The sequence below is a fragment of the Lipotes vexillifer genome, unplaced genomic scaffold, assembly GCF_000442215.2.
Source record: "Lipotes vexillifer unplaced genomic scaffold, Lipotes_vexillifer_v1.1 scaffold1081, whole genome shotgun sequence".
In the NCBI taxonomy this organism is placed as follows: domain Eukaryota; kingdom Metazoa; phylum Chordata; class Mammalia; order Artiodactyla; family Lipotidae; genus Lipotes; species Lipotes vexillifer.
In genome coordinates, this window is record NW_006779039.1 from 1,673,518 (window position 1) to 1,745,606 (window position 72,089).

Genomic DNA, 72,089 nt, shown 5'->3' on the forward strand with positions numbered 1-72,089 from the left:
GTTACAGAATTGGGATCCCTATTAGCAATAATAGGATCCCCAAATAATAGAGATCAGGTAATCGTGCTTAACTATAAGAAGAAAGGTGTGCACAATTATCAAAATGAGCAACAAGCTCAGAGTAGCAGCCAGGGGTCTAATTTGAAGAAGACTATGGAGATAGAATGAAGAAAGTTGTCCTAGTGGCAGATACCAAGGTTATTGCTCCATCTGTGCAACCAAAATAAGTCAAATACGGATGACCAGGAGGATGAGGACCATCCTAACAGTCATGATCCCTTTGCCCAGGTTCTGGATGTCAGCCATTTTTCAAACCCAGGACCCATTCAATGAATTATATACATTATAGCTCAGTCTGCTATAAAAAAATACCATAGACTGGGTGGCTTAAACAACAGACCTTTATTTCTCATAGTTCTGGAGTCCAAGAACAAGGTGCCAGTAAATTTGGTTCTTAGTGAGGGCCCCCTTCCTGGCTTAGCAGATGGCTGCCTTCTCAGGGTGTGCATGTAGAGAGAGAGAAATCTTTCCTGTCTCTTCCTTTTCTTATAAGAGCACTAATCCCATCATGGGGATTTCACCCTCATGACCCCATCTAAACCCAATTACCTCCCCAAAGTCCCACCTCCAGATACCATCACATTGGGAGTTAGAGCTTCAACACATGAATTTTGGATGGACAAAACATTCAGTCCCTGGGACACTTCTTCCACACAAAATTAATGACCATATGACCAGGTGTATGGCTTGCAGCTCCACCCACTGGGAAAATTTTCCCTCGCAACTGTCTTTTAAGATCACCCCTCAGTGTGATTGCAATATAGCCTCCATCATTTCTCAATTTTCACCCACTATGAAACCTGACTTATTTATAAACCAAGCCTATATTATGACTGGGGGTGTGATAATTAACAAAGCCTTGGGGAAAGTTATAAATAAATATTCTTATCTTCACCATTGTTTTTTATCCTTTTTTGTAATTGGAACGGAAAAGTACACATCTGCCAAATCAATTGCTGTATACCATGTACCTGAGATTTTATTAACCTATTCTAGTAACAGTATGGCAAAACAGCTGTAATCTGTATTATTACTTGGTGAAGCCTGTGACAACATACAGTCATTATCCAGAATCCATCTAGTTTCTTCAGTGACCAGACTGGCAAATTAAATGGAGATATGATGGTGACTTCCTTGAGATCTAGAAGGGTGGCACTAATTCCCCCACCTGGTTTGTGATATTTTTACTATACTGTATTTTCTGGGAAAGTGTATTTTCAGAGGTTTCCACTTGGCCTTTCCCACTATGATAGCTCTTATAACACAGATCAAGGACTCAATGTGGAAGTTACTCCAACTTCCAGATATATCAAATCCAATTATGCACTATAGGATGGCAAGATGACCACTGAATGGGTCTGTGGACCTGGTCACCCCACTGTGAACTGTAATCTATCTAGGATTCAATTTATTACTTGGTCTCCATAAGCCCCCTACTCTAACTGGGAAGTCAAATGATGCTTTAGTCTTCTGGTAGCAATGTTAATTCAGACCTATGTCTAAGAGTTCTTGAAATGTCTTGGTATTCCCTTCTATCCCAAGTATGCAGTCATCTGAGTAAATGGCTATAAAACCCTTTGAGGAAGGAGTGGGGATATAATCATAGTATATGCTTTTCATGGAGTTGCATAGTCCTCCTAGAGACCTGGAAATCTATTCAGTCAATGAGTTCCAGTTCTGAAGGTTGGCTCAGGGGCAAGAACTGAGCAAAGTATCATGACTTTTTTATTCGGGCAATCACACTCAGCTTTCTGTTCCTGCAGTCTTGCCTCTGATTGTCGATTTTAAGTAGCACTCTTGTTAGCTATTCATCTATTTTTGCCTGTTTTGTTATCTGTCTCTACAACTTCCTGTAAGTCAAGCTCCCTTGGCTGTCCCTCCAACCTTGCTGGTTAAGATAATTTCATACCCTGACTTCTGGTGATTAAGTACTACCACTTGGTGTCCATTGCTTCAGAACACCATTATTCTCGTTGCTATTAGCCATCCAAGCTAATGTCTCTGCTATGGTCAGCCCGGGCCTGCAGAGGAGAACTACTACTGAACTTATTAGCGATGTTGGTGCCTCTCTAACTGGTGCATTCTTCATGGCTTTGAGAAATATCATGTCTTCTGGGCCCTCTCATGGAATATAATCCTCTCTGGGCAGTCTCCTGGCCTCATCTAGTGTACAGGACTAACCTATACATTCTAGCAGGCACACTTCCCTCAGACCTTTGAATTCTTTCCTTTACTGTCTGCCAGTGCAGTTCAGGCATTTCCGCTTTGCTCAGCATTGGTCATCATATTCTCGAAGCTTCTAAGGGCCACCATAGCAGAGATTTTGACCCATCCCCTGGGGTTCTTGCCAGGGTGTTAAATCTCATGTCTTGAGAAAATGTCCCCATGTCAATGGATACATGGTTATTCATTCTTATGTTCCAGCCCTTGTAATAAAGCATCCTCAAAATCCAGTCCCAGTGCTACTCCCCTGACTCCTCCTGGTATATGCTAGCTAATTCCTATAGCTCATTCAGAGTCATCTCTTTCCTCTTTTATTAGACCTAGTACTTTCCCAGTGGATTATGCTGGGATTTAGCTTTAGCTGGGTTGGCAGCCAGGAAAGGAAGTTGGACAGCTCCTGAAGGGAGCACCTATTGCCTTGAGAGATAAAGGTCTCTAAAGAGTCCTCCAGTACTGCAGAAGTGCTAGCCCTTTTCAGGGAGCGATGAACCACTTATACAGGAAAGTCTACAAAGCCTCAATCCTTGAAGGTATTCACTCACATGTTCCCATTCTATGTTTCAGAGTCCCAAGTTTTCTCAAACAGAGCCCTCATTTTAGCCTAAGAGATATGCCTTGGCTGGACAATTAATCATATCCTGGATTTTTGCAAGCGTAACTCTTAAGTTCTGCATTTTCTCCTCATCTCTGTCTGCTTTCCCACTGAAGGCAATAATGTTCTCTTTGTAAGCTTCCAGAGAGGCTCTCTGACTCTCATCCTTACCCTTTAAGGTATTAAAACTACCATCAAGTATTCTCAGTTTTTCCTTGTCTCTCTGTGGGGCATCAATACATTTAGTAATAACTGGCCAATGCCACGGTCTTTATATACAATGTTTCCCCCATAGCCTTCAAAATATGCTTCAATCAGCAACGTGGTTCCCTCCATTTGGATGTTTCCTGAGATAACCACCAGTGAAATCTTCAGGAATTGGGCTGTCACATTGTTTCAGACACTATATGTGCCCCAAACTCAGGATGGGTTGCTCCTTGCCAGCCAGGTGGTGGGTGATCCCAGAACCCCATCTTACTGTGTACTTTCTTGTATTTTTCATGGTATCAACTGGGTCAGTTTAGGTGGTCTGAGAAGCAGATGCCAAGATGGGATTAGAAGAGCAAGAGATTTGTTGGGGCAAATGTTTGTGAAAAATAAAGGAAGAAGGAGCAGGAGTAAGCTGGGAAACCTTCACGTGGGAATAAGGTCTGACACCCACAAGGAGAGGGAGAAGCAAGGATAAGTAGGAGGAAGACCCTCGAACTGCAGAGCAGGTTTGACTAAGTCTCACTGACTTAAGGGGAGCTCTGGTGCAAAGACTGCTTATTGGAGGAGTCCGTCTGCATTTGGCAGAGGTGTGCATACTCTAGTACCCCTGCAGTGTTCAGTCCTAGGCTAGGAGCAGCCCACAGACAGTGTGACCTCAAATAAAGCATACTTATGCCAATATATATTTGTTATTTGTCTGAAATTCAAATTTAACTGGATATCCTGGATTTTCATTTACTTAGTCAACCCTTCCATAATGGCAGGGTTAAGGTTTTATGTAGGCACACCAGCATGGTCACCAACTCACTAAGGCTAATTTAGCTATTGATTTTGCCCACAGCAGAGACCAGTGATGAGTCCTGATATATCAATCACCATTCTTGGAGAAAATCAACAAGTGACTTGGGGACAAGTTGACTACATTGAGCCTCTTCAGACTTGCATAGGGCAATGATTCATCTCAATTGCAATCAACACATTATGGATATGGGTTTGCCTTTCTTTCCTGGAGGACCTCAGACAGCTCCACTATTCAGGAGCATAGAGTGTTTGATCTACTGGGACAGGATTTTATATAACTTGATATGGACCCATAGATCCACTTTCTGGCCAAAGGAGTCCAACATTGGGCACATGCCTGGGATTCTATTATATACCACTCCACTGAGAAGGTGATGGCCAGATAGAATGATGAAATGGTGTGTTGAAGGCACAACTGAAGTGTCAGCTTGGAGATGATACCCTGAGAGGATGGGGTGTTACCCACCAGGAAGCATTATACATCCTAAATCAATGACCATTATAAAGGAGGATATATAGGTTTGGGAACTAAGGAGTAGGAATAGGAGTTGTCTTGCTTATCATCACTCCCAGAGATCCACTGGGGTAATCTGTATGTACTTCCCATCCTAATAATTCTGGGCTCTGCAGGTTTAGAGTTCTTGGCTCCCAGATTGTGCCTTTACCAGAGGACAACGAGTCCCATTAAATTTTAATCCACGGCTGGTGCCTGATCACTTTTGGCACTAGCCAAAAGAACACAAATAACCATCCTGACAGGGAAAATCGACCCTAATAATTGGGAGGAGATAAGGGCACTGCTATACAGTGGGGACAGGCAAGAATAGGTTTGATGTCTAGGTGACTCACTTAGGCACCCCTTAGAAATGACAAACAAGTCCTCCAGCCATGGCTTGAGAAGAGCAAGATCTCAGACCCTTCAAGGACAAAGCTTATAGTCACTTGACCAGGTAAGCTACCTAGATCAGGAGAGATACTAGCTGAGAGTGAGAGGAAATTCAGAATTGGTAGTGTAACACAGACATGATGATTATCAGTTAAGTTTCTAAGACCACCTCCAGTGGCAGGTGCTATAGTGTGTTTCATTGATCTTGTAAGTTTTCCTCAGGAAAAGAAGCTCAATGTAACCATGGGTAAATTTCTCCAGATTTTATTTGTCTGAAGCAAATGAGCCTGAACAAAGGGAGGGATGAACTATAGTGGGTACTGTGGTATGCTACCAAGACCTTCCACATCCGTGCCCCTTTGGGACTGAAGCTTTCATTTCTCCAACAGCTGAGATTGCTGGAGGCTCACAGCCTTCAACTGAGTCCTTCTCCAGACACATCCAAGTTCATGTCCCTTCCAAGTTCATGCTCACATCCAATAACTGATAAATGCAAGAGTATAAAGGCCCCGTTCCCTTGCCCTGATTTGTGACAATTTGGAAAGCCCACCCCAACTTCAAAACTTCCCATGTGTACAGCTGAGGACCTAATGGTGGCTGCATTGACCCTAAGAGCACTCCCGAGTCAACCTCCTGCACGCTAATCTCAGTCTCAGAGATTGCTTCCCAGAAAAACTAACCAGTGGTAGTGTGTTTTGCTATACATTTTTTGGCTTTTCCTTTAGTTATTATTTCTTAGTATGGACAAACTGGTGTTTTTTGTCAGGTTTACAAAGGCCTTTCCCATCCCAAGAATATAAACATATTCACCCATATTGTCTGATGATTTTCTTTAAAAGTTTTAAGATGTTTGTTTCATCTGTAATTTTGATGTAGAGAGAGAGAGACCCAGTTTTTGTTTTTAAATGAGTAACTAGTTCTCCCGACACTAATTAATTTTTAAGTTCCTCTTTCTCCAAAACTTTTCTAAGGTATAATATGCTTTTATCCTTTTTCCAATTTCTAGGTTTCAACACTTAACTCATTTATCTTCCATTATGTTTAGTAATTGAAATGCTTAAATTATGAAATTTTCTCCAAGTGCGGTGTTGGCTGCATCCCATGAGTTTTAAAACACATGTAATTTTTTCTTCATTAATTTAATTTTTTGATATTATGCACCCAATTATGGTTTTAACTTCTTCAGTTTTAAAGAACTGTTTACATGAGCTTTTTAAAATTTACAAGTGGTAGGAATTTTATTTGTCTTTAGCTTTACTGTAGGGTGATTAAGGAATCAGGTTTGCATTATTTGTTTCAAAATGCATTTAAATATGAGTGCTCACAAATTTGCATGTCTCCATTGCTCAGGAGCCAGGCTTCCTTTTTCCCCCCCTGCATCTAATATAAGTAAAAGTGAGAGAATGTTTTCCCTGTTCTAAATTGTTACTTGTAATGTGCTCTGGGTTAGGACATTAGAAAATACACAGTAGAGGCATGTGGATTTCTTACAGGGAAAGTGTTTGAGCATCATTTCAAGAACTTTATGGCAAAACTGTTGGCTGTTCAGATGTCATTTTGTCTCCTCCTTGGTTCTTATTGCTGTTTCTGACTTTCCTTAGAGTTGGATGTGCCAAAGGATGCCAGGGCCAACATTTCCCAATATACCTTTAGAAAGTTTGTTTGAAGGGTAATCAACCAAGATCTGCAGGCTTGCTCTAAGCCAAGACAGGGTATTAGGATTTCTGGGGTCTGGCCCCACTCCACTACTGACTGGTTGTGTGATAATAGACACTCCACTCCTCAGCATCCCCATCTTTAAATGGTGGTGGTGGGGAGTGTTCTGAGTCTGATGGTCTTTAGGAAACTTCTAGGTGACTAGATGAAGCTAGAATCATGGGCAAAGCAAGAGGGACATGGAGGGGAGAAGTGGCATAGGAGTAAATAAGGGAATCAGTAAAAGGGAGCCACCCGCTTGGTCACTGTCTTCCCTTAAGTTCTCCACTGAGAGAAGGGGACATGGTGTGTATGTGGTAGGTCTGGGAGTCATGGATGGGAGAGGGTAACAGACAAATGTTTGGGTCACTGAGTTAAGATTTAAAACCTGAGCTGAGAGCAAACTTGAATGCCCAAGAAACCAGCCATACCTTCTATGCTTTGCTGATATATTTATTGATATATTTCCCCTTCTCACTTGATGGTGACAAAAAGCAGATGGATCCCCATCCTACCCACCCCCCAATAAAATACAGACACAGATTTCATTCAGCATATACAAGCGTTGGGGCATGTCCAAATTCACCTCACTGGGTTACCAGAGCCGGGAGAGGTTAGATCTTAGGGGGCAGTCTGAGCACCTGAGGCCCAGGAATTGAGCAGGCCAATGCTGAAAAGAGGCTGCCACTCTGGGCCCTGCCACTGGGGTGCCAGCAGAGGCTATAGAATCAAATCATGGTGAAAAGAGCTGCCTAGCCCTGTCATGTGGTATAGAAGGTGACAGTGGGCTCCTGGGTAGTTTCCAGCGAGATCCACAGTCCCATAGAAATCTGTGCATCAGGGTTCTCATCTGCAAAATGGGGATAAGAATCCTGCCCTGAACATATCACAGGGCTATGAGACTCAAAATAGAAATAATTTGTCGAAAGTGCTTTTGCAAAAGGTAAAGTGCTATACAAATTTAAGGGAATTCAATTGATTGATTGTGATTGTCAGAGTGCCCCAGGGATAGGAGTGGACTGGTTCATGGGTCCAGGGGCCAAGAAAGTGGCAGAACTCCTATGCTGTGCCTTAGCTGGGCACCAATCAATGCGGGTAATGCCCACTGCAAAGCAGAGTTCCCTTAGTTTCTTGGCTCCAGGAAGTCACCATGGCCTAGCACCTGGGTCGGGGCTGGGAAAGTCACTGGGAAAGTTACAGAAAGAGTCACAAGGATCAAGGAGGAGGAAGAAGGTGGCATAAAAAGCAGGGGGTCATTAGTATTATCACACACGAAAATAGATACCCACTGGATGCAAGGTATTGAATTGGTACTGCAGATGAGGAATGAAGGCCAGCGGGGAAGGGAGATGGAGATGTCACAGCAGCAGAGGGAGGGATACTGTCCTCAATTGCTGACTCCCCTGCTCCTAAAGGGATAATGTCAGTGTCTGTCTATCTGCAGGGGAAGGGAGGGCAGGGAGACAGAATCAAGAATATAATAATCTGACTTATGGATGGGGATTCCCTCCCGCTGTTAACACTGCTGTCCAGCATCTTAAGGAGGTGTCAGGAACAGCCAAGTAGCTGGTCTGTGCACTTTGAGGCTGAGGCCAGAGCTGGGCCCGGAGCACCACAAAGGCAGTACTGGGTTTCTGGGAAAAGGCAGTGGGTGTTAGCCCTTTCGGGAGATAGCTAATCCACTCATACATGGACACCATCTTAGGGAGCTGGTCACTGAGAGCCTACATTTTGAAGCCTGAGCATCATAAATGCCCCTTGAGGAATAGAGAGGGGTGTCATTTTACTTGAAATGGGCTGCTAAGGAGATTCAGTGAATGGGCCAGGTAGGGGAGAGGGCCAGCAAGGACCAATTCCCTGCAGGCTTCTATTTGGGCAAGGGGGAAGGAAAGACACTCTCTAGTTTGCTCCTGCTGCTGCTGCTGCTGCTATTTTCTCCCAACTCCCTAGGCAAAGGCTGTGGGACCTCCTGGGGAACTGGGGAGGCTGCCCCACAGGGTACCAGCTGGTGCCTACAGGTTAAGGCAAACAAGCCAGTAGAGCACATTGAAGAAAAAGAAGGTGACTGGGAAAATCACTCGAGAGTAGTTATCAAGGCGGTAGACATGGATGAAGAGGCGGCCCTGCTGCCAGGTGCTGCCCTCACAAGTGGGGACCGTGCAGCAGTACTTCTCGCACCACTTGCAACAGCCACCAGGGCGAGGGGTGCTGCCTGGCCTGACGGACTGCCGGGCTGGGCAAGATGGGCCCTCCTCTTCCTCACTCTCCTCTTCCTCACTTTCCTCCTCCTCCTCGGGGTCCTCAATGTCGCACACAAAAGCTTCCGGATGCTCGATGACACGGACACGGGAAGGGGTTGGGTCATGTGCATGGGCACGAGGCTGAAAGGAACAAGGGAAGGAGTCAGAACAAGGCAAGGGAAGGTGAACCAAGCCTAGGTGCTGCCTCAGGGTTTCCTGGAGATTCCATCCTTGGCACACTGTTTCTTGCCCCCCAGAATTCCCACCATCACATCAGAAAGTTTACTCAACTCCCCCCAAAGCCCCAGGTTACCCCCATCACTTGGTGAGCTGGCCACCCATGTGTCGTGAGTCCTAGTGCCCTCACTTGCATGCCTCCGTACTCCAAAGCCTTGCCACCACTCCCATACCCAGCTCATACATGGCGAAGTTTCGGAGAACCACGGGATGCTGTCCGGTTGTAGGTCAGGAAGTTGAGCACAGCAAACTCCATCAGAGCACAGAAGCAGAAGATGAAGCAGATCGCAATATAGAAATCCAAGGCTGTGATATAGGAGACACGTGGGAAATTCTTCCGGGAAAAGGTGCCCAAAGTGGTCATGGTGAGTACAGAAGTGATCCCTGTGAAAGCACAGGAGTGGAGGTGGGCGGAGCTACTGCCCTATATATTACACTTTGGAAAGGACCCCTGAAAATGCAATTCTGTGCCTCATGTGTATGCCCACCTTACCCACTTACCTAAAGAAGTCCTGGCCGGAGCACAGTCTTTCTTGATCCAAAAGGAAATCCAGGAGATCATCGTGGTCACAGAAGAAGGAACATAGTTTTGAAAGGCCACAAAGCCAAACCTCCTGCTCACGTTGAAGAAAAGTGTCATGACTACGTAATCGCCTGGAAGATATTTTAAAAATATCACTTCATTACAGCATTGCCATGAGGGTCTCCCACACGCAAGACATGCATATTAAGGATCCTATTGTTCAGCTCATGGGATGCCCACCACGGTCCTAGGATAGAGGCACATTAATCCAATGCCACACATGGAGGATCAGAAGAAGCTCAAGAGAAGACTCACAACAAGACCCATGGTCAGTTAAGAGCTAAGCCAGGGCTAGAACCTTAATAACTTCTTTCTCAGTTCGCTGGCCCACATCGCACATCTGTCTTACCGGGGTGGGGGACAGAATAGTCAAATGAAAGCAGTAAAATCAGTTAGGCCTCTAGATATCAGAACCACACAGTTAATGTCCAGATGGCTGACTGAGGCCTTTCCACCCCTGAGGTGCCATATCTAGTCTGCAGAATCATTGCCTTATACGTGCACTACTGGCCCTTACAATGTATACTCTCAGGAAATGAACTAAAAGTGATCTGTGGTGGGGGAAGCACAGAAGCTATTCAGCCTCCTTCCTATACATTCATATGCTGGTGAAATGCCTTAGTTAGCACTGTTCCATCAATGGCCAAAAGAAATCACTTGCCTACCCCAAACCTCTGATGGTTTCCTGCTCCACAGGAGCTACAGAATCAAGTCTACACTCTGTAATCTGACACTAAAGGCTCACCACAACCTGGCTCCAACTGAAATCTTACACGTACACCCTACTCTAAGCTAACCCCCATCTACTCAGATTCCCTAAGATATCATGCATATATTTATACCAATATTCAAACCCTGGACTCCCTGTTCTTAGTCTATTACCCTAGCCCAAATTGAGTGTTTCAAGAAAATAGAAGAATTAGTTGAAAGTGAAAATTTCAGTCAGCCCTCTAGATGTCAGGTCTGCAGAGTATACATCCACAAGGCAGACTGAGGTCTTCGCATTCATTGGGTATCATGTCCTTGATGTTGGCTCTCAGCCTAGATAGTGATGGCTCCTACAGGACCCCATGACAACCTATATCTACAGTTGGCATCTTCTACTGTACATTTCATGTTGCCTTATACTCTGACACACCCATCCCAAACACTCTGCATGCTCACCATGACTCCAAGGATTTTGGAGTCTTTTCTGAGGCCAGAATATCCCTTTTTGCTCTCAACATCATGGTGGATTTATAATAGTTCAAATTCTGGCTTCTTAGTGAAGCTAGGCTCCAACTTTCCACCTCAGTGATGCTGTAGAATTCCCTGGCCTTGAGTTAGGTGGGTTTTTAAACCCCTTCATGACAGGGCTCATCTGAGCCCTGTTGCTATGCTTCTGCCCATCCATGCACAGCACAGCCCAGAACCTAGCAGATGCTCAACAATTCTTGCTACTTCCTGGCAACAGCTTTGTAAGGCAGACTAGAACACTAACCTGTCCATGTGTCTTCCTATTTTAGAAAATAGATCACCTGCCCAGCAAGTCTGGGTATGTTGGGACTGAATGAGAAGAGCAGCCTTTCCTACTCACCTTGTCAGCACTGACACTCAAGGGGCAAGACTTCTCAGAATCTTCTGGAAAAAGGCAAGGAAGTAGCCTGGGGTCAGCTGAATACCTCTGTACAGAATAGTAGCTTTGTGGATAGAACTCCTCCTCCAGGGCTGCTGCAGGGACCACTCGCACTTGCCTACTAGGCAGAATGTATTTATCAAGATCCTAGTTCCCTAGTCCTGGGGTCTTGACTGCAATTTAAGACAGCCCTACTCAGCTATAACCACTCCCCACAATATTTGCTGAGTTTATATATTCTTGTTACAACAAGATTTATTATTCTATCAGCTTTTTCTATTTTTATTTTATTTATTTCATCAAAGAAGAACCTTCTCTACTTGTCAAGAGATGGGAATTTGTCTTCTAAGGCCAAGTGAAGGATATTAACACACACTTTCTTTTTTCTGAGGAATGGAGGAGCATGGGTAAGGGAAAAAAAAGATACCTGGGGCTAAGGAGCCAAAGGGGGAAAAAGCTAGAGATGCTTTCCGCTCTTATCTGCTTTAGCCAGACCACAGTTGGTCACTGCACTGTCAGAGGAAGACAATCAAAAAGACTGTGCCCAGAGGACTGGGACTAGAAGGATGAGTGGAGCCAAAGCTTTGAAGAACAAGGGGGAGGAAAAAGAAATATGGTTGTATAGTCTATAAAAGAATGTGACTCAGGGCTGGAACCATAATACTAGTTCTTTTATCTTGACCCGGTGGAAGACTCACTGGACTTACTGTAAGCTCAGTATTTGTAGTGAAAAAGAACTAAGTCTAATGGGTGGAAGTTCCAGAGACTCCAATTTCAGATGAACAGGGAGATTTTTCTGATGAACAGAATTGTCTAGAGAAGGAAGAAACTCCCTTGCGAGAAAGCAAAATCCTAATCATGGGTAAAATTCTATCAAAAGCTCAACAGCCAACAGTGAAAGATGACTCACTCACTGGGGGCAAGGCTGGACTCTCTGAATGCCTCCTGAAGCAGGGATTCTCTGGTTGAAGGCACAAGGTGGCCAGAGTAGCATGCTCCCACTTCATTCTGAACCCTTAGGAGCTGAGTACATAAGTCTGTTCCAGATGGAGAGAACTGCCCAGGGACTGACTGAAAGAGTTTGGGTCCAGTCCCAAAGATAACTATGATACTGAAGAAACCATGATTCAAGATCAACTCATCTCTAACAGAAGAGAAAAAAGCCCTTCTCCTTTCTCCCAAGAACCCTCTTCTCTCCCAAGGAGGACGGGTGCTTACCTATTGTCATTGCTTTGGTGATGATGCTGGCTCTGGGGCTTTGTAGTCACTAGGGCACCATTTTGAAACAATGCACAACCATCTACTAAACGGAACCACTAGTGACTTGAAAGCCCCTGGGCCTTGTCTCCTCTGCTGCTTTATGATGATGGGTCCCCAACCTGTCTGGGGAAACTGAGGTGCAGAAAGGCAAGAGGCATGCCAATGGTTAGCTGGCAGAAGAGCAAGGGTCCTAAGTCAAAGGTAGTAAAATTGTTTACCCAGAGCCCCCGAGAAAAAGGAAAGCATTTGTAAAGCAGCCCTCTGCCCCTGCCTAGTGCTGTGCAAGCGAAGCTCTAGCCGGATGAGCATGAGCTATCCCTCACCCAGTGACCAATTCAACAAGTAAAGAAAAAGCAGATTTTCCGCCTAGCCACATGGAAGCAAAGCAAGACGCTTCCCATGGCAAATGGCTGGTTAGGTGACTGGTTCCATCCGTATTCTGGAAACGATGAGGGCAGTGCCGCCACTGCCCTGACTTGGTCAGTATGTGTGAAGAGGGTTTCCAGGGCTGCTCTGGGAGCAACGCTAGGGAGGTCCCTTGGCTCCTCATTCAGATCACCTAGGAACACAAGCAAAGACACTCACACCTAATTGGGAGCTAAAGTTTAAGAGACCCAGGACCCTCCCCTTTAGTCCTTGTTAGGGACAAGGTCAGAAAACCAGTGATCACCGTGTCCACATTGAATCCACCATGAAGTCTTTCACAGGAATCTGTGCGTATCAGACCTGCTCCTTTAAAATAAATGTTGAGGGCTTCCCTGGTGGCGCAGTGGTTGAGAGTTTGCCTGCTAATGCAGGGGACACGGGTTCGAGCCCTGGTCTGGGAAGATCCCACATGCCATGGAGCAACTGGGCCTGTGAGACACAACTGCTGAGCCTGCGTGTCTGGAGCCTGTGCTTCGCAACAAGAGAGGCCCACACGCCGCGATGAAGAATGGCCCCCGCTTGCCACAACTAGAGAAAGCCCTCGCACAGAGACGAAGACCCAACGCAGCCAAAAATTAATTAATTAAAAAAAAAAAGTTGAAAAAAAATTTTTAAAAATCTAAAAAAACAAAAAAATAAAAAAAAAATAAAATAAATGTTGATATAGCAGCCACTGTAGCTGCTGAAACCTCCTCCATATTATCCCAGCCCTCAACTAGCTGATGACACAACTCAAGCCTCCACCTCCCATTAGGAAGGGCTTTGCATCCCACGTAACTAGAACCACTTGGATTGCTTCTGAGTATGGAGAAGTCACATGACCTCCATTTCCCAAAGTCATCCAGGTAGGTCAGTTGTAACAAAGACTTCGAAACTGAAGGGTCTGCATGACAAACCTAGTTGCAAATTTTGACAGCAATAAAACTTAATCTACTTACCTACCCTCTGCGGGGCTTGGCAAAGCACTTACTTCTTTGCAGATGAGACTGAGATGTAGCTACAAAGTCTCAGTTTCCTCTGCAAACAGTTGTAAGTGCTTAGCATTTACAAAACAGGAGCCATGTTCTACAGTATTTTCATGGGATGATTACATAAGCATTTGGACGAATGGATGGCCACCTCCAGTCATCCCTACCACCCTCCTGGGCCTCTGCTGCCTAGCCCTGGCTCAAAGGCACACTTACCAGCTATGGTTGTGATAGTTTCAGTCGTGTTGCTCACTCCTATAAAATCAAACTGGAAGAGCTTCCAGGAATTACTCTCATTGATTTCAAGCTGGAAATTTTCCCACTTGTAGATGATCTCATTCTCAGGATAGGAAACTGTAAGGCAACGTGGGAAGGAGAGTCATGTGAGACTGGGAAGCCCAGCTGAGGTCTCCACCAGCATGGTGTCTGACTCTGGCCTCACCAGCTGTGGGACCTTACCTCTCTTACCTCATTGCTGAAGTCCATCCAATAAGTGCATTTACTGAGCATTCCTCAGTACCATGCCCTGTGCTGGACATGCAGAAACAAGCAAGGCAGGAGCCCTGCTCTCAAGCATTCACATTTTATTGAGTAAAACAGTAAGTACACATCTGTAATTGTTGGAATACCTCTGAGAAGCCTCCGCCCGTGGGAGAGTGTGGAAACAAAGAAGGGAAAGATCAGTTGGGGACACACCCAGAAAAGATTCCAGAGAGTAGGTGACATTCCCAATAAGTCTTAAAAGTCCAATATAAACATTCTCTGTATAGATGAGGCTGAAGGGGTGAGGAGGGTGTTCTATGCACAGAAAGATGAAAATGCCTGATGTGTTATGGAAATGTCAAAAGTTCAGGATGGCTAGCCCACAGAGGATGGATGAGGTATGTAGGAGTAGATAGCACGGGCCAGTTCATGAAGGGCCTTGAGGGCTATTCTAAGCAATTTGGAATTGATCGATGAGAGTTCAGGAAGGATTTGAAACTAAGAAGTGACCTAGTCTAGATGATGCTTCAGCTAGGTCACTCTAGTTCTTATATGAGGTTGGCCTGCTGTCAGGGAGACCAGTTATGGGAGGCCAGTTCAGTAACCCGGGCACAATAAAATGAATGAAGGCAGGATTCGAAGCTGTGGCAGTGAGAATGCAGAGAAATAGGATCGACAGAGATTCAGGAGGGAACACCAACAGGATGTGCTGATTGAATAGATGGGGAGGTGAAGGAGAAAGAAGCATCAAAGTTCTTGGCTTGGACAACTGAGTGGGTGATGGTGCCTTTCAATGAGACAAATGGGAACACAGAAGCAACACATCTGTCTTGGGGGTAGAGGTTCGGTGGAGACCATATATTTAGTTTTCAACATGTTCAGCTTCAAAGTGAAGATGTTGCAAAGTCCAAGTGGAATATGACAAAGACCTAAACCAAGGTAGTAGTGACAGTGGAGATGGAGAGCAGACATACTTGAGATACACTTCAGAGGCCAGTGACTGATTTGAGGTGGGGTGGACAGGAAAGGGACGAGCCCAACGTGAAGCCCAGGTTAAGCAACACAGTATTGTTAGCAGGAAAGGAGATGAGGATGGATTGGGAGGCCCTGGACAACTTTGGCACCATCTTAGGGGAAAAAGCAGAGGCAGAAAAATGTAAAGGAAAAGGATGAGAAAAAGAAGGGGCCCAGCATGATGACTCTGGGGCCCCAGAAACCTAAGAAGGTACTCACAGCTAGAGAAAGACAGAGGGCAAGAGTGAGAATCCATTGGAAATTTGAGCATGTGGAGTGAGCATCCAGCATCAATGGTCATCCTGGAAGGGAGAAAGGAGCCTCATTAGGCTGACCCTGAACACTTAGGTTTCCACCCAGCTTGGGCCTGGGGACCACCACCAATGTGTGGCAATGGTGGGAGCTGAGACAAAGAGCTCAAAGGAGAGACACAAAGAGAGGAAGAACAGCTTGGAAATATCTGGCTACTCTGGTCTCCATCATCAGAGAAACGTATGGACTAACTTAGATGGAATTTTGCTTCTTGCCCATCCCACCTTCAAGGACCTGCCAACACTCTCCCACTCTTTATTGCCTCCCTGCCACATTATCACCTGTACACAACCTTTCCCAGCCAGGCATTCAAGTATCCAGCCTGGTCTTAGGTATCTTTCCAACTGCTGTGTTGCTGCTCCGCCTGGACAATTCCACCACTGTGGATGTGTCTTTACATCCAGTGCCCACTTGGGGTGGAACTGTCCACACAACACAGTCACCGTGCTACATTCTAGTTGGGGGAGCTCTGGACTTGGAGCCAAGTAACTAGATATCAGTCCAAACTCTGCTACAAACTTGGCGTGTGGTCTTAGGCAATATCTTTCTATTTTGAGGCCTTAGTGTGTGTGTCAGTACATGAGGGGATTGAGCTCATGGTCTAGGAAAGCTGGAGGGGCCCTTAGAAGTATCATTCAGGATGAAACCTCTGCCCATGTTTCTTTGGCAAAAATTCTCAGGAGGGGAAGAAGAGTCTCAAGAGTCAAGACTCCAGAGGCTTGACATACCTGATTGTGTACAACACCTTGCCATCCTTGTGGATGCGGACCATCTGGTTGGGCATGGTGATCGAATGCTCTTGGGTCCTCTTAGAATTCCTAAAAAAGGTGTCTGGGATCCATAACAGGCTCACCAAGTTGCCATTCAGAACAAAGCTTTCAAAGCTGCCATTGAAACGAAGGCGTTCATCATACCAAGTCTGGTAGAAGGTGATGTCAATGGTGTATTCCTGGTGGCAAGGATAGAAAAGCACACATTTGGGGCTGTGCAGGCAAAGAACATTCCCATGCCGTCCTGTGATGGGCCTATCAAGTAGATAGGGACCCACTTAGGTTTGCACAGAGGAAAACAGCATGAGTTTGGCTGTAGGGTGTTTTCTATTTCCAGGTATTCCCAAAAGAAAAAAAACATTCCTGAATGAACAACAATCTGGGATGATGCATTTAATCCAGAAACACACAGGTGATGGCGGCTTAATTGTACAGGCTGGGCTCATCACGACACTACACCCTTGTAGCAGGCCAACACCCACTCAGCCCCCTTATTTCCATAGCAAATCAAAGATCTCAGGTCAAAATCATTCTAAACATTTACAAACACACACACTTTTGATTGCATACAGTGAAGTTGCCCCTTTCAGCTTTTATTTGGGGAGCACAGATGTTAATTAACCCATGATTATTTGGTCTCTAGATATTGCATAGCCCATAAATTATTTTTTTGAAGATAAGGATTCAATTTAATAAAACTTTACCACTCACAGACATGCAGAGGGAGGTAGTCTGAGGTTTGAGTAGCAACTAATTAAAGAAATTTTAAGGGATTGTAGTATTTAACCAAATACAGTCTGTATTTAACCAAATACAGACTGTATTTAACCAGATACAGTCAGCCCTCTGTATCTGTGGGTTCCACATCTGCAGATTCAAATCCCCCCCGAAAATTCCAGAAAGTTCCAAAAAGCAAAACTTTAATTTGTCCCTCACTCGCAAGTATTTACATAGCATTTACATTGTATTCGGTGTCATAAGTAATCTAGAGATGATTTAAAGTTTACAAGAGGACGTGCATAGGTTATATGTAAATACTACGCCATTTTATATAAGGGACTTGAGCATCCTCAGATTTTGGTATCTTTGGAGGGTGGGAGGTGTCCTAGAACCAATCTGCAACATATTCTGAGGGAGGATTGTACTGAGAGTTTTCTATGTACCAGACACATGCTATGTGAACAAAATTCTCATGATTGGACTCTCAAGAAGCTTACAATTCTCATTAGCCTATAAATTATTAAACATCAAAAAGAATGTTTAATAGCAGGAAGCATGAGAAGCTAGAAATCTCACCACTGGTATTGAAGAGAGAAAAAACAGACTGTAATAGAACTGCAAGCAGCTGGAACAGCAAATACCAGAACTATGCCAAGGCAGAACCTTGAGGGCTAGGCCAATCTCCTTTATTTTAGAGGTAGCAACACTGAGGCTCAGAGAGAAAGGAGCCTCAAAGTTCAAAGTCAAACAGTTCATGGGAACATACTGGCTCTGATGCTCAGAGCACCGTTAACATGGCCTTGCCCTGGGACGACCTTCACCCATCTTCCTCTCCAGTGCTTACTTCACTTGCTCCAAGAATCCCTTTAGGATCAAGGTCCAGTTTTCCTCTGCAGGACCCCTAGGTCTTTCCCCTGAGTTATCCTGCATCAAACAATGAACACCAACTGGAAACCCACAACCTGGGAGGCCCGTAGAGCCCTCAGGGTGGGGATGCAGAGTGTCAATACAATCCCTGCTTGCCTTTGCTGATCAGGCCAAAAGGTGGTGAGAGCCACTGCAAAATTGCAGGGAGCCAGACCCCCAGGCCGAGAATGTTCCCTGGAGGAGTCCAGAGCATCACACAGAAAAAAGCTGGCAGCCTGGCTACCATTCACATGGGAGCCCCCAGCCCTGCCCTGCCCAGCCACACCAGCCTTCACAAATGGCCTTCAGGGTGGCTCTGCAGTCCTAAGTGGCTGGCAGCTCCAAATCAGCCTACAGAACTTCTGGGTAGCCAGAGGAAGCCTTCCCCTCTACAGTCCATGCCTGGCTCCTGCTCTATGTTAGAGTGTTTCAAATGAGCATTTAATTTCTATTTAACAAGATTCCAATTGTAACTTCACTACACATCAACTGATAACTAACGGTTCAGTTTTTCCCCAGTTTGACAAGGGGGCTTGCTTTCTCTCCCTCTCTCAGGACAAATTCTGAGCTCTACACAACCTCTGATTGACTGAAGGATGTTGGAACTCCTCCTCACCAAGCACTGGACTCTACAGAATCACCAGAGAAAAGTAGCCTGTACAAGGACTGGGACCTCCCACAGCTTTAAAGAACTATTTGGAAGTATGTAGAAGGCCAGACTTCTCTGGGAAATTTAATACCACATGAGTGTTTGGAATGTTCTAAAGGCACTTGGCCCAGGCGTTAGCACTATGTTACCGGCCAAAGAAAATCAAATTGTTGGCTCCTCTTTGCACCAGCTCTGTGTTGCATGCCAGGTTCGGTGACTGCTGGGTTATTAAACTGTATCTCTCCGGCTTGTCAGGTATCATCACTTCAGGTGAGCCCAATGCTGCCAACATTAGTAGGCATAGAGCAAAGAGGGATAGGGTATTCAGCTACTGTGAGTGGGGCTGCTGCTCTGCTGCCACACAGGCTCTTGCAGTTGATAGAAATAGGTTTCCCAAAATTATATCTTACGCAAATAGCAAGGAGATTGTAGCCACAGATTTTCTACTACTCTTCAGGTCACTTTCTCCATCCCCCCACCAATGATCTGAAAGCTCCCTTTCCTATTAACAGTAAACAGTGGCCATGATGGTGGACCAGAAGAACTCAACCTCTGGCTCAGAACCCAGCATTTCTTAGTTTATCAACAATTTCAATCAAACTGATTGCTAAATTCATACTCACTTAGTGGTAAGCACATTGATAACAGCAAAGAGTAAATCTGACATCAAGGGAAGAGAAAAAAAGAGCTTTAAAATGTCAACAGAAACTCAAAAAGATCTGTCTCCTCTCATGTTTCTCTTCTTCCTTGTTATTTCCCAAAAGTTTATGGCTTTTCCATCTTCAGCAGTTTTTCTCATGCTCTTGCTCACTCTAAGGGAAGCCACCTGCCACATGGAGAGGCCCACATGGCAAGCACTGTGGAAGGCCTACAGACAGCAGCCAGAGAAGAACTGAACCCTGCCAACAACCACGTGAGAACTTGGAAGTGGATCCTCCCTTAGTCGAGTCTTCAGATGAGACCCCAGCCCCAACTGACAGCTTAACTGCAGCCTGGTGAGACCCTGAAACAGATGACCCAGCTAAGTCATGCCTGGATTCCTAACCCACAGGAGCTGTGACCTAATGACTACCTGTCATTTTAAAACACTGTGTTTTAGGGTAATTTTTTTGCGTAGCCATATATAAGTACATTGTGCCTCAAGAACTAGGCAGCCAAACAAAGCATCACAGTGGGAAACCCCACTCTTCCACTTAGCCTATGTAAACACCTTGATCTTCCATGAATGTTTACTTACCTTTGAGCGTCTATTTGCAAGTGCCATCTCAGAGCCTAGACTCTGAGCTCACCCACTCACACGGTGCTTCTTGGGTACCAGTGTGTATGCTAAAACTGTGTCTGACTTGAGCCAGGTCAAGGTTATGGCTGTGATGGAGTTGGTTACCACAGCCTTCCTCATTATCAGGCTCCGCAGATGAAAGTAACATTTGCAGAACATCTTTTATAATTCGTTTGCTCAGTTAATATATACTGGGTCCCTGACATCAAGAAACCCATAGTTGACAGAGCAAGGCAGACAGAGTACATAATTACAGTACAGTGAGGTAGAGAAGGTCAGGTAAACAAGTGTGATATAAGTTGAAGGATAAGGTAGAAAACTGGAACAATGCCATCCCAAAGTGGAAACAGCTTGAACAAAGGCTCAGAATTACAAGATAGCTTGGGAACACCCGTATGCTAGTGTGACTAGTGCATGTGGTCTCTAAAGGGGTGAAAAGAAATAAAAATAGAGCCCTGGGTTGGCTCTACCCATGGAGAGCCCTGACTGCTAGTGTGTGGGGTTGAACTTCATGCTTTAAGCAGGGTCAGGACTGCAGGAGGCACATCTCTCAGGAGGCCAGGTTAGTAGGTAGATTGCGGGGGTAGGCAGGGACCTTGTGTTTTGTATATATCAAGTGGGAGATAATGGAGGCTAACTGGGGACAGTAGTGACACTGGGATGATAGCAACAGAAAGAGAAAGACAAATACCGTATGCTAGCACATATATATGGAATTTAAGGGGAAAAAATGTCATGAAGAACCTAGGGGTAAGACGGTAATAAAGACACAGACCTACTAGAGAATGGATTTGAGGATATGGGGAGGGGGAAGGGTAAGCTGTGACAAAGCGAGAGTGGCATGGACATATATACACTACCAAACCTAAAATAGATAGCTAGTGGGAAGCAGCCACATAGCACAGGGAGATCAGCTTGGTGCTTTGTGACCGCCTAGGGGGGTGTGATAGGGAGGGTGGGAGGGAGACGCAAGAGGGAGGAGATATGGGGATATATGTATATGTATAACTGATTCACTTTGTTATAGAGCAGAAACTAACACACCATTGTAAAGCAATTGTACTCCAATAAAGATATTAAAAAAAAAAAAAAGGAAAGAAAGAAAAGGAGACAAGGAACTAGGGCAAAATTAGAGAAACAGTCCTAGAGGAAGAGTTCATAACTACAGGCTTAAGTCCAAAAAAAAATCATTATCAGAAGAAAAGAGCAATCCACTGTGTTGTTTAAAGTTGCTTTATTATTTTTATTTTGAATGAAAGACGGGAAGATACAGTCAGGATTCTGAAGGTCCTCTTCAGGCAGCAAGGGACTTGTTCCTTTCAGCCTCCTTCTCAAGTCCATGTTGGTTAAAATCTCTCCCCCCCAAAAACTCTTGTTACAGACACACAGAAAAAAGAAGTATGTGAAAGCCCCACTATAAGCAAAGCTCAGTACTCACCATGTCCAGGATAGAGATAGGCCCAAGGGTGTTGACAGAGAGCTCGACAGTGACCACAGTGGGCCTCTCTGTAAAGTAAGCAGAAGTGACAGAGGTAAGTGTTAAACAGAAGCATGGGGCAGGGGAGGGTGTGGTCAGTGGGCAATAAAGGGGGTAAGGGTTGGACTACATGGTTTCAACATCCGATACCATTTCTTTCTTTATTCTTTCATGGCAAGATCCAATTCATAGACTGTTAAGAGCTGAACATACCTCGAAGGTCAATCACCTAGTCCAGTCATCTCATTTTATAGTTGGACAAACTGAGGGTGAGAAAAGGGAAAAATCTAGACCAAGGTCAGTGGCATTGCTGACACTAGAGTTGACATCTCTTACCTGGCAGGTCAGCAAAAGTTGTTCCTGCCCACATGCAGGGCACTATCACCTACACCCCAGGCCCATTCTCCACACTTAGGCCCTCAATCCTCCTCCCCTCCGGGGTGGGGGAGAACTATGTTCTGCTACTCACCGCCAATGCCAGGGCGCAGTTTGTAGTCATAGTTATTCAAGATACCATCCAGGATTTCAGTGGCTGTTGGCATTTTGCCAAGTCTGTCATGGGTATCAGTAGCAGTGGGCTTTATTTCTTCAGGGGGGAGTTCCTTATCAGGAGCCTGGGGTTTGGGGCCATAGACATCATCATCACTGGCAGAGGGTCCCTTCTCTGATTCAACATGAGGTCCTTCAATCCTAGAACATAAAAACAAACAAGTGAAGCTCTGTCCTCCGCTCTGTAGGGGACCCAGCTGGTACCTCTTGGGACGGAAGCAAACCAAAATAAGCCTGCAACCCAGGGCATAGTTAAAGAATGACTGGTAACAGTAAATTAAGAGCCAGTAACAGATTATTCTTGTTAATTTCTTCTAAAGCTGCTGCTCTCTGGGAACTTCCCATGCTATTCTTTTTTTTATGGTCATACTTTATTTTTAAAAAATCAATAACAAAAGCAACTTTGAGATTTTAAAAGAATTTTTAACGTAAAATCAAGAGGGTATTGGTGTAGGAGCTCTGGCCAATCAGCTGCCATTACTAGCCTTGGTCTTAGTCTGCCTGACTAGTGACACCTGGGAGCAAATGGGCAGGCAGAGGGCCAGGATTGCTGAGGAATGCTCCGGAAAGCCACAGCACTCTCTCCCAGCGGGGGCTAGGACACTGGGAAAATTCTGCATTTCTTTGCTTTTGGGATACTCCATTGCATTGGGGTTGGGGGCTGGGGGTAGGGGAAGCTCTGAGCACTGAGAAAAGACAAAGACTGTCATTCAGGAAATAGATGGTCAACAGGAGTCCAATCTGAGTGCCACAGCCATGCACCACAGCCAAAAAATAATATAAAGAATTAAACTAAAAAAATTTTAAAACAATGTATGAAGCTCACTGATGGTGTTAGAAATCAGGGCCATGCTACCTTTGCTGGGAGGCAGTGAGGAAGGGGGCACCAGGGGGTGTCTTGATACCAGTGTGATCATTTTCTGACAACTCATCAGCCGTGCACTTATGATCTGAGCACTTTTCTGCATATGTGTTCTAATTCAATAAAAAGTATTTTGAAATCTGCAAATATATGGACCTTATTTGAATCCTGATTTTAAAAGGCAAACCATAAAAAACAAAACAAACAGAACACAACAAAAATATATTTATGACACAATAAGGGAGATTTGAATACTGACTGGTTAGTTTCTTCAGCATGAAGACGTTATTCTAAAAATTTTGGTGTGATAGTCGTATTTTATTATGTTTTTGAAGTCCTTATAATTAGAAATACATACTAAAATAATTGCATATGAAATGATATGATGTCTGAGATTTGCTTTAAAAGAATTTAAGCTGGAAATGGAGAGCGGGTGGGATACAGAGAAAATAAGACTGGCTATGAGTTGATAATTAATGAGGCTGGTGATGGGTACATGGAGATTCACTCTACTGTTATATGTCTTTGAAAAAAATTTATAATTAAAAGCTTTTTAAAAAGCCATCATCAAAATTAATCTGTGATGTTGGAAGGCAGGAGAGTGTTTTCTTTTGGGGAGAAGGGTGTACTTGGAGGGGGAATGTGGTGAAGCTTTTGAGGGGTGGGGGAGTGGACTGGCAATGTTCTATTTCCTGGTCTAGGTGCTGGTTACATGGGCATGTTTACTTTGTGAAAATCTACTCCTGATTTTTACACTGTTATATTCTGTTACACTTCCAAAATGATTTTATTTTTACAAAGGCAATCAGACAACTTGCTTCTGCAAATAAGGGGTTAACAGGGCAGGAGACGGGGGCATGGTCTCTGTACTGCAGACCAAGGAACTGCCAACTTGAGCAGCAAAATGCATTTTCCTGCAGTATTTCAAGCTCTTAGAATTGCTTAACTGGCATACAGATGTGCCAAGTCTATGCCATTTCTTATGTCTGAAGTGGCTAATTCCCACTGTGGGCAAGGGAAGAACTGGGCTTGGGAAAAGCAGTTTCCATTTCCAAATATCATATCCAGAGGTGTCCTCTTTCCTTGAGGCTTTTCCCCCAGTCCTCTGAGTAGATCATGCCAGCCACCGTGGGAGGGGAGGAGGGAGAACTAGGGAACTGGCACCCTGCAAAATGAGTGACTTGAATGGGAGCAAGGCATGATCGGGACTGGCACTGTTAGCCAAGACCACCCAAGAGCCTGCAATGACCCCTCCCAGAAGTCCAAAGTCAACAACAAAACCCCTAGGTTCAAGAAGCAAACAAACAAGCAAAGGCAGACTACGTCTGCTATGAAAGTGAGATCAGAGGGTCTTGAGGTCGCTGTCATCCTACAAATAGCTTTTGTCAGTAAAAAAAACTTCAAATGAACAACAACAACAAAAAACAAGGATCCTGAGATCCTTGGAGTTAAGGAGCTGCTGACAATGTATACCTTTCCTCAGCTAGCCATTAAGCCCACTTTCAAAGCTAGAAATAATAGAAAAGTGAAAATACTCATGCACTGGACTAGTGGGATCTTTCCATGGGGGGGGCTTTTCAGGCATCCACAATCCTCTAGATGTGATGATCTAAGATGGAGGTGAATTTCTGCAACCCCTCCCCCATGAGGATGCTCAGTCAACTAGCTAGGGAGAGGGAAGGGACCATGAGAAGGGCCACCGGATTGTTTTTTTTTCCCAAATCAGTCCTCTTTTTCGCCTTACAGATGGAGAAACTGAGGCCCAAATGGGGGGAGGGGCTGTGCCCAAAGTCACACAAATGATTTTAAGCTGAGCCTGGACCAGAGGGAGGTGGTTCAAGGTGGCCCTTTGCCAGCACACACCCCGCTGCCACCTCCCCAGCTCTTTAATGACCTCACAGGTTGCCCTGCTGACAGTGTCTGAACGTCAGTTACTGCAGCCCTTCCCCCTGGCTGGAAGGTTAGTTTCCATCACAACGGCCCCTCTTCTCTGCTGTTTTCCTCTCTGCTCCCTCTCCCTCCTTCTTCAGCCCAGACCCCTCTTTTGCCCTAACCAGTCACCATGTCATCTCTCCCAGCCAGTCCAATTCACATCTGGAGTCATGTGGATGACTAGAAATTCCTAGCACGCATTCAGAAGTATTTACCAAGCCCCCTGATGAGGCCAGCCCCTCACTCCCCAGTGCACCAATGAGTCAGCAGGGAGCCTCACAGCCCCTCCCTTGAGGAGCTAAAGCATTTTGGGGTGGGGAGAGAATCCATCTCCCCTCTCCCCCTCCCCAAAACAGAAAAGCAAGACAAGTCCAGTGACATGGAGGCTTCTAGAATGCTGGAAAGATCAGGAAGCTTAGGAACTTGTGACAGTTTGTGCCCAATGGGAAATCATCTCAAAAATATGAAGCAGTCATCTTCCACCCTCAAAAGCCAGAAATGCAGGGGACAACCTTCCTGGCAAAGTCCCAGGGCCAGAAGCCAGAAGAAGGTGTGAGGGAAGCTGGCTGCTCAGGGGAAACCGGCTGCTAGTCTTTGGAAAAGTGGAGAGGTATTGAAATGCAGGACCCAAACCACAGACCTAAGAGAATACCATTTCTGGCCTCTGGCTCCCATCGGCCCAAGACCCAGCAGGGTGTCTGGGGAGATAAGGGCGGAAGAGAGAAGCTGGCAGCAGAGGGTGATGAGGTGGACAGCTGGGGTGGGAACTCTTAGACTAAACCAGGGCTCCTGCCTGGGACTGGCACCAAGAGGAGTGGTGGGAAGGGAAGTAAGTAAAGTCAGAGTTGTCTGGCACAGTGCCTGGTACTCACTAGGCGCTCAGGAAAACAAAACAAACAAACAAACAAACAAACAAAATATATATATATATATTTTTTTTTTTTTTTTTGATCGAGAGGACAGACTAGCCAACACTCAAACATTTTAAGCGCAGTTTTCACCCACTGCCCGCACGACTTTCTGGGCGCCACCTTCCCAAAGTCCCCCAGTCCCCCCAGTCCCCAGAAGCGCAAGCCTGCCCTGGCCGCTCGCCTCTTCCCTCGAAAGGCTCAGAAAGGGAGGGACTTGCTCTCTCGTTCCCCGGCCGCCGCGGTGGTTTGGAGAGCGGGAGTCCCGAGGAGTAGAGAGAGGGGTGACAGGAGCGGCCAGGTGACAGGCGTCCTGTCTTCCTTCCTGGGAGCCCCTTCAGGGGCCCAGGGAGCCCGTCCTAGGGGAAGCGTGCGGAGGCTTGCCGGGCGCGTCGAGGGGACGCGGGACCAGGCTAGACCGTGCGACGGCCAGGGGCAGAGTGGGCGCGGGGCTCGAGGAACACGGGGTGCGGGGGTCTCAGGAGCCGGCCTCGCTCCCGGAGAGAGGGAGCTGGGCTCGGAGGGCTCCTGGGTCCTGGGTTGGAGACTTACCTCGACGGAAGGATTATGAACGTGCCCAGTAGGATCAGGAGAACTTTGGTCAACATCGTGGCGGGGACCGGCGCGACCACCTGTGCGGAGGTCGCTGCGCAAGGTCTGGCCGCACTGAGCGCGGTGTGGAGGGTTTTGTTGGGCTCCAACTTTCACTCCTCCCACTTGCCCCGCCCCACGCCCCCCCATCCTGGCCCCGCCCCCTAAACCCCGATGGAAATCTCCGACGACGTGTTTGCTGCTGCGGAGGGAGGGGTAGGCTCCGGCGGGCGTGGGGAGGAGGAGGGAGAGGAGGAAGGAGCCCTGTCGCCAAGGCCCCCCGCCCCCCGCCGCCACCACCGCAGCGCTGCCAGACAGCCAGGAGCGGGGGACGCGGGGGAGGGAGGAAGAGGCGAGCCTGCGGTGTGCGGGCCCCAGGCGGGGAAACCGGCGGCCCGCCGCTGCGGCTGGGAGAGAGGCTGCAGACTGGGCCTGGCAGGGGCAAGGTGGGGGGTTGCGACTCCCTCAGCCCGCTGGTGCGCATTGGGGTCAGACTGGCTTCCAGCCCTTGGCTCCCCCCACCACCTGTTGCATCTCATCACTTTCCCAAGTCCCCTGACCTCTGAGATTTCCCCCACCCTCACTACACACCTTCCAGTCCTTCAGAGCACATCCTTTGGCATCCAAAGGAAGCTGAGTAACTTAGCATCTTCCTTGGCACAGTGGAAAAAAAGAGACTTGGGAGTCTCCCCAGGGAGCTCTGATCTGAGTTACCACACAGGCCATTTCTCCAGGTATTTAGGGGTGGGGGAGGACCCACCAACAGAGGACCAGCCCAAGGCATTCAGGGTAGGACTTTCTCAGATCCCAAAGGAAACATTGACACAATGTGGCTCACAGTTCAGTCCAGGGGCCTGGGTGTGAGAGGGACCACCTGGTGTGGAGGGACCTTGGAAATCCTCTTTCCAAGATTGGCTGCCTATATCTTTCTGGCTCCTGTTGATGCCAGAAGTGAGAAGGCACTAGGGGTGGAGGTGGGGTGCAGGGGTCAGTGGCCCCATTCAGGGGGGGACATCTCAAGTCTCAAGCATCCTCGGACTTCACCTTTTTGCCTAGACTCTCATGATTCACTTCAGAGGGGAAGGGATTGCAGAGATTTGCCTGTCAAGCTGATGCCAAACACTAGCAGCATCCTCACCTGTTGCTCTAGAACGGGCTGTGTGCATCCCAGCCCCCAGGACGGCTCCCTGGAGAGGCTTTGCTGTACCACGCTAATCTAATACACCCTCTCCATTACCCCACCCCCATCTCATCACTCTGCTTTGTCATATTCACAACACTGCTCACTAACTGATGATTTTCTTGGGCATTTCTTTGTGAGCTCGTTTATGGAGCAAGCTCAGTAACAAAAAAGAAAAAAACCAAGCCAAACAACGTGTCTGTCTGGATTTTTCACCGTATCCCTGAAACTTAAGATGAGTTTTGGGCACACAGTGGGCACTCAACAAAAAGTTGTTACCGGCCTGTGTGCAGCTGTGTGTGTCTAAGTGCCACTGAGTTCACTGGGATCTGGCTCCATTCAGACTGTGCAAGAGAGAAGAAAAGACTGCAGGACACATTCAGGCCTCCTGTGTATATGCTTCCCAGCTGTGTGGCAGGGCCAGCCTCATGGGCATGTGGCCTGTTCAGCTCGACATGGCCCTGCACACAGAGGTGCCCCCACGCCTTTATTTAATGCTTTGCTGTTACTTGCTTGAAATTCTTAATAATTTTTGAACAAGTGGCCCTGAATTTTTATTTTTCCCTGGGCCCTGCGAGTTAGGAGCCACTCTTGCCCTAGGTAAACATGCTACAGTGCAGGGAACAGGCAAATGCAGAGCATTCCTGAGCCTACTAGAAAGAGCAATCTGCCTTTTTGCCCAGCACCAGACTGCTGCAGAGAGAGGCGACTCTGCACTTACTGTAGCCAGCCTTGGACTTGAACTGTCTTAGATGCATGTCTTTTTCTCTACTGACACTGGAGCTCCAGGAGATGGAGGTTTGTCTGATTTACCTGTATTCCCCTGGGTTGAGAGCAGTGCCCAATGACTGGCAAATTATATTTGCTGAATGAGTGACTGAATCCAGGCACCAAAAGAGGCAGATGGTTACAGCTTCCTCATCAGATGACCCCCGCAGGGCTGCTTTCTCTTAAGGGTTGAGATTAATCACACTTTGCCATCTTCCTTATAAACCTCATCCACTGGATGACTGCAAGAACCTTTGCAAACTCTGGAGCCTTCCAAAAGGCAAGGCCTTTTTACTGTGTTGTGGTTCTCTGAGTACTTCCCAAGTGCTTGTCTATGCCAGGCCCTGGACTTGGTGATGGATGAATATACAGTAAGGCCTCGAACGCAGTTCTTGGCTCTCACATGTGTTTCAAGACAGGAGAGGGGATTTCTCTCAGAAATTACTAGCCCAAGTTAGGAAGTCATGATTGCCTTGGAGTTTCCAGGAAGATGGGCCTCCATCTGACTGGGCAGTCCTGGAAGCTGTGTGTAGGTAGGAGGATCCTGCCCTTCATATGGACTTGAACCTTGCAGCCATACATGGGTCTTACAGGCAGGGGTTCACAGATGGGCATTCCAAGCAGAGATTCAGCCAAGGTGTTGAAATCAGAAATGCCTGGTGCTTAATAGAGAATAAGGAGGAGTTTGTGGGAGAGAAAGCTGGAGTGGGAGGCTGAATAGGCTAATGCTGGGCCTTGAATTCCAAGCCAAGAACTTGCACTTGATCTTGTAGGCAAAGGGGAAGGTACAGAAGAGTTTTGAAAAGGGACACTGCATGTCAGAACTGTTCTTCAGGAAGATCCCAGCAATCCCACTACTGGGCATATACCCGGAGAAAACCATAATTCAAAAAGAGTCATGTACCACAGTGTTCATTGCAGCACTCTTCACAATAACCAGGACATGGAAGCAACCTAAGTGTCCATCAACAGATGAGTGGATAAAGAAGATGTGGCACATATATACAATGGAATATTACTCAGCCATATAAAGAAACGAAATTGAGTTATTTGTAGTGAGGTGGATGGACCTAGAGACTGTTATACAGAGTGAAGTAAGTCAGAAAGAGAAAAACAAATACCATATGCTAACCCCATATATATGGAATCTAAAAAATAAAAGAAGGTCATGAAGAACCTAGGGGCAAGACGGGAATAAAGATGCAGACCTACTAGAGAATGGACTTGAGGACATGGGGAGAGGGAAGGGTAAGCTGTGACAAAGTGAGAGAGTGGCATGGACATATATACACTATCAAGCGTAAAATAGATAGCTAGTGGGAAGCAGCCACATGGCACAGGGAGATCAGCTCAGTGTTTTGTGACCACCTAGAGGGGTGGGATAGGGAGGGTGGGAGGGAGACGCAAGAGGGAGGAGATATGGGGATATATGTATATGTGTAGCTGATTCCCTTTGTTATAAAGCAGAAACTAACACACCATTGTAAAGCAATTATACTCCAATAAGGATGTTAAAAAAAAAAAAAAAGAAGATCCCTCTGGTGCAGGCAGGCAAGAGTGTTTGCAGGAAGAATAGACTGAAACCTCTTTTCTCTTAGAAAAAGGAGTTATAAGGATCTGAATGAGATCAGAGCCACATGGATGGTTAGAAGGGAGGGAGCACTGTGGGGGAGGATTAATTGACACAATTGATGGCTCATTAGATGGAGTAGGGGAGGAGGCAAAGGAAGGAGTGTTGCTGGAGAAGACATAGGATCATCCCCAGGTGACCAGGGTGGTGAACAGAAATAGAGAAGGCAGGAGGGGGAAGAGCTTTTAGTCATGGTAGTGAGAACAGACTCTGGCATTTTGCATTTCACTTTCTAATATTCCAAGAACATTAACATTTACTGTCTAGATATGTGTGTGTGTGTGTGCGCACGCTTGTGCACACCCACGTGCACGTGCCCACTTTATCCTGGGTTGTTTGTATGCCAAATATGTCTCTCTTCAATTTGATATTCAAGCTGGATATACACAAAAAAGCTAATATAGTAGCTGTATTTTCATCACTAAACCAAACTACCCATTCATCCGAATAGCTATGAGGAACCCCTTTGTCAGTTGTGAATAATCACATTTAATAACCAACATCCAATCACATATGCCCTGCTATTAACGTGGTTTAGTGGTAAAACCAGAGCTTCTGGTCATAAAGTCTTTGTATTCCTGCCCTAGGTTGGCCCAAACTGTACCACGTGCACAATGCGCTTTTCCTGTTAGGCCAAGTGAAAAATACAAGCCCCGAGAAGTTGTGCAAGACTCTTAGCTTGTTAAGTATCTGGGCTTGCAGCAAGATCAAGATACCTGGGACATTGGGGGAGGCAAGCTGGAGAAAGAACTGTTATAGGAAAAAATGGGGCATGAGATGAGGGTCATATCCCAGGTCTTGAGAGAGTCCCTGGGATGGGCTGCCAAGTGAGGGTCCTTGGCTTCAAGCATGAAAGAATTCAAGAGTGAGCCATAGTAAAGTGAAAGAAGGTTTATTTAGAGAGATACACACCTCCATAGACAGAGTGTGGGCTGTCTCAGAAGGCAAGAGGCGGCCCCAGGGCATGGCGTCATCTCTTTGGAAAGTGAGAGAGCCCTGAGGTATGGGGGTGGTTAGCTTTTATGCGCTGGGTAATATCATAGGGTAACAAGTGAGAGGATTATTCCATCTTGGAGAAGGGGTGAGGATTTCCTGGAGTTGGGGCACTATTCACTTTTTGGACCTTTTGGTCAGCCTCAGAACTGTCATGGTGACTGTGGGTGTGTCATTTAGCATACTAATGTATTCCAATGAGCATATAATGAGTCTCAAGGCCCACCAGCAGTGGAATCTTCCGCCATCTTGGGCCCAGTAGGTTCTAACCAGTTTTTGTCATATCCTGTTCTTCTTAATGTTTGTCTCATTCATTTTTTTAACATCTTTATTGGAGTATAATTGCTTTACAATGGTGTGTTAGTTTCTCCCTTATAACAAAGTGAATCAGTTATACATATACGTATGTTCCCATATCTCTTCCCACTTGCGTCTCCCTCCCTCCCACACTCCCTATCCCACACCTCTAGGTGGTCACAAAGCACCGAGCTGATCTCCCTGTGCTATGGGGCTGCTTCCCACTAGCTATCTATTTCACGTTTGGTAGTGTATATATGTCCATGCCACTCTCTCACTTTATCACAGCTTACCCTTCCCCCTCCCCATGTCCTCAAGTCCATGCTCTAGTAGGTCTGTGTCTTTATTCCCGTCTTACCCCTAGGTTCTTCATGACCTTTATTTTTTTCTTAGATTCTATATATGTGTGTTAGCATACAGTATTTGTTTTTCTCTTTCTGACTTACTTCACTCTGTATGACAGACTCTAGGTCCATCTACCTCACTACAAATAGCTCAATTTTGTTTCTTTTTATGGCTCAGTAATATTCCATTGTATATATGTGCCACATCTTCTTTATCCATTCATCCGATGATGGGCACTTAGGTTGTCTCCATCTCCGGGCTATTGTAAATAGAGCTGCAATGAACACTGTGGTACATGACTCTTTTTGAATTACGGTTTTCTCAGGGTATATGCCCAGTAGTGGGATTGCTGGGTCATATGGTAGTTCTATTTTTAGTTTTTTAAGGAACCTCCATACTGTTCTCCATAGTGGCTGTATCAATTTACATTCCCGCCAACAGTGCAAGAGGGTTCCCTTTTCTCCACACCCTCTCCAGTATTTATTGTTTGCAGATTTTCTGATGATGGCCATTCAGACTGGTGTGAGGTGATACCTCAGTGTAGTTTTGATTTGCATTTCTCGAATGATTAATGATGTGGAGCATTCTTTCATGTGTTTGCTGGCAATCTGTATATCTTCTTTGGAGAAATGTCTATTTAGGTCTTCTGCCCATTTTTGAATTGGGTTGTTTGTTTTTTTGGTTTTGAGCTGCATGAGCTGCTTGTAAATCTTGGAGATTAGTCCTTTGTCAGTTGCTTCTTTTGCAAATATTTTCTCCTATTCTGAGGGTTGTCTTTTGGTCTTGTTTATGGTTTCCTTTGCTGTGCAAAAGGTTTGAAGTTTCATTAGGTCCCATTTGTTTATTTTTGTTTTTATTTCCATTTCTCTAGGAGGTGGGTCACAAAGGATCTTGCTGTGATTCATGTCATAGAGTGTTCTGCCTATGTTTTCCTCTGGGGGTTTGATAGTGTCTGGCCTTACATTTAGGCCTTTAATCCATTTTGAGATTATTTTTGTGTATGGTGTTAGGGAGTATTCTAATTTCATTATTTTACATGTAGCTGTCTAGTTTTCCCAGCACCACTTATTGAAGAGGCTGTCTTTTCTCCATTGTATATTTTTGCATGCTTTATCAAAAACAAGGTGAGCATATGTGCGTGGGTTTATCTCTGGGCTTTCTATCCTGTTCCATTGATTTATCTTTCTGTTTTTGTGCCAGTATCATACTGTCTTGATTATTGTGGCTTTGTAGTATAGTCTGAAGTCATGGAGCCTGATTCCTCCAGCTCCATCTTTCTTTCTCAAGATTGTTTTTGCTATTCATGGTCTTTTGTGTTTCCATACAAATTGTGAAAAATTTTGTTCTAGTTCTGTGAAAAATGCCAGTGGTAGTTTGATAGGGATTGCATTGAATCTGTAGATTGTTTTGGGTAGTAGAGTCATCTTCACTATGTTGATTCTTCCAATCCAAGAACATGGTATATCTCTCCATCTGTTGGTATCATCTTTAATTTCTTTCATCAGTGTCTTAGAGTTTTCTGCATACAGGTCTTTTGTCTCCTTAGGTAGGTTTATGACTAGGTATTTTGTTCTTTTTGTTGCAGTAATAAATTGAGTGTGTCCTTAATTTCTCTTTCAGATTTTTCATCATTACTGTATAGGAATGCAAGAGACTTGTGTGTATTAATTTGTATCAAAAGCCCCTGGTTATGGAGAGTTCTATTCTCCCCTTCATGAGACCCTTTCTCCATTACCACCCCTTGCCCCCTTTGTGTATCCTTCTTTGTATAGAGAGGAGGCAATACTTCCAGCGTCCCCTCTCCTTTCTCAAAATGCTGTTCTGGGTGCTAGGGATACAGTGACAAGCCAGACAAGTCCCTGCCTTCATGAAGCTTACATTGTTAATCAAGGAAACATGCAGTACACAGACAAGCAAACAAATCTGATCATTTCCAGTGTGAAATGGCATGAAGCAGTTAAAGTTGGTAATATAGCCAAGAATGACTATAGGATAAAAACAGTGGAGTGTCAATCTGGCAAGGGTGCAGGGAATGTCCTGGGCTTTCTGGGCAGCTTGGAAAATCAGGGCAATCAGCTCTGAAACCATTTTTGCCATTTCTAATTCCAGTGCGAAATAAAGGGAGAAGAAGGAAGGTAAAATGACAAGGCTATTAATATATGAGAGGCTGCCAAGCCATTATCATTTATTTCAAGTGGTGGTAAAAGCAGATGACTCATCCTTCAGAGCTGCAGGACTTTGCAACAAACAGTCTTGATGGTTTACTGGCTTGCTAATTTTCCCAAGCCTGATGTTCAGGGGACAGGGCTTCTGAGCATGAATAGCCCTGAGGAGCTGTATTTCTTCACCCCAGCTCTAAGTAAGATTTTCCCAACTGTCAAAGGTCCCAAGGAAACAACCAAATGCTTCAGCAACAATTGGGAGTAGGGTGATTTCCTGGTGGGGATGGAGCTAGGCACTTAGATGGAAGAGTCTGTGGTTCCCTTGCCCTTCCTCAGCAGACACACTTCCTTGCCTTTTTGTAGGCTAGGGAGTCTCTTGTTGGAATTCCCAGGAGGAGCACATTTTCCCTGGTGCTCTGGACAAATGTAGCTTATTTAATGAAAGGCATTTCTCCTCCCAAACCTGTGGAAAACCGGTTAACAATTTCATAATGCCTGCTGGGCCAGGCTGCCAATCATTTTTAACAGTTGGGATTGTTGGGCTTGGTCAAGTGCTCTGGGAGCCTCCTTGGATGGAAGCTCCACCATTGAATCTACAATGCAAAGCAACCTGTTCTACAAAAGATTTGTTCCAACAGATTGAAAGGTGAATTCACCAAGGAAGTATGTACTTTCAATGTAAAAAGGCCTTTGTAACAGAGCAGGTGTTCTCTCTTTTCTGATGCATCACCTATAACATCATTGGTTGGGCCTCGGTTCTAAAATTATTAGGGCTAGTGCTCTTGTATATAATAGAAAGGGCTCTGAGGTGGGCTAGATAAATTTGAGACTTCCTATTTCTATGGGCAATTTTAACAGGAAAAAATAATATGTTTTTATCTCTAAGAGTCTGGTATGATGGGCTAGAAGAGGAATCAGGATTTGGAAGGAACTATAAATGATTTGATGAAACTGGTCCTAACTTCCTCTTGAAATAGGAATATCTGTTATAGTCTCCCTCACAAGTGGGGCATTCAACTTTAGACTGAACCAGAGATGGGGAGCCCAGTACTCACAGGGCAGCCTGTGTCACTTTTAGACTAGTTCTATAGCAAAGAAGTCCTTTGATATGGTAAGTAAAGAATTTCCTGAAAGAAGGTAGAGGGGCCAATCAGACTCTCCTTTCTTTTCAACCCTACGTTGTCCAGGACAGAACATTTAAACTTGAAATTAGAGAGCCTGTCCCTACTACTGTTTTGCCCTGCCCACATAGGCAGGCATGGTTTGATCTCCCCCTCTATAGGTATCCACTCTGTGGCATTCAGTAATCATTTTCACACAAGCTAAAACTAAGTAGGTGACACATTATCCCAACACTTATGATACTATTTGGACCAAAGATTAGCCAATAGTTTAGAGACATCACACTCATCTGAATGTCCCAGAGTCAACACTAAGTTTTCTGCCAATTTTTCATAGGCAAGCCCTTAGGACTTTACTCAGAGCCTGTTTACACTTAGTGTACATACAGTTCCAAATACTTTAGCTGCAAGTAATGAAAATCTTTACTTGGATTGACTCAGACTACAAAAACATTTATTAAAGGAAGTCCAGAGGTATGTGAGTTACTGGATTGCTTAATATAGTAAGCAATTAAGTTATTGGATTGCTTAATTCAATTGTGTGGTCTTTGAGGACCATCTCAAAGACAACACAATGCTGTCTATGTTTGCTCTTTTCTTTCGAGGAAGAACTTGAACTAGAACAAGAGCTGGGCCTAAAGTCAACTGACAATTAATCCAGAGTTCTGTCCACTCCCCATGCTCTCTTAGGACTGAAGATATTCCAATAGCCTTCTGTGTGAGGCTATGTTGGGAAAAAACAATGGAAGTTGAAGAAAGCTATCTCAGGGGAGCACTTGATGTCCAATTGACTATAAAGTCCCACAACTCTAGGAAGGATCTAATTTCATGATAAGGTTGAGGGTATATCAGAATTGAAAAGGGTCAACAAGGATGGAGAGGGCATGATATGTTTAGGATGCTTCTATTAGGAGTGGTGAGAACATTGGATACTTAGAGGGATAGTGTAGGAAGAGAAGTTGGCATGTTATCTCTAGGGCCATGGTGGTAAGACTAGGTTTTCTCTATTAGGGGCCATTGAATGATTTAAGCAGAGGAGTTTGACATGGTCAGATTTATGTTTCTGAAAGACTTGTATGGCCGTGATGGCAAACACGGATTTGGGGAGGTGATGGATGAGACCAGAGGTAGCTGTATCCCTTAAGATGCTGTTGCAATATTACAGAACAGAAATACTGAGAACATGGCCTAGGTCAGGGCAGAGGAGATGTAGAGAAAAGGGTGAAAGTCTTTCAGGTATTAGTCTTAGCCTGGTAATTGGTGATAGATTGGATGTGGGTGGTGAGGAAGGGTTCAGCCTATGAGGACCTTCAAGTTTCAGGTGTCGCCCCATAATGCCTCTAGTTTGGGATATGTTGACTCTGACGTGTCTGTGGGAAATTTCCAGGAGGCAGTTGAATATATCAGGCTTGAGTTTAGGATAGAAGTCTAGGTTAGAGATTGACTTATTAATATTATGAGTGGTATTATATAGCTCTGTGTTTTACAAGCATCTTCATCATCATGATTTTATTTTATCATTAACCCAATTCTATGAGGTAGACATTATTTTTTCTACTTCCTAGCTGAGGCAACTGAGTCCCACAGAAATTAAATGACTTGCCTAAGATCACACAGTCAGGAACTAATAGAGCTGGGGCTAGAATTCAGGTCCCCTAATGCCAAATGCTACATGCTTGCCACTGTTCTTCAAAATGGCAAAGTAAGCTACACAGAGATGGTGGGAGAAGCCATGAGAATTGCTGAGGTCCCTCATAAAGCTTATGGAGAGCAAGAGGAGTGTTTGGCAGATGAAATTCTGGAGTTTTCATGGAAGTAGACATGAACTGACTGCAGCTGGACATGCAGAATTCTGATCAATGGGATGTTATGATTCCACTTGCCTTTAGACCTTGCTCTTAGTCCTGGGGATGCTGCAACTTTGCCTTTCCCAGGTTTCATACCATACCTACTCTATCTCCCTCTTCCCTGTGCTTCTACTGAAGTCACTCATTTGTATTTTGTATGTTGGCTCTGTTAACTGTGCCTTGAGGTTCTGAACCTTGGCCACATCCCTAGATTGTTGACTCACAGCACCCACCCCAGACCTCCCTGGTTGGGTCTTGGACTCTGCCCATGCTTTCAGGCTGGCTGGGCTTCAGGTTCTGGGTGCCAAAGCCCAGGGAACATTACAGGGGAGGAATGAATTCAGACATGCTTCTTCATTCCCTTTCAGGCCTACTGTCTTGCCCAGTAGGTTACAAAGGAATGGTTGCAATTTGCTCGATTGGCAAACAAACCCCAGTGAAGGTTCACATGATGTATTAGACAGAAACGAGGGCTTTGTAAACTAGAGGGCAATTCTGCAGATGGTCCTTGTAAGGAGGCAGAGAGGAAAATCCAAAAGGCAAGAGTCAACTTGGGGGTGAGTTAGAGGAGGGAGGGTGCTAAGGAAGACAATGGAAGCTCTGGTTCCTGTCTTCAGTGAAACTGTAGGCAATTTATTCCCATCCTCAGATCAGGAGAAAGCAAGCAGCAGAACTGTGCTAAGAACAATTATATTTCTTATATCACATTTTCCAGCCTGGGTAGTGAGGAATCTGCATGAAGTTGTCTAAATGAAGTTCACCACTTTAAGCATCAAGGTTTTTGAAAAGGATTATTTTAAGCTATGTATTAGGAGGTAAAAACACATCTTCTAAGTATGACACTTTTTTCTATCTTAGCAAAACGAGGCACACCAGACATAAGTAACCTCTTCCTACTGACTCCAATCTGTCAACTACCACTTCTCATGATTGTCAGTGAGCCTGTTTCTTGCATGAAATCACTTTTCTTTGTTATTTATCATTTGCTTTGATGTTGGAACTTAGATGCATACATTTCATAGAACTTTATGTAAACTAAAGTTTCTGGGCTCTGACTGAACCCCCAATCCCAATAAAAGTGTGGAACTTGGGCTTCATAATCATGATTTCATTTGCTCTGAGGTTTTCCTTTTCCCCTCTTCTTAGTTGTATTCTCATTAACCACGGCTTATTCATTCTTTTAGCAAATATTTTCTGAGCACCTACAGTATGTCAGAGATTCTTTTAGAGCCTGGGGGTACAGAAGTAAGTGAAGCAGAAGAAGTCCCTGGCCTCATGAAGCTTGCATTTCATGGGAGGAGACACTTTAAAAAATAAGTACAAGATATGTTAGAAGATGGAAAATGCTATGCAGTACAGAGATCTTTGGGTTTAAATGAAAAAATACATTTTAACCTAGATTCTGGGTGTGGAAGAAGCAAGGGAAATGGGTGTGGTCATGACTGCTAGCTGTACACACTGGAATTTAGTTTCCTTTTCTTCTTCTTTCTCCTTCCTTTTCTTCTTCCAATGTTATAATAACATTGTGGCTGGGCACATAACTGCCCAGCTAGACTACATTTCTAAGAATCTCCTGCAGCTCGATGCTGTCATGTGACTACATTATACTCACCTTGAGACCACACTGTGCTTCCTCCTTGTCCTCTTCCCTGCTTTCCATCAACTGGACCCCTTTACGGTGACCATGCACATTTAATTAGGTAAATTATACCAATGTCCCAATGAATAACCAAGCAACAACTGGGAAGGAACCTGGGTTCCTAAATGACTTCAAGGGGAGAACCACTTGACAACCAGGTCCTTCACATCAGGACTATTAAGTGATAAAGAAATAAACTGCTTTGTTATCTCAGCCATTCTAATGGTGGTTCTCTGTTACAACAACTCAGCTTTATCTTAACTAAAGTAGAATTGTGTCTTGAAATAGGGTGCTATTATAACAAAAGCCTAGCAGGTAGGTGGTGGGGACAAAGATATCGATATTATCAAGTTGAAAATGGTTAAGTCCTTCCATGCCATGACAAAGCATAGTAAAACTGTCACTTAAACTAACTTTGAATGCAGTCTAATGCTTACTGAGACTATAGTGCTAGAAAAAGTGATTGGGAAGCGTCAGAATGTTTACGGTGGCTGCTCCTTGATGCTTTTAGGAAAGTATTAAAAAGGGTTGATCTCAGGTGAGAATTTTCCCAATTTGCAATCTGAAATAGAAGGAAATAAAGATAGTCCAAAGATGTGTCTCTAGTAGTAAAGGCAACAACTTAAGAAAGTCCAAATGGCTAGAGAGAGATCACTGGCATTCTCAGAGTTCCAGTGGAACTTTTCAGCCAGTCAGAAGAAGGTATCCTGTTCCATTGATCTATGTGTCTGCTTTTGTGCCAAAACCATCCTGTTTTGATTACCGTAGCCTTGTAGTATACTCTGAAGTCAGGGAGTGTGATTCCTTCAGCTCTGTTCTTTCTCAAGATTGTTTTGGCTTTTTTTATTGTTGTGTAGTATTCCATTTTATCAATATATTAAATTTTTAAAAATTGTGCTCTTATTAGATGTTTTCAATTTGGGTGCTTATTATGAATAAACCTATAAAATTCCTGTATATATAGATATATGCATGTATTTCTGTTGGTTATACTCTAAAAACTAGAATTGCAGGATGAAAGGGTATGCATATATTTAGCTTTAGTAGATACAGCTAAACAGTCTTCCAAAATGGCTACACCAATTTTACATTCCTGCCAACAGTGTATGAAAATTTGCCACTGTTTCACATCCTTGCCAATGTTTCCTATAGTTAGTATTTTTCATTTTGATCACTCTACTGGGAGTATAGTAGTATGTAATTGTGGTTTTATTTTGCATTTCTATGATGATATTGAGCATCTTTTCATGTCTTTCCTAACGATTTGAATATCCTCTTTTTCTTTAATTTCTTTTATCTAGTTTTCACTTGGGGTTTCCACATTTCTCTTGTTGATGTTTTTTTTACATCTTTGTTAGAGTATAATTGCTTTACACTGGTGTGTTAGTTTCTGCTTTATAAGAAAGTGTATCAGCTATACATATACTTATATCCCTATATCCCCTCCCTCTTGTGTCTCCCTCCCATTCTCCCTATCCCACACCTTTAGGTGGTCTCAGAGCACCGAGCTGATCTCCCTGTGCTATGCAGCTGTTTCCCACTAGCTATTGATTTTATATTTGGTAGTGTATATATGTCCATGCCACTCTCTCACTTTGTCCCAGCTTACCCTTCCCCCCACCAGTGTCCTAAAGTCCATTCTCTACATATGTGTCTTTATTCCTATCCTGCCCCTAGGTTCTTCAGAAACTTTTTTTTTAAATTCCATATATAAGTGTTACTATACAGTAGCTGTCTTTCCCTTCCTGACTTACTTCACTCTGTATTACAGACTCTACATCCATCCACCTCACTATAAATAACTCAATTTTCTTTCTTTTTTATGGCTGAGTAATATTTCATTGTATATATGTGCCACATCTTCTTTATCCATTCATCTCTCAGTGGACACTTAGGTTGCTTCCATTTCCTGGCTATTGTAAATAGAGCTGCAATGAACATTGTGGTACATGACTCTTTTGGAACTATGGTATTCTCAGGGTATATGTCCAGTAGTGGGATTGCTGGGTCATATGGTAGTTCTACTTTTAGTTTTTTAAGGAACCTCCATACTGTTCTCCAAAGTGGCTGTATCAATTTACATTCCCACCAACAGTGCAGGAGGGTTCCCTTTTCTCCACCCCCTCTCCAGCATTTGTTCTTTATAGATTTTTTGATGATGGCCATTCTGACTGGTGTGAGGTGATACTTCATTGTAGTTTTGATTTGCATTTCTCTAATGATTAGTGATGTGCAGCATTCTTTCATGTGTTTGTTGGCCATCTGTATATCTTCTTTGGAGAAATATCTATTTAGGTCTTCTGCCCATTTTTGAATTGGGTTGTTTGATTTTTTGGTATTGAGCTGCATGAGCTGCTTGTAAATTTTGGAGATGAATACATTATCAGTTGCTTCATTTGCAAATATTTTCTTCAATTCTGAGGGTTATCTTTTCGTCTTGTATATAGTTTCCTTTGCTGTGCAAAAGTTTTGACGTTTCATTAGATCCCATTTGTTTATTTTTGTTTTTATTTCCATTTCTCTAGGAGGTGGGTCACAAAGGATCTTGCTGTGATTTATGTCATAGAGTGTTCTGCCTATGTTTTCCTCCAAGAGTTTGATAGTGCCTGGCCTTACATTTAGGTCTTTAATCCATTTTGAGTTTATTTTTGTGTATGGTGTTAGGGAGTGTTCTAATTTCATTCTTTTGCATGTAGCTGTCCACTTTTCCCAGCACCACTTATTGAAGAGGCTGTCTTTTCTCCATTGTATATTTTTGCATCCTTTTTCAAAAACAAGGTGAGCATATGTGCATGGGTCTATCTCTGGGCTTTCTCTCCTGTTCCATTGATCTATATTTCTGTTTTTTTGCCAATACCATACTCTCTTGATTACTGTAGCTTTGGAGTATAGCCTGAAGTCTGGGAGCCTGATTCCTCCAGGTCCGTTTTCCTTTCTCAGGATTGCTTTGGCTATTTGGGGTCTTTATGTTTTCATAGAAATTGTGAAATTGTTTGTTCTAGCTCTGTGAAAAATGCCATTGGTATCTTGATAGGGATTGCATTGAATCTGTAGATTGCTCTGGGTAGTTTAGTCATTTTCACAACGTTGATTCTTCCAATCCAAGAACATGGTATATCTCTCCATCTGTTGGTATCACCTTTAATTTCTTTCAACCATGTCCTATCGTTTTCTGCATACAGGTCTTTTGTCTCCCTAGGTAGGTTTATTCCTAGATATTTTATTCTTTTTGTTGCAATGGTAAATGGGAGTGTGTCCTTAATTTCTCTTTCACATTTTTCATCATTAGTGTACAGGAGTGCAAGAGATTTCTGTGCATTAATTTTGCATCTTGCTGCTTTACCAAATTCATTGATTAGCTCTAGAAATTTTCTGGTAGCATCTTTAGGATTCTCTATGTAGAGTATCATGTCATCTTCAAACAGCGACAGCTTTATTTCTTCTTTTCAAATTTGGATTCTTTTTATTTCTTTTTCTTCTCTGATTGCTGTGGCTAAAACTTCTAAAACAATGTTGAATAATAGTGGTGAGAGTGGACAACCTCGTCTTGTTCCTGATCTTAGTGGAAATGGTTTCAGTTTTTCACCATAGAGGATGATGTTGGCTGTGGGTTTGTCATATATGGCCTTTATTAGGTTGAGAAAAGTTCCCTCTACACCTACTTTCCACAGGGTTTTTATCATAAATCCGTGTTGAATTTTGTTGAAAGCTTTTTCTGCATCTATTAAGATGATCATATGTTTTTTAGTATTCAATTTGTTAATATGGTGTATCACATTGATTTGCGTATATTGAAGAATCCTTGAATTCCTGGGATAAACCCACTTGATCATGGTGTATGATCCTTTTAATGTGCTGTTGGATTCTGTTTGCTAGTATTCTGTTGAGGATTTTTGCATCTGTGTTCATCAGTGATATTGGCCTGTAGTTTTCTTTCTTTGTGACATCTTTGTCTGGTTTTGGTATCAGGGTGATGGTGGCCTCATAGAATGATTTTGGGAGTGTTCCTCCTTCTGCTATATTTTGGAAGACTTTGAGAAGGACAGGTGTTAGCTGTTCTCTAAATGTTTGATAGCGTTCACCTGTGAAGCCATCTGGTCCTGGGCTTTTGTTTGTTGGAAGATTTTTAATCACAGTTTCAATTTCAGTGCTTGTGATTGGTCTATTTATATTTTCTATTTCTTCCTGGTTCAGTCTCGGAAGGTTGTTCTTTTCTAAGAATTTGTCCATTTCTTCCAGGTTGTCCATTTTACTGGCCTATAGTTGCTTGTAGTAATCTTTCATGATCGTTTGTATTTCTGCAGTGTCAGTTGTTACTTCTCTTTTTTCATTTCTAATTCTATTGATTTGAGCTTTCTCCCTTTTTTTCCTGATGAGTCTGGTTAATGGTTTGTCAATTTTGTGTATCTTCTCAAAGAACCAGCTTTTAGTTTTACTGATCTTTGCTATTGTTTCCTATATTTCTTTTTCATTTATTTCTGATCTGATCTTTATGATTTCTTTCCTACTGCTAACTTTGGGGCATTTTTGTCTTCTTTCTCTAATTGCTTTAGGTGTAAAGTTAGGCTGTTTATTTGAGAAGTTTCTTGTTTCTTGAGGTAGGATTGTATTGCTATAAACTTCCCTCTTAGAACTGCTTTTGCTGCATCCCATAGGTTTTGGGTCATGGTGTTTTCATTGTCATTTTTTTCTAGGTATTTTTTTTATTTCCTCTTTGATTTCTTCAAAGTGTATTGTTTAGCATCCATGTGTTTGTATCTTTTACAGATCTTTTCCTGTAATTGATATCTAGTCTCATAGTGTTATTGTCAGAAAAGATACTTCATACAACTTCAGTTTTCCTAAATTTACCAAGGCTTGATTTGTGACCCAATGTATGATCTATCCTGGAGACTGTTTGATGAGCACTTATGAAGAAAGTGTATTCTGTTGTTTTTGGATGGAATGTCCTATATATATCAATTCAGTCCATCTTGTTTAATGTATCATTTAAAGCTTGTGTTTCCTTATTTACTTTCATATTTCCCCTCTTATGCCTGTTAGCACTTGCCTTAACTATTGAGGTGTTCCTATGTTGGGTGCATAAATATTTTAAATTGTTATATCTTCTTCTTGGATTGATCCGTTGATCATTATGTACTGTTCTTCTTTGTCTCTTGTAATAGTCTTTAGTTGAAAGTCTGTTTTTTCTGATATGAGAGTTGCTACACCAGCTTTCTTTTGACTTCCATTTGAGTGGAATATATTATTCCATCCCCACACTTTCAGTCTGTATGTGCCCCTAGTTCTGAAGTGGGTCTCTTGTAGACAGCATATATATGGGTCATGTTTTTGTATCCATTCAGCCAATCTGTGTCCTTTGATGAGAGCATTTTATCCATTTACATTTAAGGTAATTATCGATATGTATGTTCCTATTCCCATTTTCTTAATTGTTTTGGGTTTGTTATTGTAGGTCTTTTCCTTCTCTTGTGTTTCTTGCCTAGAGAAGTTTCTTTCACATTTGTTGTAAAGCTGGTTTTGTGGTGCTGAATTCTCTTAGCTTTTGTTGTCTGTAAAGCTTTTAATTTCTGCATCGAATCTGAATGAGATCCTTACTGGGTAGAGTAATCTTGGTTGTAGATTTTTCCTTTTCATCACTTTAAATATGTCCTGCCACTCCCTTCTGGCTTGCAGAGTTTCTGCTGAAAGATCAGCTGTTAACCTTATGGGGATTCCCTTGTGTGTTACTTGTTGTTTTTCCATTGCTGCTTTTAAAATTTTTTCTTTGTATTTAATTTTTGATAGTTTGATTCATATATGTCTTGCAGTGTTTCTCCTTGGATTTATCCTGTATGGGAAAAAAAAAGAAAGAAAGAAAAAATAAAAATAATAAAATAAAACAATGTTATTAAAATAAAAATAATTATTAAATATTAAAAAATTTTAAAGTAATAAAAAAAGGAACAAAGAAAGAAAGAAGAGAGGAACCAAACCAAAAAACAAATCCACCAATGATAAGAAGTGCTAACGTCTATACTAAAACAACAACAACAAAAAATATGGGCAGACAGAACTCTAGGACAAATGGTAAAATCCAAGCTATACAGACAAAATTACAAACAGCAGTGTACACATGCACACTCACAAAAAGAGAAAAAGGAAAAAAAATATATATATATCATTGCTTCGAAAGTCCTCTGCCTCAATTTTGGATGATTCATTGTCTATTCAGGTATTCCACATATGCCGGGTACATCAAGTTGATTGTGGAGATTTAATCCACTGCTCCTGAGGCTGCTAGGAGAGATTTCCCTTTCTCTTCTTTGTTCGCACAGCTCCAGGGGTTTGGATTTGGATTTGGCCCAATCTCTGCATGTAGGTTGCCCTTTGGCGTCTGTTCTTCACTCAGACAGGAGGCGGTTAAAGTAGCATCTGATTAGGGGGCTCTGGCTCACTCAGGCAGATGAAGGGAGGGGTACGGAGTGCAGGGCAAGCCTTCGGCGGCAGAGGCCAGCATGACGTTGCAGCAGCCTGAGGTGCGCCGTGTGTTCTCTGGGGGTAGTTGTCCCTGGGTCACGGGACCCTGGCAGTGGTGGGCTGCACAGGCTCCCGGGAGGGGAGGTGTGGATAGTGACCTGTGCTTGCACACAGGCTTCTTGGTGGCGGCGGCAGCAGCCTTAGCATCTCATGCCTCTTCTGGGGTCTGGGCTGAAAGCCACAGCTCGTGCCTGTGTCTGGATCTCGTTTAGGCAGTGCTCTGAATCTCCTCTCCTCACGCACCCCCCAAAAAATGGTCTCTTGCCTCTTAGACAGCTCCAGACTTTTCTTCGGACTCCCTCCCTGCTAGGTGTGGCGCACTAGCCCCCTTCAGGATGTGTTCACACAGCCAAACCCAGTCCTCTCTCTGTGATATGACCTCCAAAGCCCGAGCCTCAGCTCCCAGCCCCAGCCTGCCCCGGCGGGTGAGCAGACAAGCCTCTCGGGCTGGTGAGCGCCGGTCGGCACCGATCCTCTGTGCGGGAATCTCCCCGCTCTGCCCCCCGCACCCCTGTGGCTGCGCTCTCCTCCGCGGCCCCGAAGCTCCCCCCCTCCGCCACATGCAGTCTCCGCCCGTGAAGGGGCTTCCTAGACTGTGGAAACCTTTCCTCCTTCACGGCTCCCTCCCACTGATGCAGGTCCCGTCCCTAGTCTTTTGCCTCCGTTTATTCTTTTTTCTTTTGCCCTACCCGGGTACGTGGGGAGTTTCTTGCCTTTTGGGAAGTCTGAGGTCTTCTGCCAGCGTTCAGTAGGTGTTCTGTAGGAGTTGTTCCACATGTAGATGTATATCTGACCTATTTGTGGGGAGGAGGGTGATCTCCACATCTAACTCTTCCACCATCTTGAAGGTCTCTCTCTTGTTGATTTTTAAAATCTTTTTATATATTCTTTATATGAGCCCTTTGTTAGATACATTGTAAATATCTCCTCCCATTCTACAGGACTTTTATAGCCTTTGTTATAAATTTTTTCATATCCAAATACTTTGAAAATGTGCTCCTATATTGTCTTCTGGAAGGTTTAGTATTTTATCTTTCACATTTTGTTCTGTAATCCTTCTAGAATTGATTCATGTATGTAGTATGAGGTAGGGAGTCAATCCATATTTTTCCAAATGGATATCAAATTGATCTAGTATTACAGTGGCACCTCTGTCACAAATGAAATGACACTTTGTGTGGGTTTGTTTCTGTTCTATCTGTTGCAATCGTCTTTATTATTATAGTTTTAAAATAGATCTGATATCTGGTAGTGTAAGTCCTCCTGCTTTGTTCTTCTTCAAGATTGCCTTGGTTATTTTTGGACCTTTGATTTTCCATATAAATGTTATAATCATATTATCCATTTACACCAGACACACATACACATTCAAACCTGCTGGAAGTTTGATTGGGAATTATGTTGAATCTATGCCTCAATTTTGAGAGCATTGGCATCACTATAATATCGAGTTTTCCAATCTCTGAACATACTTACATGTTCTTTTTTTCAGTACCTGGAACACCTGGCCTGGAGGCCACAGTGGAGCATTCCTGAGCACCCTTAAGGCAACACCCTGGGGACCTCTTGGAAATAACTGGGAAGCCTGTGGAGAATCTTTGACTTGGGGCAATAAATTCAATGGGATTTCGTATAGGGTGCATTGTTCTTATTATTAAGATACACATCTCTTTTTCGTTGATGTTGAATGCTTAAAAATAATTTTAACAATTATATACAAGCAAATATCTTAGGCAAATTTCCTTTTAACACTGCTGGGAAACAGGAATACTAATTAATATTTGGGTATTTTGTCTGTTTATCTGCAGACACACTCATGTATGAAGGTGAGTGCACAAAACTAATTTGCAAGTGTATCTTGTATATGCATAACTGCTTATCTATATGTTGTATGTAAATTGAAATTATTTTATTTTTTATTGAGATGTTATTGACATATAACATATTAGTTTCAAGTGTACAATGTAATGTTTTGACTTGTATGTTTTTGAGAGAATCTTATTGGTAAAGAAAGTGCAATCACCCAAATTCCCATCAGCTTATAAACAAATAAACAAAATGTGCTATCCCATACAATGAAATATTATTCGGTCACTAAAAGCAATGAAGTACTGATACATGCTACCACATGAATGAAACTTGAAAACATTATGTTAAGTGAAAGAAGCCAGTCACAAAAAGTCACATATTGTATGATTCCATTTATATTTTAAAAATTTGGAAAAGTTAAATCTATAGAGACAGAAAGTAGATAGCAGTTTCCTAGGGCTGGAGAGGATGAAGGGATTGGGGAGGGAGTGATAGCTAAAGGGTATGGAGTTTCTCTTTGAAGTGATAGAAATGTTCTAATGGATTGTAGTGATGATTGCACAACTCTGAATATACTGAAAAACATTGAATTATAAACTTTATGAATGAATGTATGATATGCAAATTATATCTCATTAACGTTGTTGCACACACACACACATACACAAATCACAACCTTGATCTGCCAAATTTCTTGATTGTTTAAGCTCTAAATCTGCTCCCATAAAATATATATTCTCCAAAATTTTATAACCTGGAGACTTTGGATAATGGGTGCATGTAGTAGTTGGATGAGGTTGTGGGTTGTCTTCCTTGTGGAAACTATGTTTTTTATGTGCAAAGACAGGCACATATAAATATTGAGGTGGACTGTAATGAAGATTGTCAATTGTCTATCAAATCCCACTTTCTCTTTCTTCCATATAATAGAATTATAAGATAATACATGGCTGTTCTTGTTAACTACATTTTCCAACACTCTGCAATTTGGTGTGAACAATAAAATATGGGTCTTAAGAGAGTTGATGTTCTCTTTCCCATTCTTGCTGGCTGAAATTCTTTTTGGTGGCTACTGAATTTGAATCATGTAGAAGATGATGTGTCCTGAGGGATAAAGTGGATGGGAGAAAATGACTTGGAGGGAAAGAAAATGGGTCCAGAATGATCTTGAGATGCAGATCTGGATCTTTCACATTGTCTGTTATGTGAAAGAGAAATATATACGACATATATGCGATATATATCATATGTATTCTTTAATCCACTCTATTAAATTAATTAAACAAGGAGGTCATTAGACTGAGGTGGCTCTAATGATACGATGGCCTATGTAACCAAACCGAAATCTAAGCCTATGAATGCCTCATGGTTACAAAAGTCTTGCCTCTAGCTCCTCTAGTTGGACCACTCCTAACTACTTCTGATTTGGCACTCCCTGACTTGAATTGATTTTTGCTCAGATAAACTCAAAAATTTTAATATGCCTCAGTTTATTTTTTAACAGCTCTATTATTAGTTCATTTTTAGTAGCTTAAGTTTACAGTAACTAATACAAGAATTATGTAAGGGTCTTTATGTTTTGTGGTCCCTCTCTACAAGAAATCTGAAATTTGGAAGCTCATACTTAACCAAGGTCAAGGAAGAAGTCACCAATTCCTCAAGATTTGTGGTCACTACCTTGCTACCTGGCCTCACTCAGAAAAAAGCACCTATGTGTGGCATTTCCTGTCATGCCAATACTTGGCAGTTGACCTTCAAGGTAAGTCACTCCTACAGAAGAGCCCTAGGGAGAGAGAACAACACTAGGAAGAAAGGATTCAGACCTGGCTCTGAGATTGTGGCACTCACTGAAAACCTGAAAGATATCTTCCAGGCTTCCAACTCTCTTGAATCCCACTAGGTTGCTAAAGTATTTGTATCCTCCACATCTATGCTCAGGATGGTGAAGGCTTTGAAGTAGGGAGAGCATACTCTTTCACTCATATGAAAATAATTCTCTGATGGTAGGGAGGCCCAGAGATGAAGGCTGTCTCTAAATTCTCTGGGCTGCTTTATTTTTTTCCAGGAAAATCAGGCTTTATTTCAAGAAAGTTTAGGGAGCTAGAAAAGAAACTAAACAAATACACGATGAATTTTCTTAGGGGAAAAGATCACCTTATGAGGGTTTGTTCAGTATTTTTAAAACAATGCCTCTGAAGGCTGGAACAGACTTGAACTTGAGTTAGTTGCTCACAGAGGGAATTCTAGAATGCCACTGTTTATATACAGGGCTCAGAATCCAAACGCACTGATGTATCATCAGGGAAACACTAATGCCCAGAGAGGATAATGGACTTGCCTAGGGTCCCCAGCAAGTCAGTGGTAGATTTGGGATGAGAAATAATATTGACTACTTCCTTGTCTAATCATTGCCTTAGCCTGGATCCAAACAGAAAATCTAGCTTTCTGGAAAGTGTTATGTCTATGGATTTTGCAAATCTTCCCTCCACCAAATCTTGCTGCTTAGGAAGCTAAGAAGTGTTGCTGAGCAAAGACCATGGAACTGCCTTTAATCAGTGGGGCTTGTGCTGAGGGGGCACACATGAGAATGGACTTTGCTTCATTCAGCTAACCTTCAGCTTCAAAATTGCTGGTCATCCTTTTTCTACAAAAGCACCTTAAAAGCACTGTGCCTTGTGTCTCTCACTACTCCTGTCCCCTCCTCCAGCCCCATTGGTATTGAGCCTGTACACCTGGGAGATGTGAGCTGGCACTGTATTTGAAATACAGAGAGCATTTCTTTATCTGTCTCTAATGACCCCCAGCAGGAACCTAGCAAAATCTGAAGGCTGGAACCTCACACCAACTATTACTCTCTAAGGGGACATATGACAAAGATCATGCAGGTACTCAGCAATGTCTGGTGAGCAGTTCTGAATAGTTTCACCTGTGACTGAGACCTGGTAGACAGATTGTTTAGCAATCAATCAGACTATTTATTTGCAATTAATAGTATAGCTTGTGTATTCCCAGCTATAGGCAAGAGGATCCATGTAGTGGTTCAAGATGGGTTTGAGGAGCTAAGTATTGGAGAGAGATAAGCCCAAAGGCCCAGGAAATTCCATATGTAGGCAGATAGATGAAGCAGGTCTAGAAGTTCCATGGCCATCACAACTACTTGGAGGATTTGTTTAAAATGCATATTCCTAGGCCCTGCCTTGTAAATTTTGATACATTAGGTCTGGGGAAGTTGATTCTGTTGCTGGTGGCTTGAGGGAGGATTACATGTTGGTAATTGGTCTCAATTGCCCAGAGACTCACTTGAGCCAGGATCAGGTGAGCTGGAAGATTCTTCTTTCCATCTTCAAATGTATTCAGTTACTATAGTTGGCCAAGCACTAGTCCTTGGTCAGTGTGCTACCTGAACCTGCGAACAATAGCCTCTGATACTCTGCAGACCTTCTCAGTTTCCAAGATATATCCTGGCCACACATTCATATGATCCTCATGTTAACTCAGGAGTAGAGCTGGCATGATTGCATGAGTATCCCATTTTACAAATGTGGAAATTGGGACTCTGTGAAGGAAAGTGACTTGCCTAAGGCTTCATAGCTAGAGTTGGCAAGCTGTTATTCAAACCTTAATATTCAGAATCTAGCTCAGGGATTGTCCTGCTCCAACCTGTTCAACCAAGTGGCATTGAGTTTCTCATTTTGTTCCACTGTAACAGGTGTTTCAGATGTGTTGCCATTTTTTCCAATCCCTCAAGTATGTGAAAAGTGATTTTGAAAAGTTAGACTCAGGGTGCTCTTGGCGGCGACAACTGTGGAGCAAAGGCCAAATCTCAGGAAAATGCTCCTTTGTCACTAGATTGCCAATACCCCTCTCATTAACTGAGGCCCAATTCAGAGCTCTGTCATCCTTCTCCATGAGATGTCTTAGTCCCTAGCAAGGCTGCCCTCCCTGAACAGGGCACTATTTCCCATACCTCTCTTTCCTTCTCTCGCTCAGAGCCTACTGTCCTGGACTGGGCTCCTTACCCCAGAATCACCAAGTCTAATGGTGCACACTAGTTTACTGAGTTCAGGAGAAATGAGGAGGCTTGGCTTAAAGTCCAGACTAGTCCTTAAGGAGGGCCTTTTTTCCATCCTGCAGACCAGGGACCCTGCCTCCAAATCATCTTTTGCAAACTTACAATCCAACTCTATATTTTAAGGTTTTGGATCCCCAGAGCAGGATCCAGACCCCCTAAGTCCCTTCTTCCAGATTTGAGGGATTAAATGCTCTTCTGTCCATTCCCATGCAGGATATCTAATTTCCTTATGGGAAAAGCCTTTGGAGCTTGTTTGGAGCCACTGGGGTAGTTGCACAGAAGCTCAACTAACGTCACAGCCATCAGGTTTGAGGAGACAGTTTGCCAACTGACTTTTCTCACATTCCTCTTTCCAAAAAGATCCTCATCTCAGTCCGAAGATTATTTCCATATTCAATAAATTTTTAATGAGTCTGATATGTTCCAAGCACTATAGCAAGCTCTGGAAATATAGCAGTGAACATAACAGACCCAAATCCCTACTATTGTGAACCTTACATTCAAACAAGGGGGTATAGCCAATGACTGAAACATATAATGTGTAGAGTATATACTACATTTGAAGGTGATGAGCACTAAGGTAAAAAGATAAAAAAGAAGAAGGGTAAGGTGGATGGTGAGTACTAGGTGTGTGTGGTTGTGTATGTGTGTGTGTGTGTGCAATGTTAAATAGATGGTCAGGGAAGGCCTCATTGAGAAGTCAACATTTGATAAAGACCCAGAAGAGATGAGGAATGAGCCCTGTTGTACACATGTGGAAAAACAGCATGCCAGATAGAGGGAAGCATGAGTACAGGGTCCCTAAATTCTAGGAAAAGAAAGCAAGGAGGACAAGTGTGGCAAAAGTGGACTGAGAGAGGTCAAGAGTATTAAGAGTTGAAGTCAGAGAGGTTGAAGTAGGGAAGGGAAAGGATATCATTAGATACTTGGGGTCTTTCTTTAGAAGGATTTTAGATTTTACCATGAGAGGAAATTGATACCCATTATATGACAGGAGAAATTCATGATCTGGCTCAGGTATTTTTAAAATCTGCTTCACTGGAGTATTTTTTTTTTTTGCGGTACGCGGGCCTCTCACCGCTGTGGCCCCTCCCGCCATGGAGCACAGGCTCCGGACACGCAGGCCCAGCGGCCACAGCTCACGGGCCCAGCTGCTCCGCAGCACGCGGGATCCTCCCGGACCGGGGCACGAGCCCGCGTCCCCCGCATCGGCAGGCGGACCCCCAACCACTGCGCCACCAGGGGAGCCCTGGAGTATTATTTTTAACATACATAAATTGTACCCAGTTTGGGCTTCCCTGGTAGCGCCTGCGCGTCCGGAGCCTGTGCTCCATGGCGGGAGGGGCCACAGCCAAAAAAAAAAAAAAAAAAAAAAAAAAAAAAAAAAGTACCCAGTTTAATTGTAATACAGTTACATGAGATTTTTAAAATGTACACGGTTGTGTAATCTCCATCACAATCAAGATACAGAATATTTACATCACCCTAAAAAGTTCCTGAATGCTGTTTTAAAATCACCCCTCCACTCTTGCCTCCCATGCAAGGTAATGCCACTTTCCTAATTTCAATCACAATGCATTACCTTTGCCTGTTCTAGAATTGATATAAGTGGAGTCATACTTCATGGACTCTTTTATGAATGCCTTCTTTTGCTAAATATTATGTCTATGAAATTCATCCATATTGTGTGTAGCAGTAGTTCATTCATTTTAAATACTGAGTAGTATTACGCTGTATAGATATACTGCAGTTTGTTTATCCATTCACTTGTTGACAGATTATTCATATCATTTTCAGTTTTGAGAAAACATTAATAAATATGCTATGCAAATTTGGGTACAAATTATTGTGTGAACATGTTTTCAATTTCCTTAGGTAAAAAACATACAGCAGGGCTTCCCTGGTGGCGCAGTGGTTGAGAGTCTGCCTGCCGATGCAGGGGACACGGGTTCGTGCCCCGGTCCGGGAAGATCCCACATGGCGCGGAGCGGCTGGGCCCGTGAGCCATTGCCGCTAAGCCTGCGCGTCCAGAGCCTGTGCTCCGCAGCGGGAGAGGACACAACAGTGGGAGGCCCTCGTACCGCAAAAACAAAACAAAACAAAACAAAACATACAGCAAACACTTTTATACTACCACCCAGATCCTACCATTGTTTTACTATATTTGCTTTATCACATTTGTCCATCCCTCTGTTGATCCATTAATCTACCTTATTCTTTGCGTGTATTTCAAAGAAAATTAGACAACAGTTATTGTCCTCACAAATATTTTATCAGGTATTTCACTAACTAGAATTCAATATTTGTCTACAGTTTTTTCTTTCAATTTAAAACTTTACAAGGAAATGCACAAATCTAAAGATATCACCTGAGTTTTGACAAATGCCTGCACCTGAGTAAAGCCAAATCCTTAGAAAGATGTAGAACATCATTACCATTACCTCATGCTCTCATGCTCCTTGCCAGTCAGTCCTTGTCTATACCATCCTCAGGAAGCAACTACTGTTTAACATCCTTCCAGAATAATTACGTTTTCTATTCTAGAACTTCATAATGGAGTCATACTATGTATGTATTCTGTTGAGTAACTCTTCTTTTGCTTGGGTTGAGATTGCCCTTCTTTGCTCTATTTTCAAGACTCTTTAAAGTTTTTGTGTACATCAATAGTGCCTTCCTTTTTATTGTTGTGTAGTCTTCCATTGTATAGATATACTGTATTTTGCTTATCCATTCTCCTATTGATAGACATTTTTTTTTATTTCTGTTTTTGACTATTATGAATAAAACTGCTATGAACATTCTTGTGGAAGTCTTTTTGTGCACATATGTTTTCATTTCTCTTGGATAAATAGGAGTAGAATGACTGTGTCACATGGTAGAAATATGTTTAGTTATAAGAAACTCCTACAACGTTTTCCAAAGTAGTTGTAGCATTTTACATTCCAATTAACAATGTACAATAATACCAGTCTCCCCTAGTCCTTTAAAAATTTAACCATTGTAATGCATGTGTGGCGGTGTTTTCTTTTGGCTTAATTTTGTATTTCCCTGTTAACTACTGACATTGAATACTTTTTCATGTGTTTTTTGGATATCTATATATTTTCTCTTGTGAAGTGTGTGTTCAAATATTTTGCCCACTTTTAAGGTGGATTTGTTTTGTCTTTTTTTATTGGTTTTATTTTTATTAATGTATACCCTAAATAATGGTCTTTTGTCAAATATATGTTTTGGGAATATTTTCTTCCAGTCCATGACTTGCCATTAATAGTGTCTTATTATGAGCAGAAGTTTAAATTTTGATTAAGTGTATTTTATTAATGTTTTTGTTTATAGTTATTACTTTCTGTGGCCTAAGGAACTTTTGCCTATCTCCAATTCTCAACGACATTCTCCTTCATTCAAAAAAAAAAAAACATTAGGGTTTTAGCTTTTACATTTAGGCCTATGATCCATCTTGAATTACTTTTTGTTTGTGGTGTGTGCTTTGGGTTGAGGTTTATTTTTTTTTAATATAGATATCCAGTTGTTCCAGTACCATTTGTTCAAAAGTCTTTTATTGCCCACTTGGATTGCTTTGAAACCTTTGTGGAAAATCAAATAATTTAATAAGCATGCATCTATTTCTGAGCTCTGAATTATGTTCCATACTGTCTTGATTACTGTAGGTTGATAGTAGGTCTTGAAATCTGGTAGTATAAGACCTCTGACTTTGTTATTTGTGGAGGCTTTTAACTTTGATGAAGACCGATTTATCATATTTCTTCTTTCATGGTTAGTGTTTTTTGAGACCAAAGTTTCCATCTAGAAATTTTATAGTATTAGCCTTTATATGCTATGCACAATTTCAAATTAATTTTTATATATGGTGTGGAGTAGGGGTTAGAGATCATTTTTCCCATAAAGGTATCTAATTGTTATAGCAATATTTATTAAAAAGACTTTCTTCTTCATTTAATTGACTAGACACCTTAGTATAGTGTCAATTGTATGTGCAAGGATCTATTTATAGACACTTCTGTTCTAATGATTTTTATGTCTAATTGTTATGTTACTACTGCACTGTCACTTTTCTGCAACTTTATTTTATTTTTCAAACTATTTTATTGAGGTATGATTGATGCATAAAAACTTGTACAAATTTAATACATACAACTCGATGAGTTTGGAGATAAGTATATACCCATGAAACCATTACCATTATAAAGGTAATAAACATATCCATCCCCTCCTAAAGTTTCCTCCTGCCCCTTTACTATTTTTGGGGGGGTAGTAAAAACTCTTAACATAAAATCTACTCTCTTAGCAAATTTTAAGTATATAATACAGTATTATTAGCTATAGACATTATGGTGTATAGTAGTAGATCTCCGGAACTTACTTACCTTGCATTACTAAAAATTTGTAGCCTTTAACCATCATCTCCCCATTTTATCCTCTCTCCAGGTCCTGGAAACCATCATTCTACTCTCTGCTTCTATGAATTTGACTATTTTAGATTCCACGTACAAGTGAGATCATACAGTGTCTGTTTTTCTGTGTCTGGCTTATTTCACTTGTCATAATGCCCTCCAGGTCCATCCATATTGTCACAAGTGGCAGGATTTCCTTCTTTTTTAAGGCCAAGTAATATTCCACTGGCTGGATATACCACATTTTCTTTATCCATTCATCCATCAATGGACATTTAGGTTGTTCCCATATCTTAGCCATAGTGAACAATGCTGTAGTGAACACGGGAGTGCAGATCTCTATGAGATACTGATTTCAGTTCTTTTGGATATATAACCAGAAATGAGATTGCCAGATCACATGGTAGTTCTATTTTTAATTTTTGAGAAACATCCAAACTGTTTTCTATAATGGCTGTGCCAAAATTAGATTCCTACCAACATTGTACCAGGGTTCCCTTTTCTCCACATCCTCACCAATATTTGTTATCACAGATTAGAAGAATTAATATTGTTAACATAACTACACTACCCAAAGCAATTCAGTTCAATCCCTATCAAAATTCCAATGATATTTTTCACAGAAGTATAAAAATGATCCTAAAATTCTTATGGAACCACAAAAGACTCCAGAGAGCCAAAGCAATCTTGAGCAAGAAGAACAAAGCTGGAGACATCACACTCCCTGGTTTCAAATTATACTATAAAGCTATAGTAATCAAAACTAGAAAGGTACTGCATAAAAACAGAGATATACACCAATGGAACAGAAGGGAAAGCCCAGAAATAAATCCTTGCATACATGGTCAACTGATCTCTGACAAGGGCACCAAGAATACACCATGGGGAAAAGATAGTCTCTTCAATAAACGATACTGGTAAAACATGTGAGATAATAAAATTGAACCCTTATCTTATACCATACACAAAAGTCAAGTCAAAATGGATTAAAGACTTAAACATAAGACCAGAAACCATAAAATTCCTAGAAGAAAATATAGGGGAAAATCAGCTTGACGTTGATTTTGGCAATGATCTTTTGGATAAGACACCAAAAAGAAAAGTAAACAAGTGGGATTACATCAAAATAAAAAGCTTCTGTCCAGCAAAGGAAACAATCAACAGAATGAAAAGGCAATGTACAAAATGGAAGAAAATATCTGCAAACCATATATCTGATAATAGTTTAATATCAAAAAAAAATAAGGAACTCATAAAACTCAATAGCCAAAAAAAAACAACCCGGCTAACTTGATTTTGAAATGGCCAAAGGACCTGAATAGACATTTCTCCAAAAAAGACATACAAATGACCGAGTATATAAACAGGTGTTCGACATCACTAATCATCAAGGACATGCAAATCAAAACCACCTCATATTCATAAGAGACCTCCACATGCACTCCTGGGGTACTACACTTCATGTAGATCCCTCATCCATAGTACCCTGCCACACAAATTCCAGTCACTTCAGATACCCTTACCTCTGTATTCCTTCTTCTCAATCCATGCGAATGCCATGCTTTGCCTCGACTCTAGGTCACTGTACTGTGATGGGGAAACTTTCCCCAGGGTGAAAGTTAGGTGACTCTGAGGCTTACCTTGTGAGTTTACTTTGTCTTAGTTATCTGTCATGTGCTTCCTGTTCTCTAATGCCTGAAAACAGTTGCCTCATATATTTTGTACAGTTTCATGGTTGTTAACAACTAGAAAGGTTGTCTACTACCAGTTACTCCATCACAGCTGAAAGCTATGACTTAGTTTTTTTAAAAAACACTCTGACAACTGTAATAAGAATGGATTATGGGCTTCCCTGGTGGCCCAGCGGTTGAGAGTCTGCCTGCCGATGCAGGGGACGCGGGTTTGTGCCCCGGTCTGGGAAGATCCCACATGCCGCGGAGCGGCTGGGCCCGTGAGCCATGGCCACTGAGCCTGCGCGTCCGGAGCCTGTGCTCCGCAACGGGAGAGGCCACAACAGTGAGAGGCCCGCGTAACGCAAAAAAAAAAAAAAAAAAAAGAATGGATTATAAAAGGGTAGAGTGGCATCAGGGAGACAAGTCAGGAGGAGGATAGAGTATCAATATAAGAAAGAGATGATGGTGGCTTGGACCAGGGTGGTAGCAATGTAGATGTTAAGGAATCATTGGAATTTAGATGTATTTTAAAACTATTTTCAACATTTCTTGATGGATTATATATGAAGTGTGACAAAAATTGAGGAGTCAAGTATAGTTCCAAGTTGCTTGAGCAACTTGGAGTATGAAATTCCTATCAATTGAAATAAGGAAGTCTGTGGATAAAGCAAATTGTTGGAGTTAATCAGCAGTTTAGACATGTTGAATTTGAGATGTCTGTTAAACCTCCAAGTGTTGATGTTGAATAGGCAGTTGAATATTATGGGTATGTAGTTTGTAAGGGAAGAGTGAACTGGAGATATAGATATGGGAGTTAGTGGTATATATCAATAGAAGGTATTTAAAGCCATGAGACTGGCAGTGAGTGCAGATAGAGAGAAGTGGTTCAGAGACTGTTTCCAGGGTTATTCCAACAAAAAAAGTTCATGCTGAAGAGGAAGAATAGGAAAAGGAGACTAAGAAGGAGCCACCAATGTGGTAGTAGGAAAACCAAGTTTATGTGGTAACTCAGAAACTGAGAAAAGTATGTCAAGGAGGAGGGTGTGATTAAGAGTAACAAATGCTGCTGATGGGTCTTATAAGATAAATACTGAGAGCTAATCAGTAGATTTAACCACATAGAGGTCATTGGTGACCTTATCAAGAGCAGTTCCTATGGGTGTATGTATGTGCTGTGGTGAGGAGGTAGCAGGGGAAGTAGGTCAAGAGAATGTTTTATTGGTCTGGGAAAAATAACAGCATGTTTATATACTTAGGGGAAAGAATAAGTAGAGAGTGAATAATTGATAATGGACAAGAGAGAGAAATTAATCCAGTATGCAATTAGAAAGATAGACATCAGGTAGAATTGTGGACAGTTAATTTAGACTAAAAGGTGTTGGTGCAGTTAGTTGTAGGGAGTAGATATGGTGAGGGTAGCATATGAAAGTTCTTTTCTGATTGCTTCTATTTTTTTGAGTGAAGTAGGAATTATGGTTGGGGCTGAGAGTGAAGCCACAAACCAGTAGGATTGCAGGCTACAAGTGAACCAGAGAGTTGAGGCTCATATTGACACCCAAGTTCCCTATAAGCTTGCATTTGCATTAGCACCAGCCCAGAGATCCCAAGGAGAAAAAGAAGGGGATTTCAGGGCATCAGGGACTGTGCCAGGATCTGAGGATCTAACTTCTCCAGTTCTAGAGGGCCTCTGCAGATAGCTTATCACACTTTCAGAAGGTGGAGGGCAGTGTTACATGAGTGCTATAATGTCTGCCTTCTTTGATGAAACAGCTGTTGTATAATTTGCAGAGGTAGAAACTTGCCAGACAGAAGTACACTTGAATGACTGGTAATGGCCTCAGGGCTGGGGACCAGAATGGCCTAATCTTGGCCTAGCATCTCTTCAGCAAGCACCAGCTTTGCCCTGTGGTATATCTGAGTGCGCTTGAAGAAAGGCAGTAACAGAGTACATGTACACTCGTTGGACTTCTCCAGGACTCTATAAACATGTGGCAAAACACAGGCCTGGTAGGCTCCATTGGTCCCAGAGCTGAGGGAGAAACAAATACCAAAATCAAACCTCAAACAGGAAGATACTCAGCCCATTGCTGAGGATGGAAGTGGAGCAGGGCTGGAGTCATTTTGTCACCATTTTGGTAGCAAAACAGGGCTTTTAAATGTAATTTTTAAATGTTTTATTTTTTCCTGTTAAAAAAGTTGTGCTGGGGCTTCCCTGGTGGTGCAGTGGTTGAGAGTCCGCCTGCCGATGCAGGGGACATGGGCTCGTGCCCCGGTCCGGGAAGATCCCACATGCCGTGGAGCGGCTAGGCTCGTGAGCCATGGCCACTGAGCCTGCACGTCTGGAGCCTGTGCTCCGCAAAGGGAGAGGCCACAGCGGTGAGAGGCCCGCGTACCACAAAAAAAAAAAAAAAAAAGTTGTGCTTGTTGTATAACATTTATTGTATATCAGTACAGAGAAAATAAAATCATCACAATACCACCACTCAAAGAAAAATACAGTTGCATATTGGGCTAATTTCCTTTCAGGCATTTTCTTATGTATACATACAAATGTTTATGCAAAACTGAGATCAGACTGTATATGTAAACTTGCTGTCTAAGTTTTTCACTTGACATTATGTGGTGACTGATTAGAAAATCAGCACATTGCAGTAATATAAGTTTTGAAAAATATGCGAATATAAAAGGTGAAAATAACAACTACTCTAATCTCCCCATCCAAGGATAACCTCTGTGGGTGGCCAATTTTAAGAGCCTGGACCTTCTTGTGTCTGGTTTATTGTTAGATAATCAAATTCAGTAGTGTTCAGCCCTTTTCCTGTCTCACAACACCAAGGGAATATAAAGCACTCCCCTGCATGGTTTAAAAGGTGTTCTCTCTAATCTGGTTCTATCCCCTTGTTTTACAGACAAAAATCTGAAACACAGAAAAGTTAGCTTTTTGCTTATGAGAATTTAATCTACCACCCAAGTTTCCTATTCCCTGAAATTGCCACATCTGGCTGCTTCCTCTTCTGTAAACTGGACAATCTCCATTGTCGCCCCCACCCCGTACTGCCAAGGCCAATGCCCAGTGACTTGAAGAGAGTTTAAGGAAGTCGAATCAGCCTGGAGCGACAGAATGAAGGGCAGCTTTTAGGGAACGTAGGAGGTAACAGAGTAAGTCTGCTTATTTGATTGGAAAGGAGGCCCTGAGGTCTTTCAGTGAGGAGAGAAGATGGCTCATTCATTCAATTATTCATTTGTTCCTTTATAGTGGGAGGAAAACAATTGTTATTTTAAGAGCTGGCTGCAATTTGAGTATGTTGGCCCTGGAGGAAAACGGAATTTTATTAGGAAAAAATCCTTTGGTTATAAAATCATGTTATTAGGGCCATGCAGCCATGAGGGGCAGAGCCAGTGGGCAAAGTGAAGGTGGAAGAGGCAAGATCAACAAGAATTAAATTCCTCAGCATAATAAAGTAACAGGTGTTTTCCCCTTTCCTCTAGTGAGCCAGGAAGAATGGAGTTTGGAAATAAGTAGTGTTGGGGAACCTTGTAGGGAGGAGAAAGAATTTAGACAAGTAGCAGACAGGGCCATAAGGGTGAGGTGACAGAGATACTGTGATACAGTACGCTGTACATTCCCCAGGGCTGCAGGACAGTTAGGCCTCATATTTAAATCTAGTTTGTTATTGTACTGGGTTATAATCTCTCTCTGTTACCCTCCTCCCACCAAGATTTCTTCTTCTTTTTCTTTTCTTGCATTATCAAATCATCATCATCATCTTCATCATCATTATCATCATGTTTATTGAGCATGTGCTACATGCAGGCACTGTGTTTTTAAATGTGCATTATATCATTTAATTTTCACAGCAACTCCATAAAGTAGAGGATATTAATATTGCAATTTTTCAGATGCAGAACATCTATGCTTTCAGAAGCATAAAGTGGCTAAATAACTGGTGCAAAGTAAACCATCTAGTAAAGGGTTCAGTTAGGGCATATGTCCAGGTCTGTGTTCTAAAACAGTAATCTTCACACTTTTGTGATTGCCCATCCTATCAGTTTAACATTTTCGATCATCTATCCCCCATATATGAATATTTATTTATAGCTTACATACATGTACCACTGGACAATCTCATCTATATTATAAAACATATTTAAATCTAGAATTTTAAGAAGGATAATATAAATATTAACTTAAAAATACCTGCAAATATCTTATAAACGCTGATGGTTTTACCCTGCAATTTGCTAATTTCTCAAGGAATAATATACATTTAATGCAAGGTTCATCACCAACGATAATGATGAAATATCACATTTCATATTGTCTTGATAATTTCAACTTTTCACCAATTCTTTTGTCACATATGACTAGCTTGTCATGTAGCTTACAAACGGTTTGTTCCCAGATTAGTTTAAGTGTCAGAGGTGTCATTTTCTTGTCATTCATTTATGCTTGTATCATTGGTATTATCTTCAATCTGCTGTTTATTTGCAGAAAAAATTTTAAAGCACTTATCTACCTTGTGACGGTGAGTTGAGTTAAAACTGAATGATATCTTTTTGATTTTAGTCATCCTAGTGCATGTGATATAGTATATCATTGTAGTTTTGATTTACATTTCCCTAATACCTAGTGATGTTGAGCATTTTTTCATATGCTTTTTAACTTCTTATATATCATCTTGGAGACATGTCTACTCAGATCCTTAGCTCATTTTAGGTCATTTGTCTTTTTTGTTTTAAGAGTTCTTTTTTTTTTTTTTTTTTTTTTTTTTTTTGCAGTACGTGGGCCTCTCACATTGCAGAGCACAGGCTCCAGATGCACAGGATCAGTGGCCATGGCTCACAGGCCCAGCTGCTCTGTGGCATGTGGGATCTTCGCAGACCGGGGCACGAACCCGTGTCCCCTGCATCGGCAGGCGGACTCTCAACCACTGCGACACCAGAGAAGACCAAGTGTTCTTTTTATATTCTAAATACAAGTCCTATAGCATATATATACTTTGCAAATATTTTCTCTCATTCTCTGTGTTGGAGAGGATGTGAGGAAATTAGAATCCTCATGCATTGCTGATGGGATTGTAAAATGGTGTGGCCACTTTAGAAAACAGTTTTACAGTTAATCAAAGGCTAAACATAGTTTTCATATAACCCAGAAATTCCACCACTAGATATTTACCCAAGAGAAATGAAAACACACATCTACATAGGAACTTGTACAAGAATATATATAACAGTGTTACTCATAATGGCCAAACAGTGGAAACAACCCAAATGTCCATCAACAGATGAATGTATAAACAAAATGTGGCCTATTCATAATATCTAATATTATTGGCTATAAAAAGGAATGAAGTATTGATACATGCTACAATGTAGATGAACCTTGAAAGCATTATAATAAGTAAAAGAAGCCAGACACAAAAGGACATATGTTATGTCATTTAGTTTATATGAAGTACCACAAATAGGCAAATCCATAGAGACAGAAAGTAGTTTAGTGGTTGTCCACAGTTGAGGGGAGAGTTGAGGGGAAAAGAGGAGTGACTGTTAATGGGCATGGAGTCTCTATCTGGGGTCATGAAAATGTTTTGGAATTTGTGGTGATGGTAGCACAACTCTGATAAACACAAAATGGATTAAAGACCTAAATGTAAGACCAGACACTATAAAAATCTTAGAGGAAAATGTGGGAAGAACACTCTTTGACATAAATCACAGCAAGATCTTTTGTGATCCACCTCCTAGAGTAATGGAAATAAAAACAAAAATAAACAAGTGGGACATAATGAAACTTAAAAGCTTTTGCACAGCAAAGGGAACCATAAACAAGACGAAATGACAACCCTCAGAACGGGAGAAAATATTTGCAAATGAATCAACGGACAAAGGATTAATCTCCAAAATATATAAACAGTTTCATGCAGCTCAATATTAAAAAAAAAAAACCCAATCAAAAAATGGGTGGGGCTTCCCTGGTGGCACAGTGGTTGAGAGTCCGCCTGCTGATGCAGGGGACGTGGGTTCGTGCCCCGGTCCTCAAAGATCCCACATGCCGTGGAGTGGCTAGGCCCGTGAGCCATGGCCACTGAGCCTGCGTGTCCAGAGCCTGTGCTCCGCAACGGGAGAGGCCACGGCAGTGAGAAGCCCGTGTACCGCAAAAAAAAGAAAAAAAAATTGGGTGGAAGACCTAAATAGATATTTCTCTAAAGAAGACATGCAGATGGGCAAAAGGCACATGAAAAAATGCTCAATATCACTAATTATTAGAGAACTATAAATCAAAACTACAATGAGGTATCACCTCATATTGGTTAGAATGGTCATCATCAGAAAATCTACAAACAATAAATTCTGTAGAGGGTGTGGAGAAAAGGGAACCCTATTGCACTGTTGGTGGGAATGTAAATTGATACAGCCACTATGGAAAACAGTACAGAGGTTCCTTAGAAAACTAAAATGAGAACTACCATATGACCCAGCAATCCCAGTCCTAGGTATATACCCAGAGAAAACCGTAATTCAAAAAGACAAATGCACGCCAATGTTCATTGCAGCACTATTCACAATAGCGAGGTCATGGAAGCAACCTAAATGTCCATTGACAGATGAATGGATAAAGAAGATGTGGTACATATATACAATGGGATATTACTCAGCCATAAAAAGTAACAAAATTGGGTCATTTGTAGAGATGTGGATGCATCTAGAGACTGTCATACAGAGTGAAGTGAGTCAGAAAGAGAAATATAAATATTGTGAATTAATGCATATATGTGGAACCTAGAAAAATGGTACAGAAGAACTGGTTTGCAGGACAGAAATAGGGACACAGATGTAGAGATCAAACGTATGGGCACCAAGTGGGGAAAAGGGGGGGGATGAATTGGGAGATTGAGATTGACATATATACACTAATATGTATAAAATAGATAACTCCACTTTGCTGTGCAGTAGAAACTAACACAACATTGTAAAACAACTATACCCCAATTAAAAAAAGAGAAGAAAAAGCTATCATTTAAAAAAATAGTTGATATCTCTAAATTCATTTAACTTAGCACCCATGACCTGCTCAAAATGATGATATAGAGTTATGAGGGCCCTGATGTAAATGCTGGGACACTGCATCTTCCCTCTTAGCTCAGGGTACCTCTCCCACAACAGAAGCTCAGGACTGTCTGCCACATGAATGAGAAAACTGAGAGGAGGGCAACAGGTCAACATGAATACTTCATAATGGGAAGACAAATTTCTGTCTCAATTTTTAATTTTTTTTTTTTTTTTTTGGCTGCACAGTGTGGCCTGTGAGATCTTAGTCCCACAACCAGGGATAGAACCCGGAACCTCTGCAGTGAAAGCACGGAGACCTAACCACTGGACTAGCAGGGAATTCCCTGTCTCACTTTTTAAATTTAAAGACATAGAAACAAGTTGTAGTGTCTTCTTTCTCACAACACAATGGATCACTCCCATGTACCTCATATTAGATACCACTGTCCTAAACCACCATGCTCCAGAAATGCACTGAATTTTCTTCCAGTAAAAGACAGCTAGTTACACACAATAGCCTGACCAACTTATCAGAAGCCCAGCTCTGCCATTACTCAAATTCTAGAAAAGAAGTAGCAGTTGAACATAGAGCCTGGAGAAGGGATAATTAATAGGGTAAAGCTATGAGAAATTGGGACCAAGTGTGATCCAAAGCAAGGGCGGAAGTATTCAACCAAGACAGAAGGGTGGTCACTTTCTCTAACATAATGAATGAAACAGGTAGTCTTGTAGGTTTGATATACAAAGAATAGGGAAATTTCCTTCTGTTGATTTCCATTTTGTGTATGTGTGTGAACTAGGAAGTGAGGTCCTATGCTGAGAGTGAGGGGAAGTTAGAGGAGAAGTTAGAGGTTTGAGTATAGTAGCTAAGGTTTGATATAGCTATTGTGGATAAAATGGGAGGGTAAGTTGACCAGAGGCATGTGGTAGAATTGCCAGGTGGTCGGTGTTGGAGGCTGGAAGTTGATAATCGTGCAACTTTCTCCAGCATTATTCAGCTGCTATTGATTCCTTCTAGTGTATTTTTCATTTCAGTTATCATATTGCTCATCTCTGCTTATTTGTACTTTAATTCTTCTAGGTCCTTGTTAAACATTTCTTGCATCTTCTCAATCTTTGCCTCCATTCTTTTTCCGAGGTCCTGGATCATCTTCACTATCATTATTCTGAATTATTTTTGTGGAAGGTTTCCTATCTCCACTTCATTTAGTTATTTTCCTGGGGTTTTATCTTGTTCCTTCATCTGGTACATAGCCCTCTCTCTTCTCATCTTTTCTATCTTTCTGTGAATATGGTTTTTGTTCCACAGGCTGCAGGATTGTAGTTCTTCTTGCTTCTGCTGTCTGCTCTCTGGTGGATGAGGCTATCTAAGAGGCTTGTGCAAGATTCCTTTCGGGAGGGACTAGTGGTGGGTAGATTTGGGTGTTGCTCTGGTGAGCAGAGCTCAGTAAAACTTTAATCCACTTGTCTGCTGATGGGTGGGGCTGGTTTCTCTCCCTGTTGGTTGTTTGGCCTGAGGTGATCCAGCACGGGAGGCTACAGGCTCTTTGGTGGGGCTAATGGTGGACTCCAGGAGGGCTCATGCCAAGGAGTACTTCCCAGAACTTCTGCTGCCAGTGTCTTTGTCCCCACGGTGAAACAGAGCCACCCCCACCCCGCCTCTGCAGGAGACCCTCCAACACTAGCAGGTAGGTCTGGTTCAGTCTCCTATGGGGTCATTGCTCCTTTCCCCTGGGTCCTCATGCGCACACTACTTTGTGTGTGCCCTCCAAGAATGGAGTCTCTGTTACTCTCAGTCCTGTCGAAGTCCTGCAGTCAAATCCTGCTAGCCTTCAAAGTCTGATTCTCTGGGAATTCCTCCTCCCGTTGTTGGACCTCCAGGTTGGGAAGCCTGACATGGGGGTCAGAACCTTCACTCCAGAGGGTGGACTTCTGTGGTATAAGTGTTCTCCAGTTTGTGAGTCACCCACCCAGCAGTTATGGGATTTGATTTTATTGTGATTGCGCCCCTCCTACCATCTCATTGCAGCTTCTCCTTTGTCTTTGGATGTGAGGTATCTTTTCTGGTGAGTTCCAGAGTCTTCCTGTCAATGATCGTTCAGCAGTTAGTTGTGATTCTGGTGCTCTAACATGGCACTGCTGATCAAAGAAATAATTTCACTGCAAAAATACCCAAAAAAGTGTAACAATAAATAATCTCATGCTCATGTAATTCACTGTTCTACCATATACCTCATTACTTAGAAGTATCTGGCATAACGATCGTAAAAGTGTATACTGTTGGGATAAAACAACCTGAAATGATGGAGCTCTGCTTTACAGGATGTGGTATGCGCTTTGAATCAGAGACCAGTTATCTCAATCTTCTCAGGCTAGCATAACAAAATACCATAGACTGGGTGGCTTAAACAACAGAAATGTATTTTTTCACAGTTCTGCAGGCTGGGAAGTCCAAGATCAAGTTTCCAGCAGGATTTGGCTCCTGGTGAGATCTCTTTTCCTGGCTTGCAGATGGCCACCTTCTCACTGTGTCCTCACATAGTGGAGAGAGAGATATCTAATGTCTCTTCCTGTTTTATAAGGATATCAGTTTTAGCAGATCAAGGATTCACTCTTATGACCTCATTTAATCTTAGGCACCTCCTTAAAGGTCTTATATCCAATACAGTCACATGAAGGGTTATTGCTCCAACAGATTAATTTTGAAGGAATATGTAATTCAGTCAATAACACCAGTTAGTGTTTTGTTTACTATCATCCACAACTCAAAGCATTTCTATTTTGGGAATCTTGGCTTCCAAAAGAGCAGTGCTTTCATAAGAGAATACAACAATAGTTCCATTGAATACAAGGTAAGACAACTACCTGAACATTTTGGGCTCTTCATTCTATTGAACCAAGAGCCAAAGAAAGGGATGATTTATTATACAGCTGTGGTGACTGATCCTTATTACCAAAGGGGAGTTGGATTGCTGCTATACAATGAGAATAGTGAGCATTGTGTCTGGACCCAAGGGATTCTCCGGTACTTTAAAAAAGTACTTTCATATCAAAAAGTAAAAGTCAATGGAAAATCATTGAAACCAAAAGAGGGCAGGACCATTAAGACTTCAGATCCTTTGGGGATGTAGGTTTGGTTTACCCTACCAGACAGAGAACCCTAACCAACTGAGGTCATAGCTGAGGGAAAAGTAAATACGAAATGAGAAGTAGAAAAAAGAAGGTAAAAATGTCATATATGGTGATGAGATGCAGAAACAGACTCCTTCAGCTTGTATTCAGTTTTCTTCCTTTCTCTTCTCCTTCCCCTTCCTTATACAAAAGCTTGTTCAAATATATTGTGACTGAGTTCAAGGAGAAATTAATATATATCAGTGATTGATCATGTGGTTTTTTCCCAGAAGTAGATACAGTAATTTTTGTGGACTTTGTATCTCCTCACTTTGAAGACAAGGTGAGAACTTCTTTTATACAAAGGATGGTTACATCTTGTCAGGCAGACACATAGGTGTTTTGTTGTTGCATACCATCTAGAGATTGTAGACTTGTAACCTGTTGCAGGAACTGATAAGCCTTTGGATTTGTGCCTTTTGGGATACCGCTAAATGTATTTTCAGCTGTAAGGGCGTTAAATAGCATTATTTTCAATAGGAGAAAAAAAATAGATGTGTGTGTGAGATGAAAGGTAGATATTGAAAAGTCAAAGTGACAAACATTAATTCACTTATCCTGGCTTCCCTGACTCTAAATCTAAGGCTAGATAGAGATGGGAAGAAGCAGTGACTCTGCAGAATCCCCTTGGCTGGAGGTAGTGGCAACAGAGCTAGCACCACCTGTCTCCTGAGCCAGAAGTTGCCTCTATGGTTCTAGTACGAGCATTCCATGCCTTACATCAGTGGTGCAAGCTGCAGTGTTTGTGCCCCTATATGGTAGGAAATCACATGGCGGCCTTCTCCAGCTCAATTGGGGCCTTGATCTTATCCAGGAGGTTTCCATGTCTGGTTCACCATCACTCCCCCAAGAGTATGTGGGTTACCCAATTCCCTTTTAGCTCATTCTTTTTGTGCTTATATAAGTCTGAGTGAGATTTTTTTGCCTGCAACTAAGAACCTTGAGTGATACACTTCTATTCTCTGTCACTCTATTCTCTAACTCTGTTTGCTACTCAGCAGGTCACAAGGAGATGCTATGGGCTCAGAAGGCTAACAGAAGGGTTAATTTGCTTTTTTATCACAGTCTTCAGTCCCATTCCTACATCAGGATATGAGTTTGCTTGTCTCTTACAGCCCTCAGAGCTACACATGTGCAGCCAACCCATCTGAGTGGCATCCAAGCCACAAGACCTAGGATCCACTCCTCCATTGAAATCCCATCACAGGCTCCTTAAAGATGGTTTGTCTGAACTTCATAATCCTATTATATACCTTGGGTGAAGCTTAAAGTTTATACAGTAAATGGATGCAACAAAAGCAGTTCTAAGAGAGAAGTTTATAGCAATACAATCTTACCTCAAGAAACAAGAAAAATCTTAAATAAACAACCTAACATTACACCTAAAGCAACTAGAGAAAGAGGAACAAACAAAACCCAAAGTTAGTAGAAGGAAAAAATACATTTATTGATATATGTGTAATTATCCAGGAGTGGTGTATCTTGATAAATATCCCATGTGCACTTGAAAAGAATGCATATTCTGCTATTTTTGAGTGGAGTGTTAAAAAAGATCTGAAGTCAATAGTCTAAGCTTCCACCTTAGGTAACTAGAAAAAGAAGAGCAAATTAAATCCAAAGTAGAGGAAAAGAAATAATTTTAAATAATTAGAGTCAAAAGCAATTGAATTGAAAACAGGATAGTGATAGAGAAAATTAACAATACTGAAAAATAGTTATTTGAAAAGATTAATACATTTGATAAATCTCTAGGCAGGCTAACCAAGAAAAAAGAAAGAAGACAAATTAATAACATCTGAAATGAAAGAGAGGCCATCATAACTTATAGCATGGGCATTAAAAGGGTAATAAAAGAGTAATATTAAGAACAACTCTATGCCCCCAAATTTGATAAGTTAGATAAAATGGACTAATCACTTGAAAAAAAATCTACAAATATTCACATGAGGAGAAATAGATAACTTGAATAGGTCTCAATCTATTAAGAAATTCAATCAATAAATAATAACCTTCCAAAATAGAAAGCACCAGGCCCAGATTGTTTAATTTTTGAATTCTGCCAAACATTTAAGGGAAAAAATGATGTCAATTCTCTACAATTTCTTCCAGAAAATAGAATCAGAGGGAATACTTTCTAACTTTCTAATACTTTTTATGGTATTCAGATAAGGCCAGCATTATCTGAATACCATAGTCAGAAAAAGACATTACAAGAAAGGAAAACTGCTGACCAATATTTCTCATTAATATAGACATAAAAATCCTCAACTTCTTTTTCAAACCAAATATACTGTGTAAAAAGAATCAAACACCATGACCATGTGGGATTTGTCCCAAGTATGTAAACTCATTCAATACTCAAATTTCAATTAATGTAATTTATCATATCAACAGACTATCGAAGAGGAAGAAAAAAATATTTTACAAAATCCAGCACCCATTCATATTTAAACATTCTTAGCAAACTAGAAATAGAGATATTTCAACTTGATTAAAAAAATCTACAAAATCCCTACAGTTAGCATATTTAATGATAAGAAATGAGAAGCTTTTTCCTAAGATAAGGAAAAAGGCAAGCATTCACTTTCTTAACACTCTTATTCAAGAATTTCACTTGAAGTTCTAGTTAATGCAATAACACAAGAAAAAGAAGTAAAAGATATACATATTGGGAAGGAAGAAATAACAGTAACAGTATCTTTATTCACAGATGACATAATTGTTTATGTAGAAAATCTTGAAGAATCAACAAAAAAGACCCCGGAACTGCTAAATTATAAGGTTTTAGTATCCAAGGTTAATATACAAAATTCAATTGCTTTTTTTTTTTTTTTTTTTTTTGGTACACAGGCCTCTCGCTGTTGTGGCCTCTCCCATTGCGGAACACAGGCTCCGGATGCGCAGGCTCAGCGGCCATGGCTCACGGGCCCAGCCGCTCTGCGGCATGTGGGATCTTCCCGGCCTGGGGCACGAACCCGTGTCCCCTGCATTGGCAGGTGGACTCTCAATCACTGCACCACCAGGGAAACCCTCAATTACTTTCTTATATACCAGCAATGAACAGCTGGAATTTGAAATTCAAAACATTCCACCATTTACATTAGAATCAAAAACATGAAATAATTAAGCAAAATATGTACAACATCTATATGAGGAAAGCTACAATTTTCTGATATAAGAAATCAAAGAAGATCTAAATAAATGGATAGATATTCTATGTTCAGGGATAGAAAAAAATCAGTATTGTTATGATGACAGTTCTTCCCACACTGAGATATAGATTCAATGCAATCCCAACCCAAATCCAGCAAGTTTTTTTTTAGACAGGGACAAACTGGTTCTAAAGTTTATATGGAAAAGCAAAAGACGCGTGGTAGCCAACACAACATTAAAGAATAAAGAAGTCAAAGGACTGACACTATTTGACTTCAAGACTCACTATAAAGCTATGGTAATCAAATCAGTGTAATATTAGTGAAAGTACAGGCAAATAGGTTAATGGAACAGAATAGAGAACCCATAAATAGATCCACAGAAATATAGATAATTAACAAATGAGCAAAAGCAAATCAATGGAGAAATGATGGTCTTTCCAGCAAATGATGCTGGAACAACTGGGCATCCACGTGCAGAAAACAAAACAAAACAAAAAACCCGAATCTAGACACAGACCTTACTCCTTTCACAAAAATAAACTCAAAACTGAATCATAGACCTAAACTATAAAAATTCTAGAAAATATCAGAGGAGAATAGCTAAATGAACTTGGAGTTTGTGATGATTTTCTACATACAGCATCAAAATCACAATCTACAAAAGAGAAAAAATAAGCTGACTAGATTTCATTAAAATTATAAACTTCTGCTCTGCTAAAAATGTTAACAGAATGTAACTAGAAGCCACAGACTGGGAGAAAATATTTACAAAACACATTTGTGATGAAGGACTGTTATCTAAAATACATTTAAAATTCTTACAACTGAACACAAACAACCTAATTTTAAAAATGTATGAAAGATCTGGCCAGACCTTTCACCAAAGAAGAGATACAGGTGACACATGTGTACATGAAAAGGGACTCATCATATGTCATGAAGGAATTGCAAGTTAAAACAAAAGTGAGATATCATTATTCACCTATTAGAATGGCCAAAATTCATAACACTAACAACACCGAATGCAGGCAAGGATGGGGAGCAATAGGACTCTCACTCATTGCTTATAGGAATGCAAAATGGTACAGCCAATTTGGAAGACAGTATGGCAGTTTCTTACAAATCTGAATATAGTCTTATCATACAGTCCAGCAATTGTGCTTGTAAGCATTTACCCAAATGAGGTGAAAACTTATGTCTACACAAAAACCTGTAAACAAATGTTTATAGCAGCTTTATTCACAATTGCCAACACTTGGAAGCAATGAAGATATCCTTCAATAGGTAAATGGTTAAACAAACTATAGAACCTTTATATAATGAAATATTGCTCAGTGATAAAAAGAAATGAGCTATCAAGAAATAAAAAGACATGAAGGAACCTTAAATGCACATTGCTAAGTGAAATAAAGCCAGTCTGGGCTATCATTACAATTATATGACATTTTGAGAAAAACAAAACTATAGAGCCAGTAAAAAGATCAGTGGTTGCCAGGGGTTTAGGGGTAAGCAGGGATGAATAGGTGGAGCAAAGGGGATTTTCAGGGTAGCAAAACTATTCTGTGGTGATGGATACTAGACATTATGCATTTGTCAAAACCCATAGAACTGTACAATACAATGAGTGAATCCCAGTGTAAACTATGGGCTTGAATTAATAAAATGTGCTAATATTAGTTTATCAGTTGTAAGAAATGCACCACACTAATGCAAAATGTCAAAACTGTGGGGGGAGGAAAGGGAGCATATAGGAATTTGATTTTCCTCTCAATTTTCTGTAAACCTAAAACTGCCCTAAAAAAATAAAGTCCATTATTTTTTAAAGTGCTAAAAGTTTTGAACAGAAACATCAGCAAATAAAAGACCTGCAAACCTCAAATAAGCTCATGAAAAGATGCTCAGCAACATTAGTCATCAGATCCATAATGAGATACCTCTGCCTACCCATTCCAATGGCTAAAAGTTAAAAGATTACCAGTATCTAGTTTTGTTACAGGT

At 42.0% G+C, this 72,089-nt stretch overlaps 1 protein-coding gene across 1 annotated transcript; it reads right to left on the reverse strand.

Moving 5' to 3' along the window:
* Positions 1–8,479: 8,479 nt before the first annotated feature.
* GABRE (gamma-aminobutyric acid type A receptor subunit epsilon) lies at positions 8,480–26,265 on the reverse strand. Its single transcript, XM_007452129.1, has 9 exons — positions 26,210–26,265; positions 21,876–22,096; positions 21,368–21,435; positions 16,334–16,554; positions 15,513–15,595; positions 14,013–14,150; positions 9,446–9,598; positions 9,129–9,328; positions 8,480–8,848 (listed from the first exon to the last, which is right to left on the reverse strand). Exons 1-9 carry the CDS (start codon positions 26,263–26,265, stop codon positions 8,480–8,482), a joined length of 1,509 nt encoding a protein of 502 aa, XP_007452191.1.
* Positions 26,266–72,089: the final 45,824 nt, after the last annotated feature.

Bases quoted from the DNA above. Each gene is read 5' to 3' on its own strand.
- GABRE (XM_007452129.1), bottom strand. From the start codon at position 26,265: ATGTTGACCAAAGTTCTCCTGATCCTACTGGGCACGTTCATAATCCTT. The intron at 22,097-26,209 runs GTAAGTCTCCAA...TTTATGTTCTAG, and splicing joins TTCATAATCCTTCCGTCGAG to GATTGAAGGACCTCATGTTG. The intron at 14,151-15,512 runs GTGAGTACCTTC...GTTGCCTTACAG, and splicing joins CCCTCTGTCTTTCTCTAGCT to TTTCCTATCCTGAGAATGAG.